The sequence below is a fragment of the Oryza sativa genome, chromosome 8 (assembly GCF_034140825.1).
Source record: "Oryza sativa Japonica Group chromosome 8, ASM3414082v1".
Taxonomy (NCBI): Eukaryota; Viridiplantae; Streptophyta; class Magnoliopsida; order Poales; family Poaceae; genus Oryza; species Oryza sativa.
The window spans coordinates 3,086,317-3,155,725 of record NC_089042.1 but is presented as its reverse complement, the minus strand read 5'-3'; the positions used below and the strand labels follow the sequence as shown (position 1 = coordinate 3,155,725).

Sequence of the window (69,409 nt, the reverse complement as noted above, 5' to 3'; positions counted from 1 at the left end):
GAAGTTCCTAGTGCCACTGTCTTTAAATCCTCTTTAATCTTCTTATCCATCTCCATCTTCTCTATCTTGGTTTCAATCTGAGATATCTTCTTTTCAAACCTGCAAGCAAATTTGGTGAGATTTCTCAACATTGTTTTTTTGTATATATACAAAATAGAGATCTATCTGTGATTGAGATTATTACGCTTCAGGGGCCAAATTTCTTTTTGGTTTCCCATCTTTGTCATTGCCTAGATTCTTTCCTTTCCTTACTTTGCTCAAGTCTGCCTTCAATTCATCCCTTTGGGCCTGGAGAAAAGAAAAAAAACAAGAGAGTTTACCAGAAAAGGACAAAAGAATGAAATGGTACAATGTTGGGCTAATCATTTGCAGTAGAAATTCAACCTTCAATTCATCAATCTTCTCATTCAATCTAGTCATCTGGGAATCATGTGATTTTGAGACACTACGCTGATGGTTACAGATTATAGCAACCTGAGTAAACAAGAAGTATGGTTGAGATCAAAACAGGTCAAATATAAGTTTTTTCTATTTCTTAAAGAGAAACACAATAGACCTCTTTGTTGGCTCGTTGATAAACCGCAATTTTTTCAAGAAGAGTTCCATCTTCTGTTTCTTTGTGCAACTGTAAAATCAGCACCAATAGACATACGTTCAGAAAACAACTATTGTGAAATAACACGTTACACACTTGAGCTTCAAGTAAACAGAACGGAACAACATATATACTACTAAAATGTCTTAAACCATTACAAACTTCAATCAATCACTTCATACAGCAGTGAAAGTTTAAGAAAAAGATGTGAAGATCTATCTGAACTTACAATATCATCCAAGGTGATTGAAGCATTATATGTACGGAACACTTTTGCGGTAAGCCCAGGCATCAAGTCCTTTAGATGAGCATTTAGCCTGGTTGTATCGAGTTTGTCAAAGAGATCTTGTCCTGGTTTCTTGCCTAGAATAAAGATTAAGAAAACAGAAGTGATTCCACTAGTGCAAGGTGAGGATCGGAGGGAAAGAAAGAGTTGCAGGGCAGAGTTACCAGCACGGAATTCCTCAATTGCCTTGTATACAAGCAGTTCAACCTCTACAGTATTGAAGTATCTTATAGAATCTTTACCAAGGAAGTCGAACTGTAAAGGTTATGGAACATCAGATATCATCTAAATCAAGTTACACATGCAGAATTTATTAATAATGAAGACCAATACCTGCAGTTTATTTGGAGGAACACAAGTAACATTATCAACCTTCAGTGTACAGCAACCAACAGTTTCAGCCTCATCTTCATCCTGAAAAGAATTTGAAGTAGTGGCTAAGTATACAAACTATGTATGTCACTGTAATTCAAAGCTATTTAATAAACTATATGTATGTCATTGTTGAAGATTGTATTCTAACAAAAATCTATGCGCATTATGTTGACCATTATGCAAAATTATGATGAGCAGCCACACAGCTAATCCTAGATACAGTCTTGAACCAAAACGCTATGTTGCATAGTGTAAATATCCATTCAGAAGAGATGTCAGAACAGAAGGCACATATTCCTTTTTTTTTTGTTATTGGTTGGTTGGTGGGGGAGATTACTGTGCAATCTGCACCGATAGCAGAAGAAATATATCCCAATTCATAAATGTCAGTCAGAGAGCTCAGGTTAGAAAGTACCTTCTCATTGCCTGCCCTAAGGGCTAACTTATCTATAAGGTATGTTGCCACTGCAATTTGTTTCTTTGTCTTATCTTTGCTTCTGAAATCCTTTGTGTAAGTGTCACGAATTTTGTGTACGTGATGCTGCAATGACCAAGCAGAAAAAAATTATTTGTACATGCAAACTCAACATCTCCATGACACAAACAATGAACCCTCTCACCTTCAATTTTCGAGACTTCTCATACTTCTCTTTGTCACTTTGGCCCTTTAATGCACTGCTTGCTGCCAAGAAAACATACTTGAAATCTTTTTGGCTTATTGGATCATTCCAAAAGGCCAACCATGTAACTGTGTTGTCGTGTTTGACTTCTTTCCAACTGCAGTACACATGACCAAATAAAGAGTGAGCACATACTAGCAACCCCTTCACAAATATAAATTACACATCAAAGGTAATGGGAAAATTTCCAGCGTACCTTTCTCCAGGTATGGGACATTCGGGGATCGGAGCCCCTTTTCCGATATTTATTGTAATATCGCTTGGTTTAATGCGGCGCTTCAGTTTTCCCATCTAAAACGATGTAATAAAAAAGCATCAAAATGATGTCGCTTACTTAAAACAGCACGACGAGTATATGTATCCATATATATACCTTCGGATGCTCTCCGCGCCCCCTGAACAAGCCAGGTGGTTCTACTCTGAAATTGCCAACCTGAAAGGAACAAAGTACTTTAACCCAGAGTAATTTTATGCGAAATGAACCTAGTATGCACAGCAGATAGAAGATGACACAGCTGTCATGTATGTTAAAAAAAAAATAAGAACATCGAGGCAACATTACATGTCATGAAGCAAACTAAGTATAACACATGGTATGCATTGTTGACATCTGGTGCAAAATTATTCACAAAATTGAACGCTAGGGTAAAACAAAACAATTGCTAGATTATAATAAAAAAAACATTTACCTAACAATAACAGAAGAATGGGGAACAAGAGAAATATCTACAATTACTAGCCATAACTTTCTGTAACTACATTTTTGCAGCACAAAGAAAAATACCTTCTCTTTAACACCATCTACAATAGCCCACATGTACTTCTCCTCTTGTTTCAATTTCTCTTCCTTCAATGCTTTCTTCTCCTGCAGAAGAAGAATTTTAAAGATTGTTCACTTCCGTAGACAACTTTTTATAGATTACCAGCACAAAAACTAAATTCATTCTGCTGAATAAGTCAAAACAAAACATGCAGTACCTCAGATGTCATCTGCTTCTTCTTCTCCTTCTCTCTTAGGTGCCATTCATAGATCGGGGTGAAATCACAAAGCTCAAATTTCTTGATGACATGGTTTTTACCAAGAATTTTTCTCCAATCAGTGAAGAAGTTGTCAATGAATGTTTGCTTGGATGCATAATCAGTGTCTTTCATCACAGCAAACATGGTGGCAACCTGTAACAGAGATAATTAGTAGAGGAACAATTATCTGGTAGCAAGATATGGATTCAGGAGAACCTGATTAAAATGTCACTCATGGTACAAATCAAAAGATGAAAAGTAAAGTAAAAATCAGCTAATGTTATATATCTCACCTCTTCTTGTTCTGGCGTCAGATCAACAGGTTGCCCGTTGTAAAGCATCTTGACACCATGAGGCTTGTATGGAGGGGGGAAAATAACACCACTGTGCACCAAGGTAGTCCATTTCTGTCCACCACCAGATCCAGGAGGGACCTTCATTGTCTTTGAGAACTGAGAATTTTTCATTGTTTTCTTTGTTTTCATTTTCATTTTCATTTTCTTGTTGTCCTTCTTTAAAGATGAAGGACTCTTCTTTACGATATTCTTTGCAGGTGGCTTGCTTTTTGAAGACTCACCCATTTTCAGTCTTTGTGAAAGAGGTACATTGTCATTGTCATCCGCCTTGGGTTCTCTTTTGACACTTGCAGACGCAGAAACATCTGAAGGCCTCGCCTTCTTGAGAGCTGAACTTGTTTGATTATTATTGTCAATTGGCCTTTTAATTGAATTTCGTGATGTGCTCGCGTCATTGTTAGACATCTTGCTGGAAGAACTTGCTTTTATACTTGCAGACAGGACCTTGTCCTTTGAACTTGAGATACTTGCAGATGCATTGCCAGTAACTTTCGAAAATCGGGCAGCCAATGGCTTCTCATCCTCTGAATCATCAGAAACATTACCTCCCCTTTTCAGAGCAGCATTAGTTGGCAACCTGCTGGCCAGTGGTTTATCGTCCTCTGAATCATCACCAGGTTGCTCAATTTTAGGTGTAGTTTTCAGTACAATAGCCTTATTTGCACTACTCGAAGGCGTTTTTGTTGAGTTTATCTTGAGACTCAATGGTTTATCATCATCTGAATCATTTGCTGTCCCACTTCCTACAGCAGGTTTCTTCAAATTTCTATCCTCGACCTTTCTCCTTAATCCGATTGGCTTATGGTCATCTTCTGAGTCATCCGACTTATCTTCCACGAAAGGTCTTTTCAATTTACTCTTATCCACTGAGTTACTATTATGGCTACTATGTTCTTTGGAACTGTTCGGCTGACCTGATCCCAAAGGTCGAGGGTTTGGACTGCTTGACTGCGGCCTCTGTTGCAAAGGCCTCGAAACACCAGTCAGCCCATTCTTCTGTTGATTGGAAGCAACAGCCTTAGGGCTCCTAATAGGTCCGGCATTCCCTGATGAGCCCTCCTGCTTTGTGGGGGTGGGCCTGTTCTTCACAGAGGTGCTCGACCTCTTGAAGGAGATCGGACCTTCCTCGTCGTCGTTGTCAAACATAACAGGATCGACAACAGCCATCGATCCCTAGGGGCGGCGGCTGGCAGACGGAACAAATATGCTGAGTCAACCACACCTGCAAACAAAGTAAACTCATGTAAGCAACCTGAAGATAGCATTCCACCGTTCCAGCACAATGCACAAGTGCACTATAATGGATCAACCAAAGCAATCTATGCGCAAATCTAATCAACAGAATTCCTGCTTCAAAGTAAACCATCTCCAGAACAGAGTTCCCATCGCATCCCAACCCACGCAATCACCCCTTTGAGTCATCCACACCGATGCACCCGCCACAAACACAGCCAATTCCAGCTCAGGACGAGGTTTCCTCCCTTTGTGACATCAATACCGCAATCAACACTACGGACGAGACCAACCAACCAAACCACCGCTCCCCCCTCAGATCGGCCGCCCGGACAAGACGAAACCGCCCGTTCATCCCCCTCCCCACCCCGATCCACCGCACCATCCCCCCATCGCCCCCACCGCCGCAAGCCCTAGGGAGGAGACCCCCGCCCCGATCACGAGCCCTTCCCAACCCAACGCGAGGCAAACAAGGAAGCAAGGAGCGGGATAGAGAGAGAGAGGAGGGGAGATACCCACCTAGGCGCCGCGGCGGCGACGTCCCGCTCCCCGGGGAGCGGTGCGGCGGCGGCGGCGGCGGCGGCGGCGAGGCGGGGAGCTAGGGTTAGGGCTGAGCTTATCTGTGTCTCTCTCTCCTCGCCTCTCCTCCCGCTCTCGTATTTCTATCGCTCGCTCTCACCTCGCCTCGCCCGCGCCGCTGCCTCCGACTCCTCTCCCTCCCTCTCTCGCCTTGCGTTTTTTTTCTCTTTCCTTTCCTTTTTTTTCCCCTTTCTGCCTTGTATTTTTTTCCCTCTCCTTACAGAGAGAGACGGGTTGCGTCGCGGACAGGAGAGGCGTGTGGGCCCCACTGGCAGAGACCCGCGTGGGTCCCGCGCGCAGTGAGGTAAACGGGTCGTGGCGGGCCCCAGCTGGCAGCGCTCGGAACGCTACGTGTGGGCCCCACGCGCAGTGAGAGAGGAGCATAGGTCGCGTGGGGCCCACGTGGCAGAGGGGGTGCGTCGTGGGCCGGGCGTGAGGGGCACGGGCCGTGTGGGGCCCACGTGGAAGTGCGTGGCTTGGGCTTGCGGCGACGGAACGGAACGGAAGGGGAAGCCGACGTCATACGCGGCACGGGGGGATGGGCCCGCATGTCGGTGAGAGAGGATGCTTGCGGATTGGGATAAGGTAGGGTGGGGGCCCTTTTTTTTGGGGGGGGGGGGGGGGGTTGGAAAGCGGTGGGGATGAACCGGTAAAATTACGTTTGTTGGAACGGAAAGTTTGTGGATCATGTGTGTACTTGAATCAATGGAGTGTGTGGATTAGTGTTCATAATTATTGTGCTTTGTGCTTTATTACTACTCCTACTTTGAATTAGCCTTTTTAGGCAAGGGCATGTACAATAGTTATCAATAGTGGTCTCTTAGCGTTGCTAATTAGAAATACTTGTTGACATGGAAGAAAGAGAAAGGGGAGAGACAAAACATCGTTGTTATGCATGACAACGACTCTTAATCACTATAATATGGAAGTATGGTTATATAATATGGAAATATGGTTGTATGAGGGTAAAAAGATAGAAAGAATATTAATAAAAGGAATATTTTTTGAGTTAATGATTAGAGCCTTTGTCGTCTCAACTATTGTAAAGATATGGTCTCTTAATAATCTTGTATTGTTTAAGAGACCATACTCATCTCTACCATTGAACATGCCCTAATATGAGCTCTCTATATTAATTAATGTCACTAGAGACTACCATCCTACAATAGTAGAGACAATATGTAACGTCCCGCCTTCCCCCAGGCCGGGCCGACCAACACATGTCTTTTCTGCACACTTTGTCCTCACTCGTGTGCACCCGGGAAGAATTTCCCGGTCGGTCACCCATCCCAAATTGCTCTAGGCCAAGCATGCTTAACCCTGGAGTTCTTTGGAGATTGGATTCCGGAAAAGAAGTTGCAACTTGTTGATATGAGTATTCTATTAATCCTATTAAGCCCTAGGCCGGGATGTTACACAATAAGATTTGTAAATCATTAATGCACTAAATATTTTTTTACTATACTTCTTTCCTTTTATACACCATCATGCAGCAAACTTTCCGTTAATAAATGCTAAGAGTCGACTCTAAGCAGTTGTCATGCGTAGGAACGATGTTTCTCCTTTCTTCCCTCTCTTTCTTCCACGTCACCAAATTTACTTACATGAGCATGACTAGGGGTGGGCAGAAAAAGACCGAACCGAAAAGATCGAGACCGAGACCGAGAAATTCAGTAATCAATTCGGTCCTAGGTAGTGAAAGACCGAATTTTGTTCGGTCAATTCGGTTAGTCTCCTCGGGTAACCGAATAGACCGAAAAAACCGAATTATCAAAAAATGTCTAAATACAACCTACAATCCACTATATTTAATAGGATTAAACTCTAATTTTCACATCCCTACTTCTTCTAGGCATGCAACCTAATAAGAGTCTTTACTCATAAGTGCTTACGAATTTTTTTGTGATTTTTGTGTTGAAAATTTCCATTATTTCTTTGCATATATGAAAATGTTGTTGAATTTCGGTCAGGACCGAGACCGAAAAGACCAAGACCGAATTTGTCGGTCCTGATATTTTTTCACTGAAATTCGGTCTTCACTTTTCAAAGACCGAAAAGACCGAAAGACCAAAGACCGAGACCGAAATTTTCGGTTAGACCGAATGCCCACCTCTATGCATGACAACGAAGAGAGCCCGCTATTAGACACTATATTGTACATGCCCTTAGCACTCAACCTAACAATACATGTTTACATTCTTCACATTCCTAAATTTCTAATGTTTGGTTTACTTGTCAGGCAAACTAGCTATTTTTAGCAGATTGCTTTTATCATTTAGTATTAAGTGTATTGCAATTGAAAGCGAGACTTGGCTCTCCTTCGAAAACGAAGTTTTACAAATTGAGACGAATTGGCTCCTGAAAGTTAGATTATTTTATTCCAAATATCAGACATGGCTTAATCAAATGCATGTGCAACTAAACTAAATCTAGCATGCCATTACGTAGACTTAGTTAGGGCTTCAGTGCCAAATACATGATTGGTTACAAATTTGGCAAGTATATGCGTTCGAGTAAAAGAAACACAACCAAATTTCAAAATATATTTTCATCGGAAACTTGGATGGTACTTAAACATGAAATTATGGGATATTTAGATTGCTACAAAATAACCTTTTTCGAAATTTGGAATAACAAAAATTTTAGTAATTGGTAATATTGTCAAGTTTTGGTAGGGTTTCTTTTTTGGATGTGTTTAGCTTGGTACCCACATATAGGCTACCAAATTTTTGTTACATTTGGAGGCTGCCAGATTTTATTGTGATGTTACCAAATTTATGTGGGTGTTACCAATGTTCGATAATAAAATAAATACATTCATATGTTTTTTTATTTTTTAAATAATATTGTCTAAAATGACATCAATGTGGACAAGCTCTATGTTAATTTATATCGCCCTTAACCGTTAATTGAAAAATGCCTAGTTTTAGAGTATCACCTAAAAAATCCATCCAAAAATATCTTTGGAACCCTAAATAAAATTTGAAGTGTGAAAATATTCATCTTTCTAAGAGATGATTTATTATTGAATTCCTACAACTAAAATATTGGGACCATGTAAAACTAATACTAAAGTTCTATAGAAAAGTTGCTTTAACAAATCATATCAATCTATTTTTAAACTTTTTTAAAAAATAATTAATTAATCATATGCTAAACTTACTTCGTTTTAAGTATCTTTTTCCCTTCTAGGATGCTATCAAGCTACCTTTCTTCAACCCCATATTTGACTATGTTAAAAAACACAAAAAAAAATCCAATGTATCACCGACGTGTTGCCCCCATGCCCCACATGTCACCCTCTAATTGTACACCATTTTACATTGCATTTTTTTTATACGAGTGAGTTCATTATCTCAAAAAAATATGAGTGAGTTAAAGTTTTCATATATATCATCATGGTTTGAGTTTGACCATATCCCAAAAGGAAGAAAACAAAAAGAAGACGATCCAATTGCCAACTCCTATGTACACGTCACAAAATCGTTTAATATCGCTTCCCTTGGAGCTGAGCCTCGTTGGTATCGAAACATCGACGTAGGAGCCTCGGGATCAAATTAACAAAACCTTAGTGCTGGACAAGTGCAATGACTAATATGCCCTTACTAGCACCTAGTATCATTTTCTTTTTTTTTAAAGAACAATATCATTTTTGATAAAACATTTGCATCACCGGAGTAAGCGCTCTTGGACCTTACAGTGAATTTAGAGGTATTATTTCTTCAATAGTATTTGCTAACGAAATATTAAATTCTTACTCATAAATTTTTTTTCAAGGGTTTCATTATATGTCTCGGCTTAGGCTTAGCCAACCAAATGCATAAACTAGGAAACTCAATTTCTTTTTTTTAAACTCTTGGAGAGCTTTTGTTTCTCATCAAACATGTTTTCATAACATGGTTGATAATTTCATAAGATCATTTGATGGGCTAGATGGTTGTGAAAATTTGGATTTGACATATGAAGGACTTCCTAGAAAAAAAACCCTCAAAATTAGTTCAATTTATGTAAAATTTCAAACTTTTTCCCAAAAGGAGGCCCAATGAGAACTTGTATAGTCCTATCAGACATGGATGCTGCTTAAAAATTTAGCAGAGTTAGTCTTGGTTGGGAACCTTTCCCTCCAACACGAAAATGGAGCAGCTCATTAACACATAATTAATTAAGTACTCCCTCCGTATTTTAATGTATGACGCCGTTGACTTTTTGACCAACGTTTGACTATTCGTTTTATTCAAATTTTTTGTGCAAATATGAAAATATTTATGTCATGCTTAAAAAACATTTGATGATGAATTAAGTCACAACGAAATAAATGATAATTACATAAATTTTTTGAATAAGACGAACGGTCAAACGTTAGATAAAAAATTAACGGTGTCATACATTAAAATATGGAGGTAGTATTAACTAAAACCAACTTGAAAAATAGATTAGTATGATTTTAAAATAGTTTTCCTATATATATATATTTTAAAATATATACCATTTAGTAGTTTAAAAAACGTGCACGTGAAAAAAGAGTAGAAGAGATGGGAAAACAAAGAACGAAAAAAAAACCTTAACATTTTCTAAAAACCTGATGAAAAATCTGCAATTTTCTCAAAACTCATCCAAGGGCAAAATAGTCAAATCATCACTATTATAATTCTCATTAATCTTTCTCTTCCACAGTTCCACTCCTCCCTCACTCTCTCCCACAGTTAGCATCTCGCCATTCCTCCGATCCCCACCTCCACCAATGGCGCTCTCCATCTCCACGCCGCCGACCTCCTCCTCCCTCCTGCCGGCCTCCCTCCAGGTACGCCCTCCCGCTCCGCCGCCTCCTCCTCTCTCCGACGAGCTCTCATTTGCCCGGTTCGGCCGCTCCTCGCGCCCGTTTCACCCGTTCTTGGTCACCGCCGCCGCTTCTTCCTCTTCAGGTCGGCAGGTGGAGCTCGTCGGCGGCGATGTCGGCCAGGCCTGTGGCCTTTAGCCTCCGGAGGCCGGTTCTTGCGGCCCGTGTAGCCGCCGGCGGCAACGCACCGTCTTCCTCCGTGGACGGTAAGGATGCTGGCCTTGTGCTTGTCAGTTGTCTCCTTCATGGCTTCCTGTGTGATTTGAGTTACTGATTTTGGTCAGCTTGGTTGTAGAGGTGGTCACTGAGCTCGATGCCGTGGCCAGCTTCAGCGAGATCGTGCCGGATACCGTCGTGTTCGATGACTTCGAGAAGTAATACTAGTAGTTGCTTCTTTGCTGTTATCCCACCATTGAATTTAGTTGGCCGATCCAACTTAATGGAATGATAGTTCATAGGCTGCTCTGTTGATTGGGTTCAGGTTTGCGCCGACCGCCGCCACGGTGAGCTCGTCGCTGCTGCTCGGTATCGCTGGCCTCCCGGATACAAAGTTCAAGGTGAGGTGCTGTTGAAATGTGAAGCCAATCAAAGCACTGGAAGTGGAAGAGAGACAGTTGACTAATTTTCAGACTTTTGTTTCTTATAGAGTGCTATAGATACAGCGTTGGCAGACGGTGAATGTAACACAATGGAGAAGCCCGAGGACCGGATGTCCTGTTTCCTAACCAAGGTTTGCATACTGCATTTCAGTTTCAATGTAAGCAGTCTGTTTGTTGGATAAGTTGAGCATGGAGGAATTTGGCAGGCCCTGGCAAATGTTGGAGCTGAAATGGCTCATCTAGTCCCTGGTCGGGTGTCGACTGAAATAGATGCTCGGTTGGCTTATGATACCCAAGGAATTATCCAGAGGGTATGAGCTTCTTCCTTCTGTTTGTTGTTTCATGCTGCTTGCCTGAAATATTTATCCTTAGGGGAAAAGAATCCTCCGTGAATTGTGATCTGCAGTTGCAGTCCCATGAAAATAATTTGATATGCGTATGTTCAGGTGCATGAGCTTTTGAAGCTATACAGTGATCATGATGTCTTATCTGAACGCCTGCTGTTCAAAATTCCGGCTACATGGCAAGTAAGTAGAATGCAACACAGTAGTTGGCAAGTTGCCTGGTTGTACCTGCTGCCATTTCCCATCTTTGTAATCGATGTGTTCTCCACTAGGGTATAGAGGCCTCGAGGTTGCTTGAATCTGAAGGGATTCAAACACATTTAACATTTGTGTACAGGTATGTACATATGCTTTGCCTAATTTGATCATGGCCCTATTTCTTATAGTGGGCAATGGTATAGATGCTGGGTGTATGGCAATACTTATCTTTTTTGTGGGGTTAGAGAACTGCCTTCAATTTGTTTAGTCTTAAGATACTTCAGTAAGTATAAGGGAACTAATAAAGATTGTTTCTTATTATCATGCATCACTTATTAATGATGGCTCAATTGCATTGTAAGTATACATTTTGCTTTTATGTCAGCAGAAGAAGAGGTTTTCTATTGAATTTACCTGGTGAATTGTAATTACTCAATTAGGCCTGACTAGTTACTGTTGATAACAAGCTTATCTATAAAGGACTTGCACTATTGCAGGTGCATAAAAGCCATAAACTTACTCTTGCAATTTACATAAGATGGTATTGTTGGAGAGAGCAGACTGCAGGATGTGTAGCTCACCTAGTAGTTAGTAACTGAGAACTCGTAATCATTTTTTTTTGTGTGCCTGATCATTCTTCTTCAGTTTTGCCCAAGCAGCAGCTGCAGCACAAGCCGGTGCATCTGTTGTACAGATCTTTGTGGGACGTGTTCGGGTAAATTCATCAGACCCTTACCTTCATGGGTTTATGCTAATTCAAAAAAATTATGCTGACCACAAATTATGCAGGATTGGGCAAGGACTCACTCTGGCGACCCAGAGATTGATGAAGCTTTGAAGAAAGGAGAAGATGCTGGGCTTGCTTTGGTTAGCACTAAATTACCTTTTAATTTATGATTGTTCCTACAGAATTCTATCAATATGAACTAAAGTAGCCACATTTTGATAATCATGATAACTGACTATTTGAGCTCAACTAAAATATATTTAGTTGATTAGAGGTTGTGTACTTAACTATATCAGGTAATATGAACTATGCTTGGGTTGATTCTAGGACTTGGCATATTTTAGACTCCATTTGGTTCTCATCATCAACAATTTTGAGCAAACCATGTGTTAATCTGGCATGTTGCCCATGTTATAGTGTAATTGATAAAACTCATATAACTGAATAATCAGTGACAATTATCAAGGTTTTCATTAATAAAGGGACTATGAATGAAGAACATTATACTTATCAAGCGTTCACGTCTTCTCAATTCGATACTGAACTAAATTTCCGTTTACTCTCTACATGTTTTACATTCCTTACTTTTTCTGCAGTTGCATAAGTATTTAGTTCTCCATATAATTCTATATTGTAATGCAGGCGAAGAAAGTGTATGCCTACATTCACAAAAATGGGTATAAAACAAAGTTGATGGCTGCTGCCATACGCAACAAGCAAGATGTGTTTAGCCTCCTGGGGTATTTTTCTTATTACAGATCAAGATTGATCGCAATGGATGTTAGTTTGTACAGAACTAATATTTCTGAAATGTAGGATTGACTACATCATTGCACCTCTGAAGATATTGCAGTCTTTGGAAGAATCTGTCACTGATACTGACGTGAAGTATGGTTATGTCCCAAGGCTGACTCCTGCTCTTGGCAAAACGTACAACTTCACTGAAGAGGAGGTTTGCTCACTTATCCTGGATTTTGTGCAGAGTCTTATATCATGCATTCTGTAGCTCCACCAAACTACTCGCTATAAGAGACTCCTATTAGGGGTGTGATGTTTTATCTAAAATATATAGGATCTTCACTTGTCATGTGCTTTAACACTACTAGAGATGAAATAAGGAAGGAAAATAATATTTGGACTGTTTAGATCACCCTTAAAAGGTCATGTCAAAGCTCGTAGTAGGTGTAATCATGATTCACCAAACAGTTACTAGAACAATACAAACAAGTCATTGACATCCTATAAGAAGAGGAAAAATAAAACAAGAGAAGATAAGTGATTATATTTTTTATATGGCACCTTCATGCTAACTGTTCATATTTCAAATGATACCACGAATGCAGCTTGTGAAGTGGGACCAATTGAGTCTAGCAGCTGCAATGGGGCCAGCTGCGGAAGAACTACTTGCTTCTGGGTTGGAAGGATATGTGAACCAAGCACGCCGAGTGGAGGAACTCTTCGGGAAGATCTGGCCTCCTCCGAATGTTTGAACACATTCTATGATGAGGACCAGACCATGCCACAGTCTTCTATTCCAAAGAATAATAACAACAGCCACGGACAGTGCTGGCCAGCATTTGCTCGTTCCCTTCAAAGAATACTTCTCTTAGCCTGTCTGTGTTTGTACTTTGTAGTTCTCTAGCTATCTAGCAAATCTCACGATGACATGTCAAGAACATCTTTGTTTTCTTTTCGCAAAGATTGGATACGGATTTTCTCGAGTATTTCATTAGCCCGTGAGATGTGTACCATGAAATGTCACCCAAATGCTCTGCTGGATTGTTCTGAAGTCTGAACTGAATCTTCAGAGTTGCAGTTACTTATCACTACGTTTTTTTATAAAAAGATGGGTGCCATCAGCTAGTACTGTGAATTCCCATTTTCAGTAAAATGGAAGAAATGCTGATGAAAAAAATGCTGGTCAAACTTGCTCTCACTTTTCAGAGTAATCCTCTGTTTCTTTTCTTTCATGGACCTGACATCCCTATCATTCCAAATGCCAATTACCTAATACTACTAGGATGCTGGATATGGGTTCTGGTTGGATGCTGGTTAGCTCAGGAATCACACTGCTGGCATGAGCTTACTAGTTTTTGTTATACAGTTATCATTAACATACGTATTTATTTTATGCCAAATAGGCAGATATTGGAAACGTTTCAGTAGTTCGAGCAAGATCAGTTGGACAGGCCGGTGGTTCACGCCCATCCAGTGATGATGAAGTTATCATTTAATTTAAAAAAATATCAAAATAACATAATACTCTCTCCATATATAAAAGAAAAGAGTCTCGGATGTATTTCTTTTGTCACCGACTATCCCGTATGTGACTAAGACCAAAGACTTTAAGCATACATGCAACTAATGAGTATTAAGATAGCAACTTAATTCCCATCAACAATTTAATATAACACTGTAAAACAACAATTTAATATAGCACCATAAAACGAATAGACAGTCTCTTTGATGCATGGAGATTACAAATATGTTTAGAAAAATAAAATATGCTTAAGATTTTGGGATAAAGGGAGTAAAGAGTAAAGTGCATTTTTGTCCTATTTTCCACTGCAAACTACAAAATAAGTTATTATTTTACCCGCAGGCCGCAACCGAAACATAGACCATGCTTCCTCCAAATGTAGTTTTAACATAAGTTTTTGTCCCCTAAAACCCTTACTTTTAGAGTGGGTCCGTATTAATGAATGACATAGTGGTCTTTTAACCTCTTGCTGAATACTCCATCTGACCTAAAATAAATGCAATAATGTAATTTGAATTACACTGTTGCACTTATTTTGGGACGAACAGAGTATGTCTTTGACTATCTAATACTCCCTCCATCGTATAATATAAGGGATTATTCCCTTATGTGCAAGATTAAGGATATCACCAAAATACTAGAATACCCTTATTAAATGAAATTTGCTTATAGGTGAATGGGTAGTTGGGAGTTAAAATAGGTAGAAATTAAAATTAGAGTTGATGGATGTGACACCAAAATCCCTTATATTAATGGACAACTAGAAGAGGCTTTTAGGCACCATCTTTTCGCTTATACTTATGCTTATGCTTATCAGTCAAAATTTGAATTTTCAACCTTAAATTTGAATCTGATTTTGAAGTTTTTCATCGAAGTTTATTTTTCAATCTTTGCTTTTAGGTCGCTAAGAACACGTATATAAAAGTTTTATTCACAAATTACTTCTCGTTTACAAATATGCCGTTTACAATGGGGCCTAAAGTCTAGAGTACTATAGTCTTACAAGTACAAAGGAAGAATAGTTTTGATCGATGTGACAGTGGTTTCCACTAGAATGAACTTCAATTAAAAGTTGGCATCTGCATGGAGTGAACTGAAGAAAAACCAGTTCAAACGAAACTGTAAAAAACATGTCCCAAGGTGCTTCTGGTCCGGTTTTGTATTTTTCACCCAAACCGTCTATAGTTCAGGGTGAAAAATAGATCGAGTAAAGATCAATAATTAAAAATGAACTTTACACCCATAAAAACTAATGAGGTGTCCCTTGTTTGCTCTATGGCTTGATAAGGTATGGAAAAGAGAAAACAAGAGTAGAACTTAGTGATTTGAAAGCCGATGCCAAAAAAAAAAAAACCCCTCAAAATCAACTCTAAAATTAAGTTTGAAAATTCAAATTTTGGCTATGGTTGATAAACTAAAAACAACCAAATGGTGAAGTACTAATGTTTTTAAAAACTATTTTATTGTGTTTATAATTTTGTAATATTTCATATATTAACAAATCTACAAAACTCCATGAGTATAATTGATTATTATTTTAAAATAAAATGGCGTGTTAGGTTTTCACTTTACATGGTTTTACATGTTGCGTAAGTTACTTGCGAGAAAGTGTTTGAGGTTAGATAAATATCTATTATTAAAAGGAAAAACCTTTTAGGTTATCTTTTAAAAGACGATGAAGTGCCGTATATGATGAAAACACTCCTGTCATTAGTATTTCTAGCAATAAAATAAAAACCGTACAACAATATAACTCTAGCTTCACCAATAACCATAAATCTTCATCGAATGCCCTTGCATTGAGGGTAACATATCATATGACCAGTTCACTTGAGAGAAATAAATACTTAGGTGCAATGTATTGAGAATTTAGCTAGTTCGTACCAATATACAAACACATGGCGGCTTCTATATCCGTGATTGTTAACACTATTATATTGTTATATAGCACTGCCATACAACAATATATGAGCAAGTTCATATCGCCCTTAGATCATTGTGATTGGCTGGATTACATGGACCCGTACAAAAGTGCATTGGTTCGCCCCTAGTGTTATACAGTTACAACTACACCATCGTAGCACGTGTAAAACATCACACGATATAAAAGTTCACGTGGAAAAAAACAGGAGACGCCAGTTTAAAAACAACTAATATTTCACTGCTGCAACAGTTACTAAAAACCCATCAATAATGAAACCAAACCTTAGGTGGACTAGAGTGATTAACTTAATTTGGAAGTAAATAAAGGCTCCTCCAAAACTTCCTTTTTTTTCTTTTACATTCCTCCATGTAAAAATGGTTTCTCTTTCCTCTACACCCTTTTGCTCTTCCATTCTTTTGCCCTTCACTCCTCTCTCATCTTTTCACCCTTTTTCCACATTTTTTTTCACTTCAAAACCCCACACAACTGACACAAGAGAGAGAGAACCAAACCAAAAACCCCTCCTTTTTCTTCCTTCTCCTGCAGCGAGAGAGAGGATGGCGGCGGCGGCGGCGGTTGCGGCGGTGGTGGTCGCGGCCGTGGTGGCGGCGGCGGCGTCCGCGGCGGCCCCCGCGTCGGCCGGCGAGCCCACGCGCGACGTGCGGTGGGAGGTCGGCTACATGACGGTGGCGCCGCTCGGCGTCTCGCAGAAGGTTTGGTGGCGCGCCATGGCGTGCGCTCTGTTCTTGATTTCTTCCGAGAAATTTGGGCCGCCTTGTCTGATATTTTCTTCTTCTTTTTTTTTGTTTTCTCTCCGACATGTTCTTCTTCTTCTCTGTCTCCGTTGATTCTGCGCGAGTTTCTCGGGTGGTTTCAAATCGAAAAACGTCTCTCTCTCTCTCTCTCTCTCTCTCTCTCTCTTGCGTGGTTTTGAGGTTTGTTTGATGATGAATCTGGGGCTAAAAAATGCTTCCTAATTTTTTTTTCGCCGGTTTGCGTGGGCGGTTTCGATCGCACCGATCTCGTCTCGTCGTGGCGGTTTCTGTTCCATGTTCTTGCAGGGGTTGTAAATACGCGTTGATCGATCTGTCCTAATAAAAGACGACGTAACCTCATTTCCTCCGAAAAAAATAAATCGGATCCCGCAAACTTTGCAATTTTATCGTTGATAAAAGGAAAAAAGATCAACATTGCGTACAAAAGAGAGGGGAATAATGATATCATCTTTTCTGGGTTGGATTTCTGACTCTGTTTCTCGTTGATTTTGATCCTTTTGAGTTTTTGTTCATCTGCGAAACAGGTTTGTTGTTGAAAATTGATCCATTTCGAGATAAAACAGAACACATTTACACACACCAGATTTGAGATTTACAGATAGAAAATCTGGAAAAGGATTTGCGGACACAATTCTTGTGCAAGAATTTAGGGGTGTCATGCTCTTGTTTAGTTACAGTCTTATATTTTTTTCTTACCATATCAATATGAAACATTGCGCTATCTTATGCGTATTGTTTTAAAAAAATCTAGTGTAAGAATTGTTTTCTGATGGCATGAATGCAAATACTTGTTTTTTTTTTTTTGCAGGTGATCGCGATAAACAACCAGTTCCCGGGCCCACTCCTGAACGTGACAACCAACTGGAACGTGAGGGTGAACGTCCAAAACAACCTGGATGAGCCCCTCCTCCTCACCTGGTATTTACTAATCCTGCATTTCAATTGCATAGATCCAAAATTGACTAAGCTGGACTAGAAATTTTCGTTAAGATATTTTTATATAAAAAAATCATGTATTAATGAAAATTTGCACCATAATTTTCAGTTTCTGTTTCTGGTGAATTTAAACAGCACATTCATAGTGGGATTTTAGCTGTACATTTCCATTCTGTGGGGGCCTCTTGGGCTTCACATTAGGCATGCATGCTGCATTTCGGGGAATTTATGGGCTTAATTAGTTGTGTCATGTAGCCAAATATTCTTATGCTATATTGAGAATTTGAGATAGGATAGGCACACCACTGTACTTATCCACTGGTTTGCCCATTTTCTCAAGTTCATCCGTGCAAAATGATCAGTTTCATCAACAGTTCATTATGTTGACAACTTAATACATTATTATGTCAATAATGCATTTCTAATAAGAATAAATTTCACTTCAATACATGTGTTCTTCTTGAATTACTGTACTACTAGATCGATTACTAGCTAATAAAATTTGCTGTACACAATCTGTGTTGCACTTTGCAACTGAAAACAAGGTTAGAAATGTGAAGCCATACATAATAGTAACATGCAAAATGCCAAACACTAGAGGGTCCTTCTGCAAAATTTCCTTTTAAAAGTGAGCCTAAGGCTTTGCCTGCAATGGGTGGGTGGGAGTCATTGGCGCCAAATTTTCTCTGCATTGGAGTCTTGGAGAGCTCAGAGCTCACCTCCCTCTTGGCCATGGCAGGGATGGCATCCAGATGAGGATGAACTCATGGCAGGACGGCGTCGCCGGCACCAACTGCCCGATCCCTCCCGGGTGGAACTGGACCTACCAGTTCCAGCTCAAGGACCAGATCGGCAGCTTCTTCTACTTCCCTTCGCTTGGTCTCCAGCGAGCCGCCGGCGGGTTCGGCCCGGTCACCGTCAACAACCGCGCCGTCGTGCCGGTCCCCTTCGCCCAGCCCGACGGCGACATCACCTTGTTCATCGGTGATTGGTACACCAAGAGCCACGTCGTAAGCTCCGAGCTCTCCCTCTGTCTGTCTGTCTGTCTGTCTGTCTGTCTGCGATTACATTTTAGTTTACAGTGTCAGTGTTCATAAATCGTCGAGGAGAATGATATTAAGTTGCTTTCTTGATATCTCAACTGTATACTATTTTTTCTTGGTTTATGTTGCAAGCATGGTTATATGTAGTAATGTAGAATGATACTTAGATCTGTACTCTCTGAAAAGTAAGAGAATTCTTGTGTTCATCATTTAAGAATTGTGAAGTACAGTGATTTTTTGATCTATGGATAAGCTATATGGTGCATTATATTTGAAGAAAGTTTTTATCTGTTCTTCTTTGAATGTGAGAAGGTATCTCTGCCCAATGTAGGAATTGAGGAAAATGCTAGATGATGGTAAGGATCTCGGGATACCGGATGGAATTCTGATCAATGGGAAAGGCCCTTACAGCTATGACAACACATTGATTCCAGAAGGCCTTCAACATGAAACTGTTGGAGTTGAGCCAGGTAAGCACACTTAGTTTTCTTTTCCCCATCATATTTGCCTTATCATTAGTTTTCTGCATGACCTATTAAGCCTGATTCAGTTTTTACAGTGATGCAATTGCGAAACATTATAGATATGTAGTCAAAATTTGGAAAAAGTAAATAATCATACTTCCTCAGATGAAAAAAGACATCATATCAATTACCACCTCCATTTCATATTATAAGTTGCCTTGAATTTTTTTCCTAGTCAAACTTCTTTAGGTTTGACCAAGTTTATTTAATAGAAAAATTTGGCAACATCTACAATATCAAATTAGTTTCATTAAATGTAACATTGAATATATTTTGATACTATGTTTGTTTTGTGTTGAAAATATTGCTATATTTTTCTACAAACTTTGTCAAACTTAAAAAAAAATTACTAGGAAAAAAAATCAAAACAACTTATAATATGAAATGGAGGGAGTAGTAATCATAAATAGTTGAAGATCAGCTTTCATCAATTCTGTTATTTTGTAGCAGCAAAGGACAGAATTTTCTGTCTGAAATGTCTTGCTGCATTTACATACAGATATCAGGATGTGAATAAATGTCTATCACTGATCAGTTATCAGGATTACTGCAAAAATCTTTCAGTCATGCCAATTTTAATGATCTGAAGATTTCTGACTAGAACAATATTTCATATACTTGTTACAGGCAAAACTTATCGCTTCCGTGTTCACAATGTCGGCACCTCAACTAGCCTCAACTTCAGAATCCAGAATCACAATATGCGCCTAGTAGAGGCCGAAGGAACCTACACTTATCAGCAGAATTACACCAATCTTGACATCCATGTTGGACAGTCATACTCTTTCTTGGTGACCATGGACCAAAATGCAAGCACTGACTACTACATTGTGGCGAGCCCAAGGTTCGTCACGAACGAGTCTCGCTGGCACGATGTCAACGGTGTGGCTGTCCTGCAGTACTCAAACTCCAAAGGAAGAGCTTCTGGTCCCCTTCCTGATGGTCCAAATGATTTCTATTACAAGTCCTATTCCATGGACCAAGCCAGGTCTATCAAGTGAGTATTAACCACTAGTACTGTTGTGCTCTGTACTAACAAATATCCTTGCATTATTAGTAACTATGATGCTGTTGATTAATGATAGTTTTCTTGATTGTAAGAATCATCTAGTTTCAAGGTTGTCATTTCCAGTGACTACATCTCAAGATGACATGTTCTCCATTGATAACCATTGCAATTGTATTTTTCAGAATGAATACAACTGCTGGTGCTGCACGTCCAAATCCACAGGGATCATTCCGCTACGACTCTATCAACATCACTCAGACCTTCGTTCTCAAGAACGAGTTACCTTTGCTCATCAATGGAAAGCGTCGAAGGACGATAAACGGGGTCTCATACTCTCCACCAGAGACTCCACTGAGGCTTGCTGATCTCCACAACTTGACTGGAGTGTACAAGACTGACTTCCCCACAATGCCAGGCAATGCTCCACCAAAAATGGCTTCATCCACGCTGAACGCATCGTACAAGGGCTTCCTCGAGATCGTCTTTCAGAACAATGACACTGGTGTTCAGACCTACCATCTGGATGGTTACTCATTCTTTGTTGTTGGGTATGTGATGGAAAACCAAAACAGTTTCTTTTACCATGTGATCATGTGTTATGAATTTCTGGTTAGTCATGTAAAATGACACAGTCCTGCATCACCATTTTGTGAATTTCAGGATGGATAATGGTGATTGGACTCCAGATTGCAGGAGTAGGTACAACAAATGGGATGCCATCTCTCGCAGCACTACTCAGGTACACAACTTCATGAAGGACAATCTGATCATATGTCAAATTTGTATACTTACAAAACATGTGCATCCTTGAGTATTCTGAACAATGCAAATTTGCAACATTTTTCATAGGTTTTCCCTGGAGGGTGGACTGCGGTTCTAGTCTCGCTCGACAATGTTGGCATCTGGAATCTCCGGTCTGAGAAGCTGGATAACTGGTACAATGGGCAGGAGGTCTATGTGAAAGTGGCTGATCCACTGGGATACAACATCACTGAAATGATCATGCCAGATAATGCATTGTACTGTGGTCTACTGAAAGACTTGCAAAAGTAAGTTTCACCGGATCATTTCTGTTTTCTCTTTGTTTCACTGATAGTAGTACATTCTGTTTTTGGCCACTTACCTTGTGTTCTGGAAAACCTTGCAGGCCACAGATTCACCAGGTAAACAGCAAGTCATCGGCTCAAGCTGCAGATCGATGGGGCGCGCGAGTTCTTGCAATGGTGTTGCTGATCATTGCAGCTGTGGTTTCCATTTAAATTTGTTGGAATCAGATGAGGATATCTTTTAGTTAGGCTCTGTGGGTGATAGAAAATCATATTGTTCTTTGAGTACAGAACAACTTGAGGAAGCTGTCTGTGCAAAGTGCAAAACTTGGATTCTAGAAATGAAAAACCTGTCAATTTTCCTACGGTTTTTGTTCTGGCTTTCACCTGAGATTGCATTGCTCATGTGCAGTAAGCAGGTTTTACCTCCATGTGATCTAAAGCCTAAATTGTCCGCAGTACTGTTGTAAGTCAGGAAGTACTTCATTATCTAATTAGTTTTTTAAAAATATAATACATCAGGAAAATTCCATTAGGAATGCATTCGCGCACACATACACACAAAGATCCCACTGGTTTACTGGACTCCTCGTAGATTCAACAGAAATAGCTCAATTCTAGTGCTCCCTCGGTCTTAAAATATAGTTATTTTTAATATTTTAAACTTGTCTTATATCAGAATACTACTTCCTCCACCCAACTACAACTGATTTTAATTTATCTAATTTTACCCTCGACTCCTTAACCAGCCCCTCATATAATGAGGGATACTATGATATTTTCCTTTTATCCTTAGTCCCAAAAAATGAAGATTAGAAGCTCTTATATTTTGGGAAGTCAAAAAAGATGGAGGGAGTAAAAATCAATAGAAATTCTTGGCTAAACAAGCTTTCAGTCTCTTCGAAGACGTCTTTCAATTTTCTCGTTATTCTGAGGTGTAGGGTCCCCATCTTATTATTCAATTTCCTAAGAATGCATCATATAAGCTTAATATAAGAGGACTTTTATGGTATAATATACTGCTAGTATATTTACTGCAAGTATATATGATCTAACGGTATAGATTGATTTGATTTTTTAGTTAATTAGATTGCAGTATAAAGTTTGAAAAGGTAATTTTGTCTTTTCTTCATTATTCTATCATCAAATCGTGCTATCATCACGTGCTTCGTCATCAAATGGCGCTCAGGATACTCCTCCCTTAGTGCACGATAAGATCCAGTACCGGGTACTCCCAATTAGATTCAATCTGAACAAAAAATTACTAAAGTGTTATTTTATTTTCTATCAAATTCCTAGCATGCCCTTCTATATACTGCTAGTATATACTAGTAGGATATTGTACCGTAAAAGTTCTCTAATATAAGGCCACCGCTATTAATAGCCATTAACCGGTAGGGCCCATTTAAACATAAAATAATTCTATTCAAACATGGCCTAAGTAAATTCACTTGGTACTAGGCCCTATTAGACCCGTGAGAGAGTAAATGCAACCAATACTATAATTCATTATGTTGTTCCATTCATGTTATTATGAACAAAATGCCAAGAAATTATGGAGAAGTGAATGGGAGAGATGAGCTTGACTCCTTTTAAGTTGAGGTTGAAGTTAACCCAACTTAATGTCTTGCCCAAATACGATGGCACTTATATTACCAATATGGCTCTTTGCCTCCCACGAGAAATTGATCATATCCTAGGCCTAGCCATCTATATGCCACGGGGACAATAATATGGATGGTAAATAATCAATTTGTGATCCTAAAGGGTATCAGTAGTAGCGTTTCAAATCATAGGATGAAAGTGACTCCACCTTATATCGATGAGTTTGCTTAGGTTTGCTGTGGTGCGCATGGTGAGACCATCAAATACTTAAAATGTAAAAACAATATATACATAGGTATGCCAATAGGTGATGGCAAAAGTGTTCACGAGAATTTCCAAAGGTACAACTAATGTGGTTGATTTTTTTTTAACTATTGTGATGCGAAAGTTCAAGGTATCTATATTTTTTTCACATGATCGAGCGATGTTATTTCGTACTTGAGATACTTTTGCATGGGAAGAGATGTAGTTTAGTTGAAACAAACGATCGGATTTACTTCAAGATCTAGTCTACCAGATGTTTTAGTACCGTTGCTGCTACTAAGAAAGCAGTACATCGTATTTTCTATAACTAAGTACATTTTGTTACTTATTTACTGAGGTTGATGAGCTCTACTAATAGGCGAGCACCTGGTGAAAAATGCTGGTTGTTGACGAGATCTTACTCATATAAGTTAGTGTTCAAATACATAAATGCAAAGTTGAATCATACACATGTGTGAGAGTTTTTATGTGTGAATACAAAGGTAGCTTGTTGAAATAATTTTGATATTTTGTTTCAACCAAACTCTATCTCCTCCTCTTTTATACATTTCCTTATCACACAATAACATAGGAGTACTATCTATTGAGTTACATGCACTGATCAGTTCAACCCAAAAGCTTAAGTTGATGGAGAAATACAGACAATTCACTTTATATTCCAACGCTATGATTTGTTTCAATTTTGAAAATGGCATGAAAGGCTAATCTAGCAATAAACAAAGCCAAGAAAAAAGAAGAAAAAAAACCCATGGTAATTGCGCTCACCCAAACCCCAACACATCCGCCGCGTCTAGGGCTTCCTCGCGCTCGCCGCCGGCCGCCGCCGTGAACATGGGCTCCGGCGACAAGGCCATGTTACGACCCCGATCGCCGGCGGCGCTGCTCGCCGGAGATCCGATAGAATAGGAGTAGAGACGGGAGGAAGAAGAGAACACGAGAAGCAGAGGAGGGGAATCTTTTCTTTTTTCTTCGATAGTTTTGGACGCGGTATCCCCCTCACACACGCGACACATACTCCTCAGGTCCCACCACTTAGTGGCTTACAGGTTACATAAATAAATTACGCAATCTTATTGAGAAAACGCCTTTCCTCTGTACGTTTTCCACCTCTGCTCTGATTCAGCACAGCGATTGTTGCTCATCAGACAACCGCTGTGACAGGCCACCACCTCCAAGCACCACCGCCGCGACAAGGACAAGGACCCCGACCGCGAGCGCCCCTCCTCCTCTCGCCACCACCACCACCACCACCACCGCGACGACAAGGACGGCGAGCGTGACCGCGACCGCGATCGCCACCACAGGGAGAAGGAGCGCGATCGCGAGGAGCGCAAGGCGCGGGAGCGCGACAAGGAGAAGGAGCGGGCGCGGCGGCGCGAGGAGTCGTCGCGGTCGAGGAGGCATGGGGCGTAGGAGGAGGAGGAGGGAGAGGGGGAAGATGAGGACCGCCACCGCAAGCGCCGCCGCCGGTCCTCGCACCACCACCACCACCGCGGCGACGCGGAGCCGGAGGCGGCGGCTGCCATGGAGGAGGAGGAGGTGGTGGTGGTGGTGGATGAGGAGGAGTCCGAGAGGCGGCGTCAGAAGATGATTGAGGAGGAGAAGAAGCGGCTCGACGAGGAGATGGAGCTCCGCCGCCGCCGTGTCAAGGAGTGGCAGGAGCAGAAGCGGTTGGAGGAGGAGGAGGCGAAGCGCCGCGAGCAGGAGGCGGCGGCCGGTGCTGGCACTCCTGCCGCGGCCGCTGGGGCCGACGGCGATTCCAATGCCGGGAAGAAGTGGACTCTGGATGGTGAGGAGTCTGATGAGGAGGGATACAAGGAGGATAGCCAAAATGCAGAAGATGACGGTGGCATCACTGCCGATTTGCCGAGTGAGGTGAATGATGCAAATGTTGCTGCTCCTATGGAGGAGGATGAGATTGATCCGCTCGATGCATTCATGAGCTCCATGGTGTTGCCGGAGGTCGCAAAGCTGGAGACGGCTGTGGCATCAATGGAGAGCATGCCTGCTTCCAACATGGGTGATAAGAATGGTAAAAGTGCAAAGGATGCTGTGAGTAATGGTGATAAGAAAGGGCAAAAGAAGGCAATGGGGAGAATTATGCAAGGGGATGATTCGGACTCTGATTATGATGACGACGACGACGATGAGGGTGGATCGAAAGATGAGGATGATGAGGAGTTCATGAAACGTGTCAAGAAGACGAAGGTAGAAAAGCTGGCTATTGTTGACCATTCCAAAATTGAGTACCAGCCATTCCGGAAGAATTTGTACATTGAGGTGAAGGATATCACAATGATGACAGGAGAGGAAGTGGCTACCTACAGGAAAAATCTGGAGCTCAAGGTACATGGGAAAGATGTGCCCAAGCCAATAAAAACATGGGTGCAGAGTGGGCTGACCAGCAAGCTCCTTGACACCATCAAGAAGCTTGGTTTTGAGAAGCCGATGCCTATACAGGCACAGGCATTACCAATCATAATGAGTGGGCGTGATTGTATAGGAATTGCAAAGACTGGATCGGGCAAGACTCTAGCGTTTGTCCTGCCAATGCTCAGGCATGTCAAAGACCAGCCGCCTGTTGTGCCTGGAGATGGCCCTATTGGGCTCATTATGGCTCCTACCAGAGAGCTCGTGGTGCAGATACATTCAGACATTAAGAAGTTCGCGAAGTCGCTTGGCATCAACTGTGTAGCTATCTATGGAGGTTCAGGTGTTGCCCAGCAGATCAGTGAACTAAAGAGGGGCGCTGAAATTGTTGTTTGTACACCGGGCAGGATGATCGATATCCTTTGCACCAGCAGTGGAAAGATTACTAACCTTCGGAGAGTTACATTCTTGGTGATGGATGAAGCTGATAGGATGTTTGATATGGGCTTTGAGCCTCAGATTACTCGGATAGTTCAGAATACCCGCCCAGATAGGCAGACTGTTCTTTTCTCAGCCATTTTTCCACGGCAGGTGGAGATACTGGCACGTAAGGTGCTGACAAAGCCTGTTGAGATCCAGGTGGGTGGGAGGAGTGTCGTCAACAAAGATATCACACAACTGGTTGAGGTGCGGCCAGAAAATGAGAGGTTCTTGAGGCTGTTGGAGTTGCTTGGAGAGTGGTTTGATAGAGGCAAAATTCTTGTTTTTGTCCACTCACAAGATAAATGTGATTCTCTACTTAAAGACTTGTTTCAGCGTGGATATCCATGCTTATCTTTACATGGTGGGAAAGATCAGACTGACCGTGAATCAACTCTTGCTGATTTCAAGAGCAACGTATGCAACTTGCTGATTGCTGGTTGTGAATTAGATGTGAAGTAGCTTGAGCTGGTTGTGAATTATGATGTCCCTAACCATTATGAGGACTATGTTCATCGTGTTGGACGAACTGGTCATGCTGGTAGGAAGGGCTTTGCTGTGACTTTTATTTCTGACGAAGAGGAGCGGTATGCACCAGATCTTGCCAAGGCTCTGGAGCTTTCTGAACAGGCTGTTCCACAGGACCTTAAAGGCCTAGCTGATCGTTTCATGGCAAAAGTGAAGCAAGGAACAGAACAGGCCCATGGAACAGGGTATGGTGGAAGTGGTTTCAAGTTCAATGAAGAAGAGGATGAAGCTCGGAGATCTGCAAAGAAGGCTCAGGCAAGGGAATATGGATATGAGGAGGATAAGTCAGATTCGGATTCTGATGAGGAAGGAGGGGTTCGTAAGGCGGGGGGTGACCTTGCAGCACAAGCTATTGCTGCTGCCCAAGCTGCCGCTACTTTGGCTGCAGCCAAGGCTGCTAGTAATGCCAATCAGCAAGTACAAAGCACCAATGCAGGGTCCTTACTTTCTATACCTGTCGTAGCCAATGCTCCAAATAATGAGGCCACGGCACGTGCACTTCAGGCTGCATTGAACATTCAGCAAAATTTAGCACGGATACAGGCACATGTAGTCCCAGAACATTATGAGGTTGAACTTGACATTAATGATTTCCCACAAAATGCACGCTGGAAGATCACTCACAAAGAGACTTTGGGTCCTATTCAGGATTGGACTGAAGCTGCAATCACTACAAGGGGGACATTTATTCCTCAAGGAAAAATTGTTGGTGCAAATGAGCGCAAGCTGTACCTGTTCATAGAGGGACCCACTGAATTATCTGTCAAGAAGGCGAAATCAGAATTGAAACGTGTCCTTGAGGATTGTGCCAATCATGCTCTGAACCTTCCTGGTTCTGCCCAAACTGGAAAGTACTCTGTTATTTGAGCTGCGGATTGCTAACAGAACAGCTAATTCAGAGATGCAGGGTTTTCTTGTGAAGGTATGCGAGAAGAGAAAAAACTCATAGTCCATATATCAAATATTTATCTGCCCTTGTATGAGCACAGTAAACAAAATGTTGCTTATCAGCTCATTACTTCATTTTACCATGGCAATAGTAGTTCTATAACATTGAAGGTCGCAACTTTAAAAATATATCATAAGTATATCGGTGCTCTTTAGTGCTAATTATAGATCACCCGGTTTCCTTATTTACCACTGTATCCGTCTTTCATACTGACAGCTTGACCTCTTGCATAGCTATATGTTATGCTTGTACTGTTGATCTATAACAAATTCCTTATAGAATGTGTTTTATACCATAGGTTCGAACCACACAAAATTGATATGATACTTGAACATTCTGAACCATGCAAAATTCTGATATTCTCAATGTGACCAGGTCTTTCTTGGAAGGTGGACTGCGATTCTTGTCTTCCTTGATGACGGCGTTATCTGCAACATCCGTGCTGAGAAGCTGGATAAGTGGCAGGTTAGGGTGTTCTATGTGAAAGTTGCTGATCCACTAGGTTACAGCATCACTGAATGATCATGCCAGATTGCACACTACATATTGTAGCCTACCAAAAGACAGGCAAAGTATGTTTAAGCTGAACATCTCTTCTGTTTGGTTGGTTCAGTCATACTCCCTATTGTTGATAACTTTACCTTCTGTTCTAAAAACCTTTCAGGCCACATATTCACCAGCCAAAAAAAGAAGTCATCGTCCTAGGAGCTTGATGGAGAACCAGGCTCCTCACAACTGCGTTGCTGATAATTGCAGTTAAATTTGTTGAAATCCAAGGATTTGTTAGGCTTTTTAGGAGTGCCAATCACTCATAACAGGGATTAAAGTGAGATCGTTGTTCGTTGAGTTATACAGAACAATGAAAAGCTGTTTGAGCAAAGGCCATTAACTTGATGCAAAAAATGAAATTCGGCTAGCTTTACCTGCTTTTGATTTCATTGGCTTATATCATTTGAGGTAGCAAGTTAATGTCTAGACTCTAGAAAGCAGGTTTTCCATAACTGAATGATTCATTATGTGATAAAAACATAATTAGCTGGCACTGTTGTTTTTCATTCAAGAGATTACTCCTACAGGATTCACATTGTCGCACACAAACAAAAATCAACACTGACAACTTACAAAAATGTATAATTAAGCTATTCTGACCGTGCTTACACATGCCAGCATTTTTTTTTCGGGAATACGCAAGGAGCGCATTTTTTCCATTAAGAGAAATAAAAGTTATTTACAAAGATAAAAGGAAAACAAGCAGGGGACCGATACAGGACGCTATGGAAAACTATAGGAATATCTCGCGCTAAATTTGGCTACCACGACCTCGTAAAGGCCAAACAGCGGGGATCCCGTGATTAGCTGACTTCTAAAGCATGGCCTCCTCCGCCATTGCTTTCACCACTTCGGTCCAAGACCTTTGTTGTTGATTGAAGATTCGGTTGTTCCGTTCCTTCCAAATTGTCTAAGCCACCAGTGTCACGACAGTGTCGAAGCCTCGACGATGCCGCTCCCCAATCTTCATTTGGCTCTCACAGAGCCAATTGTGGAAGGATGGCTCATTGACAGGTAAGCAGTTCGGCCTCCTTATCGCCTGAAGCGTCCACCACCATAATTGTCTCGATTCAGGGCATGCTACCAAGATGTGATCAATGCTTTCCTCCTACTGATCGCAACGAACACAACGATCCGGGTGTGGCAACCCTCGACTGCGCAGACGGTCAGCAGTCCAGCATCTGTTCATTGCGACCAACCACAAGAAGAAGCGGCATCGAGGCGGAGCGAGTGACTTCCAAATTGGGGTGGAAAGGAAGGTGACACGACCAAAAAACAAGGCCTTATAGGCAGATTTTGAGCTGTATTGGCCCGAACTCTCCCATTTCCAGATGATTGAATCAGGAGTAGTAGGATCAAGATCCACCATTTGGACAAGCGACCAAAGCTTTAGATATTCTAGAATAGGTTGGATCCCAAGTGCTCCTCGGATGTCTTTGATCCATTGGCGACCTGTTAGTGCCTCAGCCACCGTCCGACACCGGCGCACGCGTGGTGGAATTTTATCATAGATGTTCGGAGCAAAGGACCGAATGCAACCCTCTTGCAACCAGCTATCTTCCCAGAAGAGGATAGTTTGTCCGTCTCTTAATTGACAGATGGTAGAGGCTGCAACGAAGTTCCTTTCCTTTTGCGACCCCGGAATGGCTAGCCCCTGCCAAGGTTTGCTTGAGGAGGTCCGTTGCAACCATGTCCACCTGGAACGAAGAGCTATACCCATAAGCTCCAGATTCGGTACACCCAAACCGCCGTAGTTACACATGCCAGCATCGATCACCTTTGTTGGATTTAGAGTTTACACGGACAAAGATAAGATGATACATAAAATATGATCAGTTCTCCTATAGCTTACAGTTTCATCATCATTCAAACATCTATCCATTAGCCTGCTCATTGTGCCCAATGGATCTTCTTGGCCTATTCAAAATGAAAGAAAGGTAACGACATTCACATATTAAGTTTTCAAGTTCCAACCAAGAAAGGAGATAAGAGTGCAATTAATCAGTTAACCTTTTGGTTATAGAAGTGTTCCTCTTTGTCACCTTTAAATATCTTAAGTTTGCAGATGAATAAAAACCTGTATGATTCTCAAGGAAATCTAATATATATGCAAGAACTAACACATGCAGAAGATATAATCTGGCACAAGCAGAATTCATTTTCTTTTTTCTTTTTTCTTTTTTCAAATTTCACTAACTTGCAACTTCATATTGGGGATAAAGATAAGCATAATGCTGATCGAATCAAACTCACCTGTATATATATTTATGACTCTTGAAACAGGCGTTTCTCCATGCCTCTGCTCCTGTCCAAGAACCTGACAGTGGAGATGTGCTGGACTCTCTCCTTGTCCTCACCCTGTATACGCTCCATGAACTCATCATGCATGTTCACCAGCATCAAATTCTGCAGTGACAAGAGAAGCTCAATGCCATGAGGCACCTCCTTGAGCTCAGGGAAGTTGACCAGTGCAAGCCACTGGAGGTTCTGCAACGTCTGCTGCTCCATGATCATCGAATTGATGTGCAACAAGTTGCACATGATGAGTGTGTGGAGCTTGGGGAACCATCCGCTCTGGAAGACGAAGCTTGCTCCGTCGTATGCATCTCCGATCTGGAGCACTTTCAGGTTGGAGAGGCAGGAGATGGAGATCAATGGATCAATGTTCGTCTTACTTCCTGTGAGATACAGCTTCTCCAGTTTAGCTCCAACTGTCTGAAAGAAATTGGATTCCATCACAGCATGGTGAAACCTTCCGGTAAGATGGAGTTTGCGTAAATTCTGTGGTGGTAAGCTCAGTGCTTCAAAGTTCAGACCTTGATTACCTTCAGCTGAAAGAACTTTCAGTGTGCGTAGAGAGCGCATTTTGCTGATGGATGCAAAGAGCTTGGGATAGTGTTCTTCTCCGACATCTTCGATCGCCAATGTCCTCAGTTGAGTCATGTGTCCCAAATTTTCCACAAGATTTAGGTTTGCAAGAACACCCTTAAGAGTTTGCAGCTCCATAGACTCCCACACCACCTTTGGAGCTTGAACACCTCTGGACTTCTCAACAATGCCGCAATACAGTGGAGCACTCAACTTTCCTGCAAGAAGGTGCCTTAACCTCTTCAGCTTGGCGATCCCAGTTGGCAACTTGTCTACATTTGTAAGGTAAACATCAAGTGTTTGGAGATTGAACAGCTTGTCGACTGATTGTGGCAACTGCTTGATCTTTGTTCTTCTCAAACCGAGGTACCGTAAGTTAAATAAGCCTGACAATTCTTCTGGCAGAACTGTGATAGGAACATCCTGCAGCTCCAGAACATTCAGATACCTTGCACTTCTTGGTGTACCCACAGATGGAAAAGAAGAACAGGTTACATCGAAATGGTAGAGCGAGCGGAGTCGAGAAGGATCTGAAACCGACTTGATCCTGTCATTGTGCTCATGTATCGACAAACGACGGCACCTGTATTCGGGTTCACCGGGGTGCGATTTACTATGTGTCATGCAGAAGGTCTCGTCCTCTGATATGGAAATGGCCAGCTCCCTCACAATGTCATGCATCTGGAATTCCTTCACCTTTCTGAAGTGCTTCCTCTCCACAACCTGTAGCAGGCATCGGTCTATCAGCTCATTCAGGTACTCCTCGGCGACTTCTTCTACTGTTCTTCTCTTTTCCGGCTTAATGAGGCCCTCTGCAACCCATAGTCTGACCAGCCTTTTCTTTGTTATCATGTAATCCTCTGGAAAGATGCTGCAGAACACAAATGCATTCTTTAGGTGGCTCGGTAAGTTCTTATAACTCAGTTTCAGAATCTTCATCACTGAACTCAACTCCTGGTCGCGCAATCTGTCGCGTAATTCCCAGGTTAGCTGATCATTGCACTTGCTCCACTCTTCCATATCTTGTTTCTTGAATGAGAGCATGTTACCCACAACCACAATTGCTAATGGCAAACCATCACACTTGACCATGATCTCTCTCCCCAATGACTCTAGTTCTTGAGGACAAGATCTATCAATGCGGTTCTTGAATGCCCACCTGCAAAAGAGACACCAAGAATCTGCATCATTCAGCTTTTGCAGCTGAAGAACCTGATCTTCGCTTGCCAAAGAAGCGACATCTTTGATCCGAGTCGTTATTACGACCTTATTTCCATTGTTGTTGCTTCTCTCAACTGTACTTGCCAGGTCCATCCAAACATCTGTGCTCCATACATCATCTAGTACAAGCAAAATCTTTCTATGTTCTAATGTTCTCTTCAGGATTTCTACCAGGTCTCTACCATCGATGCTATCAATGTTGGGTGAACACCGTTGCAACATGTGACGTACCATCTTCCTCATGATGTCAGAAGCGTTGAACTTCTGAGACACTGTGATCCAAATATGGCAATCAAACTGATTCTTGATTCTCTCATCTTCATAGATACTATTGGCAAGAGTGGTTTTCCCAGATCCTCCCATACCCCAGACAGTGATAACCGATGTCGAACATGTTTTTAACCAGTTCATCATCATTGTTCTTTCTTGTTCAACACCCACCATCTCATCAGCTGGGTAAGAAAGATGATGCGGAAGCCGGTGATCCTCCACATCGGTTGAAACTCTATTGCCATTTGGAAGCTGAATCTCATACTGCACCCACAAATTCCGGAGATTCTGAAGGTGACATTGCGAATCCTTCAGCTCTCTAGCAATTTTGTGCCAAGAAGTTTTACCGAGTTTACGGAAGTAACTCATGAACTCCCCATTGAAAAACCTGTTCTTGTGCTTAACAGACAGGTAAAGAAACTCATCGATGATGTCCTCAATTTCAAAAGCTGCTTTTCTTACTTCCTGCAGGTAGACTTCAGTGGGCTCGCTATAGCCTTCTTGTTTTTGCGCTTGGCGCAGGAATGCTTGCATCAACTTGAGCTCAACTTCGATCTGTTTTATTCGACTCTCAATCTCATTTATTATTGTCAAGTTTGCATCTAAACGTCCACCTAATGTTATGCTTGCAGATGATGCCAAGACAGATCCAATTTTGCATAGAGCAGCGAATACCACGCCTTCTGCCATCTTGTTTTAGCTGAACTGGTACAGGTTTTATGAAATTTGAGATTCTCAAATTGAAATAGTGATATTTTGGAACAAAAACAGTGTAGATAAATATACCTCTAGAGAAGTGATAGAACCATACCCAAAAAAAAAAGCATGAATCACACTGTAATATGTGTCAGAAGTACTGGATTTTTAATTTCTTCCATCACTGCCACATACAAATAGTATGTATTCCATGATTTAATTGTAGAAAAAGAATTAAAATCAGAATACTTTATTATTTGCCCACTAAATACACATGGTATCACTTATAGATACCCGCTAACAGAGTAATTTGTTTAAAAATGAATTGTAGCTAAAAAGGAAGTGAGCATGAAGGGGACTGGTTGCAATAAAAACAGTAAGGAGACTGTTCATTATTTTTCCTTGATAGAAGTTCTTCCATTATTCACTACCATATAGCTAGCATTCATCATCTGACAAAAAGTGGATCCCTTTAAATAAAACAGTTTTGGGTGTGACTATTATCTTGATGAGACAAACAACTGTATCAACATCGATGACAATAGAACGTTTGAACAAAGGACCAAAGGTTGGATCCCAAGACAGTAATGCCAGAATGAGGCAGAAGGATGGCAAGGAACACAAATTCTTTAGAAGAACTAACAACCTTGTGACTGTCAAATGCTCAACCTAATTGATCTTGTACAGCTCACCATGAAATAGGTATGTGCACAAAAAACAGTGGGAAACATGTGTTGCTAATTCGCTGTACACCATCAAAATTACAACATGGATTCTTCCATCCTGAACTATCTGTACATTCTAATACACTAACACACACACTCTCTCTCTCTCGTCATTTCTATTTACTTGTTTCAGTACAACTGTACAACTATACTAATTCCCAGAAGGAGGTGTTGGTCATCTTGTTCTTGGAACAACAATACCAAGACAGAAATGAATGGCATAGAAAAATAACCTTGAAAGCAAGATACATACTGCTGCTTAGTGCTTACCTCTCTTCTTCTTGTTGTTGAGAGAGGAAGCGTTCTTGACTGTTGAGAGAGGAAGTGAGTGCAGCGGCAGCCTATAAATTACTGCTGCCGACGAGAGGGTCAGCTTATCAACAGTAATTAAGACTGTGGTCGATAGTGCAAGTTGGGAACTAATCCCTCGTACACACCAGCAAAATGAAACGACTCATTAGCGTACGATTAATTTAAAATTAATTTTAAAAAACTTAAAAATGAATTAATAAAAATTTTAAAGAAACTTTTCTATATATTTATTTTTATAAAATACGCACCGTTTTATAGTTTGTAAAGTGTATGAAAAATGAGGTAGCCGAAGTTGAAAATGGTGAGTATCGAACACACCCTAAACTAATTATCGTCTATTTCTTGAGTCATGCTGTCCTTTTTTTTTTGGATTACAGACGTGTGCACACACCACTATAGTTCGTGAAGTGATCCATATAGATAGGACTAAAAAAGAGATTTTAACTATAGCAATCTTCACAATGTATATAGATACAAGATAGCATTAGGAGATGAGAGAGAAATATAGATAGATAATATTATTTATTCCATATAGGTAGTCCATATATGCTTATGGATACCTTTTGTTATTTTCTCTATATGGACTAGTTGCACAAAAGTAATAGGTAGCTGAATGGAATATAATATTGCCTATGGACTACTTTTGCTTCGTGTTGTGGATACCCTAAACACGCGCCACATATTCTTACATCCGTAATGCACTTCCTAACATACGTTTTGAAATAGACATAGACCCATAGCACATCCCTAACCTCGGTTCAAGAAACCAGTTGAGGTTCTCAAGAGGTAAACGGATCATTATATTACTAAAGATCATTCATGGTGCTCGGCATTCATGGCACAAAAAACTGCAAACCTTACCTCAAACATAGTTCCATTTCTATAGGCCTACTGTTTGTTTGGAACATAGGAATATAATACTCCTAATATTTATTATACAGAAATTTCACATAAAAGGTTCAATTGCCGTATGCATGACAACATTATCATGTATAATTTGTACCTTAGTGTAATGTATTTTAAATTATATGGGAGGTAATTATCAGAAATACTATCACGGTACTATGGTTTTATAAACTTTTCGATCATGGAAAAAAATTAAGAATATACAAGTATACAACATTTGTTAACTTTGAAAAGCAACAAAAACATAACTTCTCTTGCATTTTTTTGGGTATTTTGTTGGGATATATCCACTGCCATTGTATTACTCAAGTCAAGATAGCTACACCAACTGATTGTTTTGATCCCTCCTATATTAATACACTTTTTTATTGTGTGATTCTATATTAATAAATTTTGTTGTCAAATTAACAGTGGTGTGAATTCATCAAACTCTGACATGTCTGACTGTCATTAGAGAGGGTTGAAATTCATGGCAATCAAGAATTCAAGTGTGGTATGAACGCAAGTCCAGCTCAACTTGACTTGAGCAAGACTTGAAAGAAATCAAGTTTTCAAGAAGAATTCAAAGTCAGTCCATTGCAAATTGATCCAATAAAAGATGGGAAGAAAACACAAGCAAGAAACAAAACAAATAAACAACATAACATCACAGTCAAAGTCTACAAGCTTGACTTATTCTAAACAAAATGTGAATATTTTTTTTCAACAAATATTTTTTTCCATGGAGACAGTACGCCATGCCTACTAATTTTATCACCTCTTTATACAATAGTTATCTATACTACACTTATCATACACACATTGTGTCTACAAATCTGTAGCCCGCTACTCCTATCTCTCCTCTTTGATCTTCTCGAAATGTCTTTATAGCTGGCTTATAGTTTGTTATTATACCTGCTCTGACATGTGCATCTAGCGCCTAAACGTCAATGAGTATTAGAGACAAATACTGGATCACATAATCTTTTTGGAAATTAAGGAACTGCCCCTTTTATTAAGGGGCAGTTGCCTAAACACAAATACATTTTTTTTAACAATTGGATCCATGTACTGATCCCTATTAAACAAAAAATCAATCAATTGCAATGGAAAAGTAAACTGCCCTCAAGCAATGAAGCAATCGATAAACAGTTCATTGACTTGTTCATCTGATCACAAGGACATGCAATACCCCCAATACATCTGCTTCTGTTGCTACAGGGCTTGAAGCTATAGCTTTCATTTGGCAGGCTCAGTTCCAAGTGCATTTGGACAAAAAAACAGCCTTGCCAGTACTTTTGTTCCTCGATACAACAACAGGCATCTGATATAACTTTTGGTTCCGTCTATGCCTCCATGGCAGTTAGTACTACCTTGGGCATACACAACTTACTGCATCTATCATCTATGGATATGTGCGATGTCACAAGAGGTGTGTATCTCAGCTGTCATCTTTTTTACCCAATTGGCTGAAAGCAGCTTGATCTCTGAGAGCTTGATTCCGGCCAGGGGAAGTTAACTTTTTTTAGATAAAGAGAGTTTTATTGATCTTAAACAATTACATCGAGAGGATACAATTTTTCTAAGACCACCCTCGGCCTCTGCATAGCTAGGATGCACACAGCCTATCAATATTATAAAAGAAAAGGAAAAAAAGCGACACAACTATTACAACCGTGCCACAGCGAACTACAACCACAAGTAATCTTCATCTCTTATCTCCACCAAAACAACACTTAGACTATCATACGGACTCCCTTTAAAACAATGCCTCCAATGAGGAAATGACGCGTGCACGCGTCATCATTGTCATGTTCCAATCAACTAAGATCAGACCATAGGTTTTCACCTAGGGAAATTCTGTGAACTCCAGACAATGCCTTCAAGAAAGAAAGAAATCCATTGCCAAGTACAACCAATTAAGGTCAGACTTAGGGATTTAACCCCGGACTTAAAGAATTAGTAACAAGTACCGCCTGAATGAAGCCACTAGTATTGTTGCCCCCTCATTCCGAGACAGAACCTCCATATCCCAAACTTAACAGAATCACAAAAGGCCACGAACATCATTACCTGCATCCTTCTATAGATACCCTTTGAAGATAATGTCGCGAGAAGCCAAAAAGGCACACGCCCAAAATCCATATCTAGAAAGAGTATGTTGTTCAGTCAGGTATCTACTAGCTTCCGACAAATTGTCATCCCGTCCCCGATTGGCACCTGCAAGTCTCCCAAGAAAACATAGTACCATTGTCAACTAAAAAAATAGAGTCAGAGAAGTGATAAAATTAGAAGGCATGGGGTACTGTCTCCATGGAACCATGGTATAAGTATATCACATGAAAATCAAGTAACAAATATTATGGTTGTCACTTGCATCATACTGTTTTCTTCTCACTGAAGTTGTACAAAAAACTGAACATGGTGCTCAAAAGAAAGTTCGGATAAAAGGAGTTATATAGATTTTGGAGCAAATTGATAATTAAAAAGATAGCAAATAGGACTAAACACATTCATGGTATATGTGATCCTGGCTCAAATATGCCACAACATTAGGCAAATAAAACTTCCAGACTTGGGATATGTATTGCGCTTCACTGCGGTACTGCTACACATCAGTGCCAGGACTGAGTTCTCTTCACAAGCTTTAACGGTCAATATACTTGTGCAGGCATATAAATAATTTTCTAAGTCTTTGCAGTAAACACTTGCAAGTAATGACAAATCTAGGCGATAGATAAAAAAATATGAGAGGTGGTGAGAGAAAGAGACCATGCTGATGCTGACACGATTATCCTCCAGAAGTTTCTTGTTGAAGTTCCTTATACTAATTGTCTTTCGATCATTCACCTAAGGAAAAATGTGCCAGATAATTTCCTAAAAAATCAGGAAAGAGTGATCCACTTTCTACCATATAGCTTCTATGTCATGTCAAAACTAAAAAAGGGAAAAAAGACTCACTAGTGGATCAGCAACTCTACCATACCAAAGGACATTGTCTATTACAATCAAACCACCAACTCTTACCTGCAACACAACAAAACATAATGCTCAACATACAGATTATAATCAAAACATGTAAGTTATGGTTGCTACATACATGGAACTTATAAATAGGATCATAAAACTTGCAGCAAATCTTCTATAATGTTATAAAAAAGTTATGATCATTGATGACAGTTGACAGACCACAATTGCTATAAGCAAGAAAGGGTTCTATGTAATCTTACTAGCTTAAGTAGAAGTTCATAATACTCCTCATACATTCTCTTGTCTGCATCAACGAATGCAAAGTCATAACTAGAAAAGGTAGAAGAGACAAGATTTGTTAGACCAACTAAGATGTTCAATGATGGATTATACCACAATAAAATTACTGTACCTGTTAACCTCACCACCATCAATTAGTAACTTTAGGGAATCCGCAGCTAAAGCATGTTTGACATCAACCTAAGGAATTAGGTGATAGATCAGCCCAAGAAATTCATCATGATCCAGAACCCATCAAGCAAAAAGAGGCGATCACCTTGTGTGCAACACCAGAGCGCTGATAGTATTTCTTGGCAACTTCTAGGCATCTTTCATCCCTCTCACAAGCAACCAAACGACCTGATTCAGGAAGAGCTAGTGCTACAGCTAACGACGAATATCCCTGTGCAAAGATTAAACGAATGCTATAATGAAGTTATTGAATTTGCAGAAATCAGTGGCTTTCTACAAAAGTAGCTAATTCACAAGGTTTTGATTGCAATTTGTAGCACTTGAGATAACATGTACCGTGTGGATTATTAATTTATTATTGTACCAGACAGGAAAGACTGCTTGATGATGAAAGGAAAACATATGCAAGAATCAAGCCTCAGTACTACCAGAAGGCTTGTTGCATATAGGATTCAAACGTTGTAGTGCTTGCTTATTATGGTATAGTTTCCAGGGAAAACAACAGATACACGAGTTCTCACAAATATATTGTTAACCAGCTGGAGTTTATTTCTCATTTTGATCAACCATCATGCTTTGGTTCTGACAAGAAACAATAACTTTCTAATGTTGCGTTTTTACTTACCTAGAGTGGAAATATGAATAATTTATAATACAAAACAAAGTAACAAACACTAGGTCAGATCACATACTGTATAGACTCCGACTTCAATGCATCGTTGAGCCCCAAGAATTTGCGCAAGCATTGCTAGAAGCTGAGCCTGCGCAGGTGAAACCTAACAAGACAAAGAAACCAGCTGAGAGTGTATATATTGTAACTGATTTCCGAAACATCTCTAAACAGTATCATTGCACTTTCAGAAATAAAAGTAATCATGTATGAAGTGGCTTCATTGGACCAATGTTACCTTGAAAAAGATTAGGACTAATTTTATAGGGGAAAATGGTAAATGAGCTCTCTAAGAAGAGTAGCCAAGTTTATCCATGGCACGCACCTGCATTTGGCTCCCTCTCATGGCCGCCGTCTCCTCACGAAGCTCCTTGAGAACCTGATGCATTTTTCCAGCACGGGATAAAACGGAAGCACACATTGGCAAGAGAGCATGACGCGAATTCCGCACCCCAAAATGGCGGCAAAATTTGCTCGAGACGAACCAAGCAGAGAGCGGAGGGAGGGAGACACGCACCGGGTGCTCGCGGACGTTGGCGAGGAGGTACTCGTAGAGCTGCGTCGTCGCGCCCAGCTGCTTCCGCCCCTGCCGCGCCTCCTCCACCGCCGCCGCCGTAGCAGCCGCAGCCGCCGCCGACGAGGAGGAGGAGGAGGAGGAGCAGAGGTGTCGGCGGTGCCATGGGCAAGTGGAGGCGGTCAGGGCTAGCGCTCGGGGGACACGAGTGGTGGCGGCGGAGCCGAACCTGAGAGCCGCAGCCTGCGCCGCCGCGGCCGCCGCCGTCGCCGGCGCCGGCGGCGGGAGGGAGGAGGCGGAGGCGAAGCGGTGCATCGCGGTGGAGACGCGGATTAGCTTGGCGTCGACGAGGCCCCACATGTCAGTGAGGCAACCACGCACGCAAAAGGCCCAATAAGTATGTGAGAATTAATGGGCTGTCTCTTCTTTTTTTTTTCTTTCCCAGCCCATGTCAAAAGCCCAACAAGCCCATGTTAAAAAATTTGCTTTCGCACAGCTGAATGAGGTCTCCTTAAATAAAAAAAATAAACTACAAAACCTCTAAAATGTTATAATGAGTACATTCCTCATGTAAGATGATTTGTTGCAAATACTAACAACAAACTAGACATACTGAGGGCTTCAAACATTGCTACTTACCAAATTTTGGTATTTCTAGAAGCTTTCTCTCTTAAAACACTACGTAAAATTTGGTAATACCAAAATGCGCAAAAAAATTTAGCATTATCAAATTTGGTATGGTTAATTTGAGCATCAAAGTGAACAAGCCTTTAATTCACCATGGACTGATTTGGCTCTTTCGGTATGTAGGTATGATTTGTCTCCTGTGATTAATATAGTTTATAAAATAATAAAAATGCTTTTGCTTGTAATATGAAGTTTGGTTTGTATTACTTCTACGCAATAAGTTTAGTTTGTATTCCTAAGCGCATAAGGAATTAGATTGTTTTCAAACATTCAAAAAAAAGTTGCAATTTGAGTTTTCTCATTGGTATCTAATTAGCAACAATATAATAATTCTTTTTCATATTACCTTAGTATATCTTGATTTTCATTACAAAATATAACCGTAGCGTTAGTACGGGCATATTACTAGTCTCTCTTAGTTGACACGGTCAAACCGGTCATCAGCAGAGTCCCATGGGAGCACTTTACCTCGTTAAGCTCTTAGGCTGCTTGCCAGTGTCCGGGTTCGGAAAGCTTGCCTCCAGCATGGAAAACGGAGCGATCCATTAGCGTGTGATTAATTAAGTATTAGCTATTTTTTTCAAAAATGGAACAATATGATTTTTTTAAACAACTTTAGTATAGAAACTTTTTACAAAAACACACCGAAATAGCAGTTTGAAAAGCGTGCGCGTGAAAATCGAGACAAGAGAGTTCCCAACCTAGACTCTCGAACGCAGGGCGTTGTTAAGCTGTGTTTGGAAGGAGGGGTTGGTTAGGGAACCCTCCTCTCCGCCACATATAACTACACTTCTTAGCATATAATTAATTAAGTATTAGTTTAAAAGTTGAAAAATTGATTCATATGATTTTTAAAGCAACTTTTCTATAGAACTTTTTTTTAAAATACACACCGTAGAATAGTTTGGAAAATGTACATACGAGAATAACGAGAGATAAGTTGAAAAAGAAGGGGAAGAACGTAGCCAACAGGCCAGGGTTGCTATGTTCACCCCGACCGGACACTCGGACAGGATAATATGGTCATGTTATCCCTGGTCGTTGCACCCACATGTACACAACCACACTGAGCTCACACACCCGTGTTGCGCCCTAAAATTTATACGCTAAAAAAATACATATTAGTTGTAAATCTATAGCCCTAGATTATTAAAATAGGAGTACAATTATTAAAATAGGATATGATTTATCCTATCGTTATTATTTAGATTACTTAAAATATTTTGTTAGTTTTATTAAATAATGTTTGATATTAACTGTTCCTCTTTAGCAGCGCTGTTCCAAACGAAACATGTACGTACCTGGCTCATTGTGACGTGATGGTCGGAACTAGGAAGATGCTATGCCTTAATTCCTAGAAGGAGACATAATCAGAATTGCAGTTCAGCAATAATATTCCCAACAGGAATATGTTGCATTGCAAAAGATTTTCTTAATTTTCAAAAAGCATGCACCCATATGCTGTTTACGACATACTACATCCGACCAACCATTCGACTTATTTACATTTGCATTAATTTATCTGTTGTGATTTATATTATTATTTAAAGGTATTTTAAGCACAAGCTTATATATATATTTACTAATGTATTGAATATTTTTAATAGAACAAATGATCAAAATTATGTCAAATATCAACAGTATCATATAATTAAAACGGGAGATCAATTCTCTACTTTAGATTAAACCACAAGAAAAGAAAATATATATATAGAATACTAACTCTAGTTTCTAATAGATAATGTCGTTGACTTTTTGTCACACGTTTAACCATTTATCTTATTCAAAAAATTTACATAATTATAATTTATTTTGTTATGAATTGTTTTATCACTTAAAGTACTTTAAGCATGATTTTATATCTTATATATTTGTATAAATTTTTTAAATAAGATGAATTGCTAAAATATGTTTAAAAGATAATGTTATCTGTTAAAATACGAAGGGGCATGAGATATGTGAACACGCAAATTTTGGTCGTCACTTCAATTGATTGAAAGGGTCCTAGTACACTGATTGATAAGGCAATATCTTTGGATCACAGTAATAATATAGATGCTCTATCAACCTTAGCTAGATCCTGGACAAGAGATTTTAGTTTGGCCAAAATGGAATATAATTAAATTGTCCAAAGTACTCGTCATTTACTTGTACAAATCATGTTGCATACACCACACGTACAAAACATATATTCTCCTGATAAAAAAAAGTATAGTATCAGATGCGATCTCTCAGAAGACAACACATATCTATACTCTTCTTTTTTTTAAAAAAAAACCTTAAGTGATGCTGGTGAGTGATAAATTTGCTGCCATCTACTCCTATTATACCACCTAATATATGGATTTCACTTAATTAAGAGTGATTAATTCATGCGGATTGTTCATTTCCAAGCTTAAGAAAGGGAAAAAAACATATATTCAACCTATTCCTTGTAAAACATGGGTGTTTAAGCTAGTATCTCAGGAAAATAATTAACCCTTCTCTTGGCTACCAGATTAACAAATTGAGTTTTTTTTCTTAAGTAAATGAAGAGTACTTTGGACAATTTATACAAGTAAATGACGAGTACTTTGGACAAATTTAATTAACCCTTCTCTTGGCTACCAGATTGACTTTGATAAATAACAAATTGACTTTGATAACCATGCATTGACACGCATTTGATCATGATTGACCAGTGCCATTTTAATTAAGCCTTCTAAACAAGTAGAGGATTAGTCGTATTTGTATTCTTCCTGCAGGGTAATCGTGCCGTGCATCGGTGCATGGACGACCAAGTACAGCAGTGTGTACGGTGGATATGATGCAAAAGTCAAACAATGCAGCGAGTATTATTTAATTTAATTGCTAGTAGTAATTAATAAATAATAATCCTCACTAGTACAAAGCACCTAGATATACAGTCAACGCACATGCACTTCATATACCTCAATTCAATGCATGCATACGCTTAGATCTAGCCTGTTCGAGATAGGTGTTAGTTTAGCTAACGTCACCTCCAAAGAAAAAAAAAGAGAAAGGTCCTGGATTCATATGTAGCCAAAATTATTTTGTAAAATTTAGTCCTATATCTTTACTGATATTATGTTGAATAAGAAAACATAAGTTATTTCTTTACTTATATTATTGCACCGCCTAATATATAGATATATCAAAATTATTTAGTATAATAGTACATGTGGAGCTCAAAAGTTATTTCTTTACTTATATTATTGCACCGCCTAATATATAGATATATCAAAATTATTTAGTATAATAGTACATGTGGAGCTCAAAAGTTATTTCTTTACTTATATTATTGCACCGCCTATAATATATAGATATATCAAATATACATTATTAGTTTCCCTAAAAAGATATACATTATTAGTGAATATATACTCTTAGCAGCATGATTATTCATTCGCAAACGTTAACCTTTGGTTTGTAGAAAAAATAAATTACAAATAACTAAAAGCATTTCATGCATAATATTATCGAAGCATACTAACATATATAAGTATGAAATTAATTAACTTTCGCTCATTCAGAAAAGAAGAAGGTAGTAGTCAATGCCACCAGCTAATAGAAAATGGAGGAAACATGAATTAAATCATGTTCAAGAAATCGATGGCACCCATAGCTAGAAAACACACAAGAAATGTAAGATTTAAAAACGCCAATGGAAAAAAAATGCCATGACAAAAGTTAGGCATGCCATTAAGCAAGTGTAGTTTGGTTCATCGCAACTGTGGTTTTACCACACTTTTGCCTACTACATGTAATGTGAAGGATGAAACAAAACACGATATTATATACTGCAAGATAATTACGTCCAATTTAAGAATAATTTTGAAACACAAAAAACAAATTTTAGGTGTTTCTCCTGAATGGAACACGTGTACGGCAGGCAAATTTGAAGTCGTCTATATCCATTGACACGTAACGTAGTCAACTTCAATATAAATTAACTGGTATATATACACACTTTAATTAAAGTATAAATTATCGTACCCATACAAATCAGGTTTCTGTATGTCTTTATGTAGACGTGGGCAATGACAATAACAGGAAATGGATCATTCTACGCAGCGAGAAATATACCATCCATCCATGCATGGTTACACGCATATATTGTGTTGTTCCATTTAAAATTAATTAGGGCATGTTTAGATCCATTTGGAATGACAAAAGTTTTGGTGACAAAAGTTTTGGCATTGTAAAAGTACTAGTTGGTGTTTAGATGCATGTTAAAGTTTTACCATTCTAGCACTAAAGTGAGAGAGAAAGAGAGTGGGAGTGGTCCCAAAGCACTTTTTGGCACAATTTGCTACTATGGACTAGCAAATGCCAAATTGCCAACTTTTGCTACTAGTGTTTAGATCCAAAATGGCAAAAAATACTACAAAATGGCAAAACTTTTGCCATTTTGGAGGATCTAAACAGGGCCTTGGACGCTGAGTGTGGTAGCTAGACACTATTTCCTCCGTTTCATATTATAAGACTTTTTAGCATTGTCTATATTCATATATATGTTAATGAATCTAGACATATATGTGTGCCTAAATTTATTAACATCTATATGAATGTGTGTAATACTAAAAAAAATCTTATAGCCTGAAACGGAGATAGTAATTAGTTTGCACACATGATCTTTACTGGATGGAAATTGAGAATCTTTGACCTTAGGATCACCAACCAAATAAATGCTATCTTCACTCCGTTGAATTTTTTCAGGCTGTTTAATTTACACACACCTCATAAATTTAGTACTCGATCTATTATTCCCTCTGTCTCTGAGACGTATTCTGTTTTATTATAGGAGAAGATTCTTACCAATAATTACTCTATTATAATATCACTTATATAATATATAATTATAATCATACGTATTTTTAATATGAATGTAAATATAATTAATTTATAAAAAAATTAGTAGAGTAATCATTGACCAAAGTCTTATCCTAACAAAAATAAAATACTCCACATATTTTCAAACGGAGGGAGCAATAGATTTACAGAAAAAAAATAGTATCCAGCATATTCAATATTGAGTATATATTTGCCGCAATGCAACTAGAAAAGTAATTCAAACGGCCATCAACCAATCATTGAGATCAGAAACAAACATAACTGTGAACGACTAGCTGAATTAGTTAGGTTCTTGGAGTAGAATTTGTCCACCTAGATTCAAGTATTTTACCGATTTAGTATAACTGTTCACATTTACAGCTAGTTATTATTTCAATATTAGATAATATGTCTGTTGATATTTAAATATCTTTGGTAACTTTCAACAATCTCAAAATCACCGGTCTAATCTCTCGAAGCTGGAGCTGCTCATACTGAGCAGTGTGCGCATGTGTATATATGAGATTCTACGCGCGCATGCCCGCTGGGATTGTGCTTTAGAGAAAAAGAAACAATATGACCATCAAATTTACTATAAATGATTGTTTATTTAAGCGTACATTGATACCGTGTTTTGAAAAAAACCAATATAAGTAGGGGTGTAAGTGGCTAACCCGCGAAACTTACTTATAGGCTAAAATAAGCCGTGAACCCGCTTATTTTAATATATAAGTGGGTTCGCGGCTCACCCACTTACACCCCTATAACCACCAATCTATCTTGTGACTTCTCATACTAGCGGTTGCACCTTCCAGCTCACATGATGTGCATGCGAATAGAATGTGCCATGAGTTGGACATTTTCCCATCATGGATCAACTTCTGAGGTTTATAACGTGTGCAATGACGACGACATGGACGCAGAAAACGCATATTTTCTCTGTTTTTTCAAAGGGGAAAAGAAAATCATGGATGATGAAGACTTGCAATGTTGCGTGCATGCGCGAATGCAGAGAGGCACTACTATAGTTCATTGTTGTGGCTATCTACATAGTACTCCCTCCGTATTTTAATGTATGACGCTGTTGACTTTCGACCTACGTTTGACCATTCGTTTTATTCAATTTTTTTTAGTAAATATAAAAATACTTATGTCATGCTTAAAGAATATTTGATGATGAATCAAGTCACATTAAAATAAATAATAATTACATAAATTTTTTGAATAAAACGAATGATCAAACGTTGGAAAAAAGTCAACGACTTCGTACATTAAAATATGGAGGTAGTAGCAAAGTCCACTCTTTTGTTAGCTACAACACGTGGCCAGCATCGACGTAGATGGTGAATCCTCGGCCTAGGATCACGGACCAAATTTAATGGTGTATCTGGACTTTGAGTGATTCCATTTGCACCTGTATATTTATTTGTTTTAGAACGTTGTGCAGTGCGGTCAAAACCTAAAAATGCTTTGGTATAGCACAGTAAAAAATATATTATTATTTATAAATAAAAGACAAAGGTCAAATGGATTGAAAAATACTCCCTCCATTCCATAATATAAGGCACAACCATTTTTCTTAGATGTTTTATAATATAAGGCATGCATGCAAGTATGCAATTAACCATGACATCTTCTGCATTAAATTATTATTTTTAAAATCATCCACTTCCAATTATTATATTTATTATGATGATCCAAACTATAAGATGATAATAATTATTTTTTAGTATTTTAGTTAAAGTGGTTGTGCCTTATATTTTGGAACGGAGAGAGGATCAGATAATAAAGTAGAAGTACACAGTAAAAGAAGAGACAAAGGTGAAAGGTGGATCGAGAGCACTCGAAGCGCGCGAGACAATTAAACGGGTCGAATTTGTCACCATATAGTACACGTCTCTTCTCCCATCATAAATACTCCACACAGTCCACTACTTCTCCTCGTCGTCTCCCTCGCCGCCGGCCGCCGGCGAACCCAAGATTTCAGTTCAGACGAGCACCAGCCGCCGCCGCCGTGATGATGAAGAAGACATCCAAGGAGCTGGACTACGTGCTGGTGCCGATGGGGATGGCGGTGATGGTGGCGTACCACGCGTGGCTCCTCCTCCGCATCCGGCGGCGCCCGGCGACCACCGTGATCGGCATCAACGCCATCAACCGCCGCATATGGGTGCGCCACGTCATGGAGGAGGCGTCCGGGAAGCACGCCGTGCTGGCGGTGCAGACCATGCGCAACAGCATCATGGCCTCCACCGTCCTCGCCTCCGTCGCCATCACCCTCAGCTCCCTCGTCGCCGCGCTCATGGCCAGCGGCGTCGCCCACGGCATCTTCTCCCCCGGCGCCGGCGACGGCCAGGGCGAGATCGTCGTCGGCGCCGGCGGCGAGACGGCGCTGTCGATCAAGTTCTTCGCCATCCTCGTCTGCTTCCTCGTCGCCTTCCTCCTCAACGTCCAGTCCATCCGCTACTACAGCCACACCGGCATCCTCGTCAACGTGCCGCTCCACGCGCACCGCCACCGCCGCCGCCGACCGGGGCTCGCCGTCGACTACGTGACGGCGACGCTCAACCGCGGCAGCTACTTCTGGTCCCTCGGCGTCCGCGCCTTCTACTTCTCGTGCCCCGTCTTCCTCTGGCTCTTCGGCCCCATCCCCATGTTCGCCTCCTGCCTCGCCATGGTCTGCGCGCTCTACTTCCTCGACGTGTACACCGAGTGGGACGAGAAGCCGGAGGAGGAAGAGGAGCTCAACGGCAATGGCGATGGCGACGACGGCGGCGCCGCCGCGTGCCATGAACAACCCAAGATGGCCGCCGGCAACAGGGTGACGCCTCAGCAAGACGTCGTCTGAAAACTGAAACTCTGAAGGTGTTTGTTGCCTGTGCCTGCATGCAGGTGATCTGGATTCAGCAGCTCGTTGAATCAAGATTAATAATTAGTTTATGTACTTTGGTATAAATAAAATCGCCGTGCCTAGGATTCAATATCTCGTTGAATCCTAGATTTGTCGCGACAAATTCGCATAAAAAATGCTTTGAATTGATGTTAAGTATGAATGCCCTACTTCTTTCATGATGATAATACTTATTGCTTTGGACAAAGATATAATCAGACTCTAAAAACTTTGACTATAAATAACATTATAGAAAACTATATGTGTCTTAAAAAGTATTTCAATAAAATCATATATTTATTAATATTTCTATATATATTGTAACAAAAAATAGTGGTCAATTGTCTTTATTGTGTTTTTCCCAAAATTATAAGTATTATCGAGTCTGAGGGAGTAATTTGGTTCTACAAATGGTCTCAGATTTTTAATTACTTCTTAGTACCAGTTAGGACCTTCTTCGATCATGTTTCTACGACACAAGTCAGTGACTTCATGAATACTGTTTTTATAGCTGGTAGTATTATATCTTGTGAAAAGTCAATTACGTTATGTCGTATATAAGATAATAGGAGAATATACACATGCATGTTGTTATTTTCTCAGAAAACAAACTGAAAGGGAACTGCAAACCTCAGACCATCAAGTTCAGACTTCAGAAAGCTCTATAGATAAGTACTTCATCCGTTTCTAAATATTTAACCCCGTTAATTTTTTAAGTACATGTTTGACCGTTCGTCTTATTAAAAAACTTTTATGAAACATGCAAAACTACATGTATACATATAAGTATATTTAACAATGAATCAAATGATAGGAAAAAAATTAATAATTACTTAATTTTTTTAATAAGATGTACAGTTAAACATATTTTAAAAAGTCAACGGCGTCAAATATTTAGAAACGGAGGGAGTATATTCTTAATGAGACGACAAAATGACTAAACACACCTCACTACCATGCAGCAATTATATAGTAGTACTACTCTTAAAGAAATGAAGGGAGAGAAAATAATACCTTTTGTTTTTCTGGATGATGTATCCTCCGGCATCTTTTTTTATTTTTTTGAAAACTATTCTCCAGCCTCCTGAATCTCGTATGACATTAATGATACCCTTCTCACCTTCTGTACTCTGCAAATGATGCTGAATGCTAGCCTGCAGTAATGTGAATTCTTCAGAAATTTAATTTACATCTAGATTATCGAGTCAATTATATAGACCTGTTTGGCATAGCTGCTCTAGCTCCAGCTTCTAGCCAAACAGTTTCAGCTTCACCTAAAATGAGAGCGGAGCTGGGTGGACTGGTGGAGTGCTATCACAAAATGAACTAGAGAGGTGGAGCTGTAACTCCACTCCAAACTCAACTCTTGGAGTTAAATTTTAGAGTTAATTGGAGCTCTACCAAATAGACGCATAGTTATTGAATTCAAAATGCGCAAAAATTAGGATAAACCTGTTCAGTTCCAGGCTTCCAGCGTTGCGTGATGTACATCATTTGTGGACCTCTGCAGCTGCCATTGTGCAACATGACTTGCAAAGTGTATTACACTCACAAGTTTGTGTGTGAGTACCGAACTCCATCGACAAAACACAAAACATGTCAATAAATTGCCGTGTTTCCTTATGAACAACACATGTACGGTGGGGAAAAAAATTTAAGGTGATCTACATCGATTGGCAAGTTAACATGGTACAAAATTACTGGAGTGCTAACTGATACATTATAATACCTTAATTTTTTAAGTTATATAAATAAATTGAAGTGGCAGAACTAATTTGTATACGTGGGCAACTAATTACTCTATTCCGAAATATAGCATGCATATACGTACCTGAATCCCTTTCTACCCATCCTTTTAGAATCTTTCGGTAGATGCAGAGTGTGGTAGACGCTACCCACATGGCGTCTAACAGTCGATCTGAAATAGCCAATTAATCTTTTGACCAAGGATCACGAACCAAACAAGTGATGATACCAAAAGAACATCTCATCAGAGATAGAGAATTAAAGCGAGAGCAAACTTGCATCGCTCTGGTTTGTTCACAGGGCGCGGCCGTTTAGAGTGCTCCTTTTGCGAAAATAATATCAGCAGAGATCATCAGTATGACATTTAAAAACTTCATTCATTCGGCGTTGTAATAATTTCAATCATCTTTAGTTATATTAGTTAGCTAGGATATCTGGATATGTATTGAATATGATCAGAAAAGCAACTCAAGCACTAGCACGATACCCAAACAAACCATCGATTAGATCTTGCAAGAACCACAGCACCATCAATTCATCATCCAATTCGAGAAATAAGCCAGACGGCATATTCATAAACGAAAAATAATTTATGAATAAAACTTTGATATACTCCCTCCGTACTCGTAAAGGAAGTCGTTTTGGACAGCGGCACGGTCTCCAAAACATAACTTTGACTTCTTGTTTCTATAAAAAATATTTATTGAAAAGTGATATATATATATATATATATATATATATATATATATATATATATATATATATACTTTTATGAAAGTATTTTTCAAGACAAATCTATTCATATAATTTTTATATTTTTAAGCTCATCAATTCATGATTTATATTTCTAAGGTTTGACTTAAACATTATTCTAAACGACTTTCTTTACTAATACAGAGGGAGTACATGTTTTTAATGATCTAAAATTAAAAGCTGAAAAATAAACTATAATAAAAAAAACTTTAAAATCAACTTCAAATTTAAGATTGATAATTCAAATTTTAGCCGATAAGTATAAGCATATGAAAAAAGATGACACCATAATAGAGATGTACAGTTTATTACAGCACATCGATCTCACAACCGCTAACTTGGCATGTCTCTGTATGTGTACTCTATATATTGTTTTTTTAGAACTACTCTATATATTGGTTAGCTAGCTAGCGAGTACCATATCTCAGCTGCCATTGCCACCCACTTAATTTGCATGCCTATGGAGTGACAGATAACATTACAATCTGCATTGTGGAACTTTCCACTTTTCAGAATTTTGCATGACCGTTCAAATGGCATATGTAAGATGATGAATCTACACGCATGCAATTGGATTCTCGAATACTTAACTACTCCATTTGTCTCATTTTAAGTACACTTGTGAGTTTCCGTGTCCAATATATCCGTTATATTTGAAATTTATTTATGATTAACATTTTTGTTATTATTAGATAATAAAACATAAATAGTACACTTTATGTGTGACTTATTTTTTTAATTTTCTTTATGTTTTTATTAAATAAAACGAACGGTCAAACGTTGGATACGAAAATCCAGAACTGCACTTAAATAAAATTGTGACAAAGGGAGTACTTCCCAACTTAACTCAAATTGGAGAATAACGTGTGTAATGACGACAGCAACAACATTCGCGTTTATAAATCTAATTAAACAGCGGGCTAGCTAGCCAGCACAAACCCCTGCGCATGTGGCCAGCACCAACGTACAAGGTACTTTGAGTTTTCAAACGTGGGAAGCACTTGATCGAAAGAATTAATTTAATTAAGCACGATACATATGATGGTCGATCGAGTTCTGTCACCATGTATCTAGACATGTTTTACGACCACGTACACGCTTAGCCAGGGTTCACACTTTAGAATCACACCGAAATTTCGGTAGTTTCGGTGTGACCGAAATTTCATGATTTCCAAACTCTTTTGCACGAAATTATTTGAAATATTAACAGATTGTAACTCTGGATTTGAATATATTTTAACCAAATTTAACAAAAAAATTGAAAAAAAAAACCCCAAATATTGACAGAGTTGCTCGCTGGTGGGCAGGGTTAGAAATTCCGGAATGGAATTTCCGGAATTTCAGTCATTTCGGACTCCTTATACGATATTATTTTAGCCAAAATTTTTATCTTTTTTACTTTTTCGTGAAGTTGGTAATATTTTGTTTAAATTTGACCAATATTTATTTAAAAACCGAAAAATTAAACCCTGCCAGTGAGTCCCAAATTACCGAAAATTCAATCTGGCGATCAGCTCCCCCTGCATATAAATACTACCCAGTCCAACGTTGTCCGGCCACTACCGTTGTGCATGCTTGTGTCGTCAACGACGGCGACTAGCAGTAGCAGTAGAGAGTGGCAGTGAGATCAGAAGAGATCGATCCATGAAGCAGCTGGACTACGTGCTGGTGCCGATGGGGATGGCGGTGATGGTGGCGTACCACGCGTGGCTCCTCCTCCGCATCCGGCGGCGCCCGGCGACCACCGTGATCGGCATCAACGCCATCAACCGCCGCATCTGGGTGCGCCACGTCATGGAGGAGCCGTCGGGGAAGCACGCCGTGCTGGCGGTGCAGACCATGCGCAACAGCATCATGGCCTCCACCGTACTCGCCTCCGTCGCCATCACCCTCAGCTCCCTCGTCGCCGCGCTCATGGCCAGCGGCGTCGCCCACGGCATCTTCGTCTCCTCCGGCCACGCCGTCGTCGGCGGCGGCGTCGCCGGAGAGGCCGAGCTGTCCGTCAAGTTCTTCGCCATCCTCGTCTGCTTCCTCCTCGCCTTCCTCCTCAACGTGCAGTCCATCCGGTACTACAGCCACACCGGCCTCCTCGTCAACGTGCCGCTCCACGCGCACCGCCACCGCCGCCGCCGCCCGGGGCTCGCCGTCGACTACGTGACGGCGACGCTCAACCGCGGCAGCTACTTCTGGTCCCTCGGCGTCCGCGCCTTCTACTTCTCGTGCCCCGTCTTCCTCTGGCTCTTTGGACCCATCCCCATGTTCGCTGCCTGCCTCGCCATGGTCTGCGCGCTCTACTTCCTCGACGTCTACACCGAGTGGGACAAGGCCGACGACGAGGAAGACGACCTCGACGACGACGATGACGGCTGCGTCCCCGCCAAATGCTAAATAAAGGACGGCCGTCTTGGCGCCGGTAGGGCGACGACTCAGTAGACGGATCGAGATCTTCTATCTTAGGTCAGATGACTTTAATGTCACTGACATGTGGGTCCATAACAAAGAGTACCTATATGTTAGTGGCTCAAAGTTAAAGTTATATAACTTAAGTCGAAGGATCTTAATCCTCAGCAGACAACATAGCGGTATGTGAGAACAACTTTAGTGTACAGTTGAACTAGACTTGCTAAAGGTTAACCCGCATACCCACAGTATGCTTAGTGCCTAGTAAAAAGTCATGCCTCTTAAAATAAACTAAGGCACTAATGCATGATTTGTGCTCTGTTTTTGTGTGCTGTATGCTTGTGAATGGTGTTGCTAGTTCTTTGAAAATATATATTGGAATAGCATATTAACAGCACATAAAACGGGATGGTTCATTAATACATGATTAATTAAGTATTAATTATTATAAATTTAAATTTTTATTTATTTTTTCTTAAAAAAAACTTATATATAGAATTTTTTTTACATAAAAATATACCGTTTAGCTATTTGGAAAGCGTGCTAACAAAAAAAAATGAGAAAATTGTAATTTGGAGGTGAAGTTTAGGATAGTATATATGTTTCCCCTATAATCACATCCTAGAAGTGATCTCAGATTTTTAGTACATTGGACCTTATTCGATCTTGTTCCTGTTAACGACCAAATTTGGTAATATCATCATCGGAAAAGAGGATTAGATCGAAGTGGAGTCGAAGGCGGAGATCGATTCGAGAACAGAGCAAGAATCGGCTGGAGTCCGGATCGGCTACGATCAGGATCGGCTGGGTCCAAGTCAGACTGGGTGAGCCGATATAGCCGATTCTGACAATATGACTTGGTATACAACATCGGGTTGAGTTGATATGCTTCAAGATGATTGCCGCACATGGATAGAGTCCTGAGAAGGCAATTGTATCTATTAATTAGGATATTTTATATAATCTCCTTAGAGATATGTTTCGGGCAAAAGTCTGCCGTAAAGACTTATGGTATCTTAGAGTTTGTTAGGGATAAGAGTCGTATCCGACATGGACATAGTTTGTAATTTTCGGGTATAAATAGACCCCGAACCCCATGTAATCAATGAACACACACGTTCAATACAATTTCGGCGCATCGCCACCCTTTTGCTTTTATTTTATTTCGACGAGTTCTTACTTTCGGGTTGAGCTGCATCGGTTTCGATCTTCAACAAGAGGTAAAACTTGTTATGATGGCTTGCGTTCTCGGGATTAGTACTTCCATCTTTATGATACTCTAATCTTGTTTATGTAATTCGTCGAGTTATCATATATCTTACATAATCTCTGGCAATATCGTTATCTAACCTACAATCGGCTAACATCTGTTGGTATAGAGTAGCCGATTAGGTTATATGTCAACGTTGACTTAGATTATATAAGATATCTACCACTCTATGAAACCTTCAGCGGCTTGATTGTCTACATATTGTTCTTTTCATACTTAATGCTGCATCAATTGAGTTTGATCTATTAAGTCGTGCTTAGAATACCAATCTCTAGCCTGCTTTCTGGTTGCCGATTAGAGTAGTATCGAAGTTTCAACCGATCTTATCTGATTCAACTATATTTGTTTTATATGCTTTATTGACACGTTAGATCTGCCCTTTATGTCAAGATATTGTTGCATCTAAGTATATTAAGCTTCTGTTTAGTATATTCTGCTTGTTTTAACATCTTAACATAGAGTCGTATCGGAGTATTAGCCGATACATGCTAGATCTATCTGATCGGCTATGCTATGAACATATATAATCCTGTTATTAATATATATTTCGATCTAAGTGATTTATACTGTCTCGGCATGGCGACCGATCTATTCCAGTCACTTGATTTAAGTATATATCGATATAAGAATTATATATTGTTAATATCTACAGCCGATCGAATAGATTTATTTCTTTATTATCTATTTGCAACTGCCGATCGATTTACATATGACATCGGCTCAGAGATAAATGATACGTCATCGGCACTTAGCCGATCGGCTATCGTTTATAGGTTTAACCGCGGTTTGTTTGTCTTTATTTCTTGTTGATTGCAGGATCAAATCAACTGGCACGCTAGCATACCCGAAGGCGAGTTTTGGACCTGCACTGGAGTTAAGCAGATCTCCTAGGCCTCGTGTTTTACGTCAATAGTTCCCTACTATATATGTGACAACTGATAAAGTCAGTGCCGTCATGTGCTATTGCTTTAGCTAGTAGCCTGGTATTATATTTTAAATTTTTATAGACACTAGAAAAAATACCCGTGCGTTACAATGGGTGAAGGCTATTTTAATTTTATTGTTGTTATATACGGTCCAATTAAGGTATTTTATTGCTGTTATACAATCTAGTTAAGATAAAATTCACTGTGGGAATTCACTTGAATATATATATTTTAGAAAATCATGAGCTGTAATTAAAAGTTCGATCGTCTTAAGTTAGCACGCGAGTTTTTCTAAAGAGAATTCTTATACGAATCTTTCTATATTTCCAAAAAAACGAATGAACTTAAAAACCGACTCATGCACAGATGACTTACTAAATACCGACAAAAACATCTTCAATTTTTATAATAGTAGAGATAGAGATTTGCATGCTTGCATAATTATAAGTCAATTACGTTAATAAACTAAAAATGGAAATTCAAACCTCAAACAATCAGCTCTGAACATTTATCTCCCCCCATAATTCATTCATCAAATCCCACGGTCCAGAATCATCGAATCCAACGGGTCGAGATCGTCGCGGACCCTCTCCCCTCCGCACGAGCTCCTCACGCGCGTCCCCCAAATCCCCAATCACGCCGCCAATGAGAACCCCGTCACTGTCCTCCTCTTCATCCTCGCCGCGGCCCACCGCCTCCGCCGGTTCCTCCTCCTCCTCCGCCGCCGCCGCCGCCGCCGCGCAGTCTCGCCACCACTTCGCGCAGGGCGCCCAGCTCCTCGCCCGTGCGCGCGCCGCCGCAGGGACCAAGAAGCGGAGCCCCCCGCGCGGCGCTCGCCGAGGCCGACCGCGCCATCACCCGTCGACGCCGCCACCTCACCCGACCCGTGCTCCCTCCCCGTCCCCAATCCCGACGAATCCTCCATCGCGCCGCCGCCGGCTTCCACCACGCCCCCCGACCATCCCCCCTCTCCCCAATCCCGGCAGCTCCTCCCATCTTGCGAGTCACCGATCGCCCAATGCGGGTTTGTCGTTGCAGTGATCGAACCGTCGCACCGCCGCCGGCTTCCACTGCGCCCCCCAGCCATCTCTCCTCCTCCCCAATCCCGGCGGTCTCCGTCACGCCGCCATCAAGTCGTCATCGATTACTCGCCCTCCGATACCCATCGCGCCTCCTCGCCCCCACTCCGCTAGCCAGGTAAGCATCGCTCAATCCCCTTCCCGTTCCTTCAATAATTGCAAGAATTCGTTTACTCCTTTGATTGTGACTTCTTGGATGGTCAACCAATGATTGCTACTTCCCTATGCACGTATTGTATTGTGCCCGGTAGGTGTTCGCTTAAATGCCAATGAGGAGAGTTATGTTAAATGCCGTTGAGGGATGGATATGGATCCAGTGCCCATTAGGTGTTCGGTTAAATTCTGTTGAGGGATGGATGGATCGGTTTTACCATTAATGTTGAAGCAAATAAGTGCATAGGTGAATTAGATTCTTTTGCTGTATATAAGGATATTTTGTGTCACTTGCTTTGGTTAGTTGATTCAATAACTAGGTTTGGTTAGTTGATTCAATAACTAGGTAAGAATAATCGGTAGGTAACTTGTCTAAGCAACCAATTGTCAAATTTCTCATGAAGTGGTCCTTTTTTTTCAGAATCATTCCGGTGCAGCCAGCGACCCCAACAGCTCCTCTCGCCACCACCACCACCGTCTTCTCCCTTTGTCCAGGTATCCATTTTGTCTCTCTTGTCCTCCGTTGGATGTCTCCCTGAGGGATCGATGCACTCATATGTGATGCTCCTGACAGATATTTATATAAATCGCTGCTGTCTTCTCAAATTATAATTTACCGTTTTTAATAATTTGTACTGGCATATCAAATTAACTGCTGTTTTTAATAATTTGTACTGATATATCAAAATCAGTGTTGTTTTTAATAATTTATACGCTTCATGGCTCATAATAAATCGCTGGTGCATTGATATCTAAATGTTTGCTCATGTGCTATTTACAGCTCAGGTGACCGGAGAGAAAGAGAGAGCGCAATGTGTCTTTCTGGGCCAAGCGCTTCCAGAATTCCTCTTCCCTAGGCCCGCACACGACACGCCGGGCCACCGTTTGGCCTCTCGCCGCCGGTGACTGGAGCTGAGAACGAGCCCCCCCCCCCCCCCCCCCCCCGCCCCTTTCGCCGTGGGCTCCGTCACCTCGAGCCTCCTTGCGCTGCCGCTGCAAGCAATGTCGTCAGCCTTTAGGTACGCATGATCCTATGTCGCTGCCCATTCCTGGCCAGTGCCCGGTCCCACACCTGCTCACTCTCCACCGTGGCCGTCGCGGCGGCCGTGCGGCGCGGTGACCTCACCGGCGCGGAGGAGGCGTTCGCATCCACGCCACGGAAGACCACGGCCACCTACAACTGCCTCCTTGCCGGCTACGCCAGGGCGCTCGGCCGCCTCGCGGACGCACGCCACCTGTTCGACCGAATACCGACCCCGGATGCTGTCTCCTACAACACGCTCCTCTCGTGCCACTTCGCCAGCGGCGACGCCGATGGCGCCCGGAGGCTCTTCGCATCGATGCCGGTCAGGGACGTCGTGTCCTGGAACACCATGGTGTCGGGGCTGTCCAAGAGTGGGGCCGTGGAGGAGGCCAAGGCCGTGTTCCTAGCAATGCCAGTGAGGAACTCCGTTTCCTGGAACGCCATGGTTTCCGGGTTCGCCTGCTCTAGAGACATGAGCGCGGCGGAGGAGTGGTTTAGGAATGCGCCGGAGAAGGGGGACGCCGTTCTGTGGACTGCGATGGTGTCGGGGTACATGGATATCGGCAATGTGGTGAAGGCCATCGAATACTTTGAGGCAATGCCAGTGAGGAACTTGGTTTCATGGAATGCTGTGGTTGCTGGGTATGTGAAGAATTCACATGCGGATGATGCTTTGAGGCTGTTCAGGACCATGGTCAGGGAGGCCAATGTTCAGCCAAATGCATCGACGTTAAGCAGCGTGCTTCTTGGTTGCAGTAACTTGTCTGCACTTGGATTTGGTAAGCAGATACATCAGTGGTGTATGAAGCTTCCGTTGAGTAGGAACTTGACGGTGGGCACGTCACTTGTGAGCATGTATTGCAAGTGTGGGGACTTGAGTAGCGCGTGCAAACTGTTTGGTGAAATGCATACGAGGGATGTGGTTGCGTGGAATGCTATGATATCTGGCTATGCTCAGCATGGAGATGGGAAGGAAGCTATCAATTTATTTGAAAGGATGAAGGATGAAGGAGTTGAGCCCAACTGGATTACTTTTGTGGCAGTATTGACTGCTTGTATCCACACTGGCTTGTGTGATTTTGGAATACGGTGTTTCGAGGGAATGCAGGAATTGTACGGAATTGAGCCTCGGGTTGATCATTACTCATGCATGGTGGATCTTCTCTGCAGAGCTGGTAAGCTTGAAAGAGCTGTGGACTTGATCCGCTCAATGCCCTTTGAACCACATCCTTCTGCATATGGAACCTTATTGGCTGCTTGTAGAGTTTATAAGAACTTGGAGTTTGCTGAGCTTGCGGCTGGAAAACTGATTGAAAAGGATCCACAGAGCGCAGGTGCCTATGTACAACTTGCAAATATCTATGCTGGCGCAAATCAGTGGGATGATGTCTCTAGAGTAAGGAGGTGGATGAAGGATAATGCAGTTGTGAAAACACCTGGGTATAGCTGGATAGAGATTAAGGGTGTGATGCATGAGTTTAGATCAAATGACAGATTGCACCCTCAGCTTTACTTGATCCATGAAAAACTGGGCCAGTTAGCGGAGAGGATGAAGGCAATGGGTTATGTTCCAGATCTTGATTTTGTCCTGCATGATGTGGATGAAACTCTGAAGGTGCAGATGCTAATGAGGCACAGTGAGAAGCTTGCTATTTCTTTTGGTCTGATTAGTACTGCTCCTGGGATGACCTTGAGGATTTTCAAGAATCTCAGGGTTTGTGGAGACTGTCATAATGCAGCCAAGGTCATCTCCAAGATCGAGGATCGAGAAATCATTTTGAGGGATACTACACGATTCCACCATTTTAGAGGAGGGCATTGCTCATGTGGTGATTACTGGTGAAGAATGTCGATGACAACAGATATATACTGGCATTTTTTTATGGGGATTCAGCACTATTTAGTCCTGTAACAAGGAAAAATGTTGATCACTGTATACAGGAAGCACTCAACAGTCAACATGTGAGCAATTTACCAATGCGATTTATTCCTGATGTTACTTTTGACAGGTTTTTATGCTTTCCAGACTAGGTGACAAGTAATATACACATTCCCTCGAGTACATATCGGTGCATGAATACATATCAAGACTGTATGGAAGGATTGATGAAGTGCATTTTACTTATCACATGTAGGTACTAGCGATTTGGGGAATTGTATGAGCCAATTCCCAACACTGAGTAGCTGCAATATTGTATTCCTAGAGTTGTGATTTTCTAGAATAGTAAATGACTTTTGGTCAACCTTGAGTTTTAGGCCTGAGTTCCTGGTCACATATTTTAATAGAGTTGTGATTTTCTAGAATAGTAAATGACTTTTTGTCAACCTTGAGTTTTAGGCCTGAGTTCCTGGTCACATATCACATTTAATTCAGCTGTGATCAGTAAACTGAAGTTCTTGACTTTGCTGGCCTGTGTTAAATTCCTGCCTATTCATAGTAGAATTTTGTTTACCTGTCCTATGTGTTTTTTTTTGGCTTTAACAAATTGGATAAAACAGGACCGACCAATGTCCAATGATGAACTGCAAGATATAGAGAAAGTGTCAATTCTGAGTCCTTTTCTGTTTCATATGGTGAGAGCATCTTTTCAAGATGGTCATGGAAAGGAATAACAGTGAGGTAAGTTTGAATGCCTTATGTAAAATGGTAACATCACTGTCATGTTTTCTAACTCTTGAAGACTAAAGAAAATGGAAAAAATTCCTACAAATAGTAAGCCATGCAGCACAACTAATGTTAGCTACATGAGATTAGGAATGATGCACATCATGCATTCATGCTGGAACTGAATAAGTTTAGCCTTATTATCCCTGTCAAATATGTGATTATATATCTGTAAATATCTGATTAACTCAGATTGGTGAAGGCCAGCAATCAGCATCATCTGCAAAGGTCATAAGGTAGAGATTCTCTACATTTTCCATGTCAAAAAAAGCATTTCCCGCAATGTAGAGATCATCAGCATCAACTCCACAATATTCAGGAGCCTGGGGAATACTGTAAGGTTAATATCTCTCTCTCTCTCTCTCTCTCTCTCTCTCTCTTTATTTATTTTCTTTATAGTAGTATTTTGCTGCGTGGTAGTGAACTAGTATAATTCAGTGATCTAGTCACTCTATTCTCTCATTAAGAAGACTAGTAATCATGCACGTGCAATGCACGTTTCTGTAAAAATTATTGGTTCAGTTCTATTAATAGTTAAAAAAAAATAAATTCATTGTAAACCTACAATGTCAACAACTTAACATGAAACATAAGTGGCAAATAAGGGTCTTCTTCACTGACAAATAAGCAAAAGGACTCATTAGTCCTTTTTATTTCCGTTGCCATTTCAAGGGGAAAAAAAAGAATACTAAGTACTCACTTCATTTAAAAGAAAATTCTGCAAGTGCCATTACCAGTTAATTTTTTTTTGCAAAAGCAACCATAGAACCATCCTCTCGCCATAGCAATGTGCGACCAGCAGATAAAAACAATAATCCAGTTAATCTTACAATGCCAGACTATCAGTCACAGGAAACAAAATTGAGATGTCAGGTCGCCAACTGAGACACAAAGTACTGCTACCTCCCCTCCTTAGTCTCATTCTCCTGCATGTTCATGCAGATCAAAGTCCAGAGATTCGAGCTAGCGTTGATGGCATTGGGTAGGGGTGAAAATTAAATGTACGATAATGGTTTCACGTTTCCTTTTTCAGATGAGCTCCACTCCGGTGCTCTCTACTTGCAGTAGAAATTAATCTGAACCGTGGATCATATTTGATCAAAGGGTTGAGATTTACTTCTACTACCACCACACTTGATGGTAGTAGAAATGTGGAGGGGTATTATTGTCCATAGAAAATAATGTGCGGAGGGGTATGATCGTATTTTGCCGCCGGCCCCAATCGCTTCCCACGTCTCTGCCGCTCGTGCCACTCCATCGCCACCTCCACCACCCGTCCCCCTTCCTCTTCGCACTTGCCGCCTCCACCACCCTCGCAGCCTCCGACGCCTCTCCCGCTGCCGCCGCCGCCGCTCGCCTCCGCATTGCGCAGCGCCTCCTCTGCCGGCAGGTGCAGCACTGCCTTTACCGGGCCGTGTCGCAGCCCCTCCGCCATTGGGCTCAGGGGCTTAGGCTGGCAGCCGCCGTCCCCCGACCCCATAGCAGCATCAACCCTCTGTGGCCGGCACTAAAGCAGCACCTCTGCCGCTGAGCAGCAGGCAAAAAGCCCATTGCCATGGAGAATTTATCTTCTCTCCGGTATTTTGATCTTATGTGCTATCTCTTGATTTTGCAATTAGTTCAGTTCTCTTGCATGCCATGCTAGTGTGCAGTGTACCAGCGATGCCTTATTTGAGTTCTGCTTAATGAACAAATACTTTTGTTAACGGAGATGTGTGTTTTTGAATTGTCAGTTGTTTTTATCCACTGTTGATATTTTCAGTATAAGGTGTGAGTGATATGTCATAATTTCTGCAGAACAAGGTAGCGTGAGGGACATTCTTCTCGGGACAGACAATATATGCTCTAGATGTCTATTACAGTGATTTCTGAATATGCCGCCGTCTTAAGGTAACTATGTCGCAACCCTGTACTGTGTTTCTTTGGTTGTTCTTCTCTCATTTACAGACAGAGTGATTATTTATTGGGCCCTTCTGTTTGTTTGTTCACGCCAAATGTCTTTCATTGTCAGTTGTTTTTATCAATTTGTGATGATATTTTGAGCACAATGTGTGATTAGTATGTCATAATTTCTGCAGAACAAGGCAGGGTGAGGCAATACAAAGAAAAACTTTTTCAGCTTGTGATGATATTTTCAGCACAATGTGTGATCATATGTCATAACTTATGCAGAACAAGGTAGAGTGAGGCACATTCTTCTCGGACAGAGAATATATAGAAGAGTGGCAAGACAAAGAAAAACTCTACATGCATATTCCAGTGATTTCTGAATATTCACTGTTATATGTTCTCGCTTTGTTCACCTATAAATCAGCATCTTATATTATCTCTGGTGCAGCAGAAACCCGTCATGCTAACAAGGTTACGGCGTCGCAAAATATTGGAAAAGAGAAGTTTGTGGTTCTGAAAGTGTCGATCTGTGTATATCATAGCTTTTGTGGCTGAATGTATACTACTTGTAATTGCAATTGTGAAGTACCTGTAAAAAAAAAACATACTGGTTTATTCTTCCGTTGCCTTATGTCTGTCATAGTTGGATTGGAGTGTTTTGATTGAAATTTGGATTTAGACCCGGTCCGGACAGTCTCGTTTGAAATTTGGATAAATTTCATCTAAAAATAAAAACGATTTTGGATGTTAAATTATTTCAAAAACTTTAACCGAGTTGTTTATGATTAAGGCGGACAGTCCCATTTGAATTTCAGATAAATTCCGTCTAGGAATTAAAGGAGTAAATTTTACAATGGGCCACATATTTTGACCAAGGTTTCATAATGGACTAGGGTTAAATCAATGTTTTCACTTAACACCGTACATCTTTACATAAGTTTTCAGCTTAGACTAGGGGTGATCAACACAAGAGAATATGTGAGAGAGTTTCATGTCTAAAATATGATTTACACATGGATAATTATAAAAGTTTTCAGTTTAGACTAGGGGTGATCAACACAAGAGAATATGTGAGAGAGCTTCATGTCTAAAATATGATTTACACATGGATAATTATAAAAGGCATAACATTTTATGTTTTCTTCCTTCTTTTTAGTGTGTGGTACTTAACTAGTTCTATTTTCTATTTTATTTTTATTCATTTGCCCCAATGTATTGATCATTTTGTGCCACTTTTAAACATGTTCACATCATTATTTTAGTGTGATTTGCTGAAAAAAATTGTTTTCTGATTTGCTATTTTTTTTTCTAAAGATATGTATCTTAATACTGTGGCACTAAAATTGATGATTTTAACTATCTTTTCTCTGACAACTTCTTTTGATGTGCTCAATCCCAATTCAAAGTGCCAACTAGTGCAAACGTATATGGTGTTAAGTGAAAAGGTTGGTGTGGACCTTACCCATTGTGAAACTTTGGTCAAAATACATGGTGCAATGTGAAATTTACTCGAATTAAAATGATTCTGAATGTTAATTATTTCAAAAACTTTAATCGTGATGTTTATGATTTAGACCTAGTCCGAACAGTCCTGTTTAAAATTTGAATAGATTCTGTCTAAAAATTAAACCGATTTTGAATGTTAATTATTTTGAAAATTTTAACCAAGTTGTTTATGATTAAGACCTAGTCCGGACAATCCAATTTGAAATGCGGATAAATTCTGTCTAAAAATTAAAACGATTTTGAATGGTAATTATTTCGAAAACTTTAATCGAGTTGTTTATGATTTAGACCCAGTCCGGATAGTCCTGTCTGAAATTTGGATAAATTCCGTCCAAAAAGTAAAAAGATTTTGAGTGTTAATTATTTCAAAAACTTTGACCGAGTTGTTTATGATTAAGGTCCGGACAGTCCCGGTTGAAATTTGGATAAATTCCATCTAAAATTTAAAACAATTTTGAATGTTAATTATTTCAAAAACTTGAACATAGTTGTTTATGATTTAGACCCGGTCAGGACAATTCCGGTTGAAATTCGAATAAATTCCATCGAAAATTTAAAACGATTTTAAATGTTAATTATTTCAAAAACTGTAACAGATTTTTTTTTTATGATTTAGACAGTTCCGGTTGAAATTCGGTTAAAACGATTTTGACTGAGCTTCACATATTAAAAACACAAATATTAAGAAAGGGTATAATATTAAATAAATAGAATGGGTGAGGCTTCGAAGTCAGGCCTAGCCCACTATCTTGCGGAGCTCACCGGAAGACCATTGGGTGTTTCTTGAGCCCCACATATTTTGTCATAAAATAGTAGTTCTCTAATTTATGTGTTCACGACAAAAAAAACCACGTGCTTTTGTTATCGACCTGGTCTGAATAGTCCCGAATGAATTTTGGACGTAGCATATTTTACCCTAAAATACTAGTACTGCTCTAATCTATGTGTGCACTATGAAAAACCATGTGTTTTTGTTGTTAATGGGCTCTGGACTAACCGAATGAATTGCAGACGTAAATATTTTTCCTTTTTTCCGTTGTCAACCCGATCTAGACCAGATGAAATCATGATAAATTTGGTCTAAAATTGAAACCGAAATTTGTTGTGTTTAAAAACTTTAATCCAGTTTTCTTGACGCTGTAGCGTAGCATAACCTGACACGTTTTTTTTTATTCAACACGTTCTTTTCTGATCGGACGTACGGAGTACGTTCTTTTATAATCACATACACACGTGGGCCCACGTCATTAGTTGGTCCACACGAGTCTGCACAGGCCCAGAGTCCGTACAGCCCATTGACGGACAAAACATCCGGTGCCAAAATTACCCCTAGTCTATATTAGTACTCCTACATTAGTACATTACTAGTCTACCTTTTAAAATAAACGGTTTAGATTATTTCTAGTATAGTACGGAGCGTCCCTCTTTTCAGATGTATAGGCGGTTGTGAATATGAATATGCTGAAATTTTGTTACTTTGGCCCTTTTGTAAAACTTATTTTGTAAATGGATTGTGTCAAAAACTAACTATAGAGTAAATTTCACCGAACCACACATATTACGGTTTAAGTTGTACAAAACCACTGGAATTTTGACACGTGGCACATAAATCTAGATATTATAACCATAAAGTTTTATAAAATCACACTATTGATTATTTTATTTTGATATGCCATACTTTTGAGTTATATCATCACATCTTAAATTTGTATGTTCTTTACCCATCATACAAAGAGCAATGGCAATTAACAGATAAACTATAAGCACGTTTTCATTTTTCAAGGACCTAAGAGCAAGAGAAAATTCCCTACATACACTTGAAAGTTTCGCAATCTTTTCTATACCTCTAAATTTTGCCTCATCCACTACATGCCCTTGAGTTTTCATTTTAATCTCCTCTATCCTTATTCCGTTAGTTGACCGTAAGTTGACTGTTAGATTTTTCTAAAATTACCATATCATCCATTTCTCATACTTACGTGCTATCTACTTCATAATTCACAATGTGAAAAATTGTAATTCATGATAAAATCAAATGGGGCATAATTATTTATTGTAAAATTTGAAAAAGAAAATTTAAATTGTTGAACAAATTTATTTTTTGACAAAATCCATATAAGAGTTTTGCTAGAAATCATGAACCAAAATTATTTATTTATCGGGTTCAAATTTTGATGAATTTTGTAAAAGTTAATTTAACATTTATTTAAAAATTTTAGATTTATATTAAATTTTGTTGTCAAATAATTATATTCCCTTTTCTTTACAAATAGATCTTTTTTCATATAAGAATTGTGTTTTTGGCACTAAACTACTCACATAAGTATAGAGAGAGGTAATATAGTCAATTTTAAAAATATTTTAACGGTAACTCATGGTCAACTAATGGAATAGCACAGAGGAGATCAAAATAAAAACTTAGGGGTATATAAGGGATGAGGCAAAATTTAGGAGCGGATCGAACAAAGGCCCCGTTCGAATCCAAATAAAAGGATGGATGAAATTTTGGATTAAAGTGGCACGCTTTTCAAACTGCTAAACGGTGCGTTTTGTGCGAAACTTTCTATATGAAAGTTGTTTTAAAATATCAGATTAATCCATTTTTCAAGTTTGTAATAATTAAAACTTAATTAATCACACGTTATTATCACCTCATTAATTTACGTGAAACACTTAATATTTATCTTCACAAGATTCAAACACCACCAAACTCCCATGGTATAGAGGGGAGCAATGGCATTGTAGAATTACATAACTTAATAACAAAAGAGTGAGAAACTTTCACGCAGAGAAGCGCCCATGGCCTAATGGATAAGGCGTCTGACTTCTAATCAGGCGATTGTGGGTTCGAGTCCCACTGGGCGTGACTTTTAATTGATTTTACTTGCTTTTCTTTTTTTCCCCCATTTTTTCGATTCTGCCTTTTTTTTTTGCGGGATACTACTAATTATTTGCTCTAAGAAGTAAATTTCCTCTATAATTATACATGTCTCTTTCCTTATTCTTACTTTTGGCTAACCTGGCCTATGTATATTGTATCCAAATGACTCGTGTCATCGGGCGTATGGTTAGCTGATGCTGTTCGGGCCATTGATATATGGGCCCATACAGACGATACTGATCGGTATCGAAATGAACCATCGTTAAATGAAAGAGCCATATGATAGTCATGATACCTAAGGTTTAATTAAAATTTACACAATTCATTCTATCTATATAGATATAGATAGTTGATGTGTACTAACTTCTAAAGCTCAACGTGTAAGTGTGCACATCAACACCTACTAGTAATTATTATCTACAGTATTTTAAATATCATACAAGCATAATATATCATTTTACAATTTTATTGTATTTTTAGAACTCAATATACAAACAATCTCAAATCATTATCTTCATACCATTTTTATATTATGTAAACATATATATCTATTATTTTTATAATGTATTATATATATATATATATATATATATATATATATATATATATATATATATATATATATATATATATATATATATATATATATACACGGGGTATTTTTAGAATGCCACGTAGATCATTTTTTTAGAAAAAAATTATTTGAAATCGAATCAACTCAATTTACGCGAAATTTAATAAAGGGAAAAGTCTATTTTACACCCTCCAAATTTTGTGTTTGTCTAAAATACACTCCCGAATTACAAAATCGGATATAATACCCCTCTAACTATTAAAACCAGACACTTTAACCCCTTGAGTTGTTTTTATGGTGGTTTTGGTACACGTATATGCTAGGTGTATAAATGATCTACGTCAGCGGTTATAGGCCAAAGCCAGATGTCTCTCTCTTCGGCGGGGGCGAGGCTCTACACCGTGGTCGAGGGGGAGGAGGAGGACTGGCCCATCTTCTTCCTTCCTCTCCCTCCGGGAGAACTCGTCGGAGGCTTAGAGCTCTGGTATGCTTCCCTGAGCTTAGCCAAGGAGAGCAAGCACGCCGCCGGCCTGTATTCTCCTGAGCTTGGCGAAGGGAGCGGTCTCTGTTGAGCTCATTGCCGATCACCTCTTCTCCTTGGGCAAAGGGGCGGGCTCGGCGCCAACGCCATCTTCTTCAAGCTCGGCTTGGGGGTGGGCTTCGCGTTAGGTAGACGACGCAGCGGGAGGCTCACCAGCCGCTATTTCCATCTCGTTCTGGTTGTTCCTTAGCCAGTCATCTTTCTCGATCTGCTTGTTCCACCGGCGTGCGACTGTCAATCAAGGGCGACATAATCTCCGGTGTGTTCTATGTCACCGCCGCCACCGGCCATGCCGTCGACCAGAGCTCCATTGATGCAGTGAGGCAGAGGGTTGGCATGGCCTGTCTCGTTGCCAAGGAGGAGCACCGGCGGCATCTCTACTAGAAATCCCGACCGGATCACCGTGATGGCAGCAATGGTGGCAGCACATTGGTTTGTTGTTTTACCTTGGCAACTTTTTTTTTTGACTAAAGTTGCCAACTTTGTCAAGAGGAACCTGGTCAGCTTGGGTTGATCAAATCGTGCTCATAGACATGAAGCTAAAATCGAGAATTAATCCAAGAACAACCCAACAATTCAGTACGTAGCTGATCCTCCTCCGTGCCACCGCCTCTGCCAGCTAACGCCGCCGCCGGCTCCGGCAAGCCACGCGCGCGGCTGCTGGCCGCTGCACTTCACGGCAAACCCCGAAAGGGCTTTGGCCCATATAACCACTGATGACGTGGAGCATTTATACAGCTGACATCCACGCATACCAAAACCACCATAAAAACATATTAAGGGGTTAAAGTGTCTGGTTTTAATAGTTGTAGGGTGTATTATTTCCAGTTTTGTAATTCAGGGGTGTATTTTAGACAAGCACAAAAGTTAGAGGGTATAAAATGGACTTTTCCCTTTAATAAAAGAAATTTATCGCGTGTCAAATATATGGCTTTAAACTATACTAGTCTGGAATTAACTAAAGTACCAATCAGGAATTCAACATAAAATTAACGTACATCAATCATTCCGTCCATTAAATTCTCAAATACATGTCACTATCAGGTTTCCCCTACCGCTAGTAACCGCGCTTACCGCATGGTACAGTAGGCATTACCGGTGGTAGGATTTGATGAATTTTGTCCAAATTCAAAATTTTGAAAAAAAATCCATTTATATATTTCTTGATTTGAAGTGGCAGATGGTGTAGAATTTTTTTTTTTTGGAAAGGAGTGAGATAAATTCAAATTTGAGGGCAAAACGGAAAGTACATTAGAAAATAAAAAAAGAGAAATAATATAATGAGCCCTAGGTGGACAAAATATCCGACCCATTAAGGCCCATAAGTGGAGAAAATATCTCCCGGGTCCTCTTATCTCTCTCTATCGCGCTACCTCTGACACATACTTTCAAATGTGAGCTTGTTGAATTATTATGCTACGAAATGTTGAATTGCTTCAAGTCCATAATATAGAAAAGGTCATCTCGAATTTTGGTATTTTACACCAAAAGTTAGGTTCGCAAGTATCCTATATATTCTTCAAATTATCCTTAATTTCTACACACATTTAAGTGTTATTTTCAATTTTTTAGGACTGTTTCTGTTCTGCTACACAATTGGCGGTAACCGCGCCAAAACCGCGAAACCGCTGATTTCTGAATTCAAATATTTAAGGATGAATTTCACGTGGTTTTTGGGTAACCGCCTTACCGCCAGGGGGATAACCCCCTCAAATGGTAAGGGAAACTCTTATCACTATTGAATATCAATGTTTTAACTTTGATGACTAATATTTTTAGATATTTAGATTACAATAAATGAAAGATTAGTGCTTACATTAAGGACGTAACATACTACGGTATCTTTTTAAGTATTTATTATTTTTTTTAAAAAAAAATTAGTGATCAAAGTTAAAAT

The 69,409-nt window shown here is 40.1% G+C and overlaps 10 protein-coding genes and 1 non-coding gene across 15 annotated transcripts in view; 8 read left to right on the top strand and 3 right to left on the bottom strand.

The window, feature by feature from the left end:
• LOC4344685 (DNA topoisomerase 1 beta) overlaps positions 1-5,178 on the bottom strand; it is a 6,020-nt gene extending 842 nt beyond the window's left edge. Inside the window, exons 1-15 of the mRNA XM_015794626.3 lie at positions 5,065-5,178; positions 3,250-4,534; positions 2,915-3,109; positions 2,721-2,801; positions 2,310-2,369; positions 2,133-2,227; positions 1,877-2,033; positions 1,672-1,797; positions 1,215-1,295; positions 1,046-1,136; positions 825-958; positions 557-625; positions 385-474; positions 185-288; positions 1-99 (exon numbers count right to left, since the gene is read on the bottom strand). The exon at positions 1-99 is cut by the window's left edge and continues 70 nt beyond it. Coding sequence (XP_015650112.1) covers positions 1-99; positions 185-288; positions 385-474; positions 557-625; positions 825-958; positions 1,046-1,136; positions 1,215-1,295; positions 1,672-1,797; positions 1,877-2,033; positions 2,133-2,227; positions 2,310-2,369; positions 2,721-2,801; positions 2,915-3,109; positions 3,250-4,479 — 2,612 coding nt within the window. The 5' untranslated portion in view covers positions 4,480-4,534; positions 5,065-5,178. The remainder of the gene's footprint in view (positions 100-184; positions 289-384; positions 475-556; positions 626-824; positions 959-1,045; positions 1,137-1,214; positions 1,296-1,671; positions 1,798-1,876; positions 2,034-2,132; positions 2,228-2,309; positions 2,370-2,720; positions 2,802-2,914; positions 3,110-3,249; positions 4,535-5,064) is intronic.
• Positions 5,179-9,796: 4,618 nt separating this feature from the next.
• LOC4344683 (uncharacterized) lies at positions 9,797-13,553 on the top strand. The gene is made up of 13 exons (XM_015795310.3): positions 9,797-9,925; positions 10,047-10,167; positions 10,257-10,335; positions 10,443-10,518; positions 10,608-10,691; positions 10,767-10,871; positions 11,007-11,087; positions 11,177-11,241; positions 11,748-11,817; positions 11,892-11,969; positions 12,472-12,569; positions 12,646-12,781; positions 13,173-13,553. Exons 1-13 carry the CDS (start codon positions 9,866-9,868, stop codon positions 13,317-13,319), a joined length of 1,200 nt encoding a protein of 399 aa, XP_015650796.1. The 5' UTR covers positions 9,797-9,865; the 3' UTR covers positions 13,320-13,553.
• A 2,836-nt stretch (positions 13,554-16,389) lies between these two features.
• LOC9269930 (monocopper oxidase-like protein SKU5) lies at positions 16,390-21,712 on the top strand. Its single transcript, XM_015795309.3, has 9 exons — positions 16,390-16,726; positions 17,598-17,707; positions 18,465-18,735; positions 19,100-19,238; positions 19,920-20,289; positions 20,484-20,849; positions 20,962-21,040; positions 21,151-21,350; positions 21,449-21,712. Exons 1-9 carry the CDS (start codon positions 16,571-16,573, stop codon positions 21,558-21,560), a joined length of 1,803 nt encoding a protein of 600 aa, XP_015650795.1. The 5' UTR covers positions 16,390-16,570; the 3' UTR covers positions 21,561-21,712.
• Positions 21,713-24,345: 2,633 nt separating this feature from the next.
• On the top strand, positions 24,346-28,481 carry LOC4344682 (DEAD-box ATP-dependent RNA helicase 45). Its single transcript, XM_026019882.2, has 3 exons — positions 24,346-27,516; positions 27,919-28,115; positions 28,208-28,481. Exon 1 carries the CDS (start codon positions 24,741-24,743, stop codon positions 26,526-26,528), a length of 1,788 nt encoding a protein of 595 aa, XP_025875667.2. The 5' UTR covers positions 24,346-24,740; the 3' UTR covers positions 26,529-27,516; positions 27,919-28,115; positions 28,208-28,481.
• Positions 26,566-28,065, top strand: LOC136351412 (DEAD-box ATP-dependent RNA helicase 45-like). The gene is made up of 3 exons (XM_066303500.1): positions 26,566-26,607; positions 26,697-27,452; positions 27,919-28,065. The coding sequence occupies exons 1-3, from the start codon at positions 26,566-26,568 to the stop codon at positions 28,063-28,065; spliced, it is 945 nt and encodes a 314-aa protein (XP_066159597.1).
• A 1,876-nt stretch (positions 28,482-30,357) lies between the features above and the next one.
• Positions 30,358-33,141, bottom strand: LOC107277214 (disease resistance protein RPM1). Its single transcript, XM_015793599.3, has one exon. It carries the CDS (start codon positions 33,139-33,141, stop codon positions 30,358-30,360), a length of 2,784 nt encoding a protein of 927 aa, XP_015649085.1.
• Positions 33,142-36,589: 3,448 nt separating this feature from the next.
• LOC4344681 (uncharacterized) lies at positions 36,590-40,060 on the bottom strand. Of its 2 annotated transcripts, none has more exons than XR_001547916.3 (9): positions 39,698-40,060; positions 39,506-39,559; positions 39,203-39,286; positions 38,596-38,721; positions 38,452-38,519; positions 38,300-38,369; positions 38,031-38,096; positions 37,842-37,946; positions 36,590-37,289 (listed from the first exon to the last, which is right to left on the bottom strand). XR_001547916.3 is itself a non-coding variant. In XM_015792848.3 (9 exons), exons 1-9 carry the CDS (start codon positions 40,052-40,054, stop codon positions 37,239-37,241), a joined length of 954 nt encoding a protein of 317 aa, XP_015648334.2. In that variant the 5' UTR covers positions 40,055-40,060; the 3' UTR covers positions 36,590-37,238. The 2 variants fall into 2 exon arrangements, 1 of the variants encoding a protein (XP_015648334.2); XM_015792848.3 differs by having other exon boundaries at positions 37,842-37,919.
• A 7,097-nt stretch (positions 40,061-47,157) lies between these two features.
• LOC4344680 (uncharacterized) lies at positions 47,158-48,267 on the top strand. Its single transcript, XM_015792849.3, has one exon. It carries the CDS (start codon positions 47,232-47,234, stop codon positions 48,060-48,062), a length of 831 nt encoding a protein of 276 aa, XP_015648335.1. The 5' UTR covers positions 47,158-47,231; the 3' UTR covers positions 48,063-48,267.
• Positions 48,268-52,167: 3,900 nt separating this feature from the next.
• Positions 52,168-53,323, top strand: LOC4344679 (uncharacterized). The gene has a single exon (XM_015792850.3). It carries the CDS (start codon positions 52,248-52,250, stop codon positions 52,989-52,991), a length of 744 nt encoding a protein of 247 aa, XP_015648336.1. The 5' UTR covers positions 52,168-52,247; the 3' UTR covers positions 52,992-53,323.
• Positions 53,324-55,831: 2,508 nt separating this feature from the next.
• LOC9268660 (pentatricopeptide repeat-containing protein At4g16835, mitochondrial) lies at positions 55,832-62,645 on the top strand. 4 transcript variants are annotated; one of them, XM_066303539.1, is made up of 7 exons: positions 55,832-56,396; positions 56,853-56,926; positions 57,213-59,417; positions 59,955-60,075; positions 60,313-60,460; positions 61,918-62,010; positions 62,293-62,645. In XM_066303539.1, exon 3 carries the CDS (start codon positions 57,457-57,459, stop codon positions 59,296-59,298), a length of 1,842 nt encoding a protein of 613 aa, XP_066159636.1. In that variant the 5' UTR covers positions 55,832-56,396; positions 56,853-56,926; positions 57,213-57,456; the 3' UTR covers positions 59,299-59,417; positions 59,955-60,075; positions 60,313-60,460; positions 61,918-62,010; positions 62,293-62,645. The 4 variants fall into 4 exon arrangements, with proteins under 4 accessions (XP_066159636.1, XP_066159634.1, XP_066159637.1 ...); XM_066303537.1 differs by having other exon boundaries at positions 62,199-62,645; XM_066303540.1 differs by having other exon boundaries at positions 57,213-59,586.
• Positions 62,646-66,309: 3,664 nt separating this feature from the next.
• Positions 66,310-66,382, top strand: TRNAR-UCU (transfer RNA arginine (anticodon UCU)). Its single transcript has one exon. It is a non-coding gene; the product is annotated as a tRNA-Arg (tRNA).
• The last annotated feature ends 3,027 nt before the right edge of the window (positions 66,383-69,409 follow it).

Bases quoted from the DNA above. Each gene is read 5' to 3' on its own strand.
- LOC9268660 (XM_066303539.1), top strand. From the start codon at position 57,457: ATGATCCTATGTCGCTGCCCATTCCTGGCCAGTGCCCGGTCCCACACC.
- LOC136351412 (XM_066303500.1), top strand. From the start codon at position 26,566: ATGAGGACTATGTTCATCGTGTTGGACGAACTGGTCATGCTG. The intron at 26,608-26,696 runs GTAGGAAGGGCT...CTTTCTGAACAG, and splicing joins TGGACGAACTGGTCATGCTG to GCTGTTCCACAGGACCTTAA. The intron at 27,453-27,918 runs GTTATTTGAGCT...CAATGTGACCAG, and splicing joins CCCAAACTGGAAAGTACTCT to GTCTTTCTTGGAAGGTGGAC.
- LOC4344681 (XM_015792848.3), bottom strand. From the start codon at position 40,054: ATGTGGGGCCTCGTCGACGCCAAGCTAATCCGCGTCTCCACCGCGATG. The intron at 38,722-39,202 runs GTATGTGATCTG...ATCTTTGCACAG, and splicing joins TTGAAGTCGGAGTCTATACA to GGATATTCGTCGTTAGCTGT. The intron at 38,097-38,299 runs GTAAGATTACAT...GTTGTGTTGCAG, and splicing joins ATGAACTTCTACTTAAGCTA to GTAAGAGTTGGTGGTTTGAT.
- LOC9269930 (XM_015795309.3), top strand. From the start codon at position 16,571: ATGGCGGCGGCGGCGGCGGTTGCGGCGGTGGTGGTCGCGGCCGTGGTG. The intron at 17,708-18,464 runs GTATTTACTAAT...TGGCCATGGCAG, and splicing joins GAGCCCCTCCTCCTCACCTG to GGATGGCATCCAGATGAGGA. The intron at 19,239-19,919 runs GTAAGCACACTT...TACTTGTTACAG, and splicing joins AACTGTTGGAGTTGAGCCAG to GCAAAACTTATCGCTTCCGT.
- LOC4344680 (XM_015792849.3), top strand. From the start codon at position 47,232: ATGATGAAGAAGACATCCAAGGAGCTGGACTACGTGCTGGTGCCGATG.
- LOC4344679 (XM_015792850.3), top strand. From the start codon at position 52,248: ATGAAGCAGCTGGACTACGTGCTGGTGCCGATGGGGATGGCGGTGATG.
- LOC4344683 (XM_015795310.3), top strand. From the start codon at position 9,866: ATGGCGCTCTCCATCTCCACGCCGCCGACCTCCTCCTCCCTCCTGCCG. The intron at 10,872-11,006 runs GTATGAGCTTCT...GCGTATGTTCAG, and splicing joins CCCAAGGAATTATCCAGAGG to GTGCATGAGCTTTTGAAGCT. The intron at 11,970-12,471 runs GTTAGCACTAAA...ATTGTAATGCAG, and splicing joins AAGATGCTGGGCTTGCTTTG to GCGAAGAAAGTGTATGCCTA.
- LOC107277214 (XM_015793599.3), bottom strand. From the start codon at position 33,141: ATGGCAGAAGGCGTGGTATTCGCTGCTCTATGCAAAATTGGATCTGTC.
- LOC4344682 (XM_026019882.2), top strand. From the start codon at position 24,741: ATGGAGGAGGAGGAGGTGGTGGTGGTGGTGGATGAGGAGGAGTCCGAG.